This window comes from Vicugna pacos, chromosome 35, assembly GCF_048564905.1.
Source record: "Vicugna pacos chromosome 35, VicPac4, whole genome shotgun sequence".
Taxonomy (NCBI): Eukaryota; Metazoa; Chordata; class Mammalia; order Artiodactyla; family Camelidae; genus Vicugna; species Vicugna pacos.
In genome coordinates this window covers 18192963-18264847 of record NC_133021.1, presented here as the reverse complement: position 1 = coordinate 18264847, position 71885 = coordinate 18192963, and the positions used below count along the sequence as shown (strand labels likewise).

Sequence of the window (71885 nt, the reverse complement as noted above, 5' to 3'; positions counted from 1 at the left end):
TGTTTTCTCTCTTGAAGGCAGAGTTTTGTATTCATCTTTATGTCTCCATGACTGAGCCAAGTATACAGAAAGTGTTTAATGAAGGTTTAGTTGACTAAATGCATGAACGTCAAAGAAGAGCTACAATGATATTAAAGATTTGGCTGAAAGATATGACTTTTCAGAGAGAAAGGAAGACTCTTTCATGAGGGATGCATTCTAATGATGAGATTTAAGAGTAAGTGGCTCATGGCTCACAACTTTCCCTATCATGTGATTCTGATCTTTTTGTGTGTGTGAAGGGCCAATTCCTGTTGTACAGAAGACAGTGTTCTGTATTGAGATTTATATAAAGAATATTGATCATTTCAAACGGTTATAATATAAAGATTATGTATTTAATTCTTGGGAGAAAAATCAAGGAAAACATTAAGAAATGTAAAAAATGTTCTTCTTTCCTAATTCCTATCTTCAAGAAATTGAAAAAAGGAAGCCACAAAGCTGCATGTGGAGGAACCAAAGAATGTCCACAAAGCAAAGGAAATTTCAACATTATGGTATTACCCCAAGTAGAGAGAGGAATTTCTGCAGAGTTAAAGTATCTAAAAAGCAGATGTTTCTTTTAGAGAAACTAAAAAATAAGAGAAGGGACAAAATAGAAGGATAAGAAATATCAGAAACCAAAGTGACTAAAGGAAATTACTTTCATTCAATTTTATAGAAAAAAGAATCCATATGTTCAAAGAGAATATTAGTAGCTTCTCTGTTAAGTCTTTGAATAAATGGAGAGGGGGGTTGTTCTCATTTTACTGCTGATTTCTTCTATACTGGCATCAACTATGATCTTCTCAACAGTGGGATACCTCATTAGTTGTATCAGTTATCTATGGCCGTGTAACAAAATGCCCCAGAACTTAGTGGGTTACTGTTCATGATTCTCGGGTTGGCAACCAGGGCTGGGCTCAGCCAGGCAGGTCTTCTGCTGGTCTCACCTGGGGTCACACAAGGTCCCCGATCACCTGATGGATTACTTGGGATACTGATCCAAGATGGCTTCATATGTCCTGAAGTTGGTGCTGACTGCCCTTCTCCATATGTTCTTTCCTTCTTAAGGAGATCAGCCCAGCCTTCTTTACATGGAGGTCTCAGGAGGCAAGAGAGACCAAACTCCAATGCACACATGCTTTTTGAGCCAACATGTCTCATGTCTGCTAATGTCCCATGAGACAAAGCAAGTCATATAGCCGTGCCTCTGTTTCATGGGGGCAGCAAACATACTCCATTTCTCAAAGGAAGGAGTAGAAGAGCCACATGGCACAGAGTATACATGGAGGAGGAGGAGGAGAAATTTGTGATTGTTAAACAACCCATCTCAAACACCCTCTAGTTTATTTCCGAGGGTTCTGCAGGTGCTCAGGATGCCAGTAGAATTTATACCTTGCACTTCCAAAAGTTGGTTCAATCTACTGGAGGTGGACAAAAGAAAACAAAATGAGCCAAGGTCTCAGACCTGTGGTCCCTCCCAAGCTCCAACCATTAAACGCCTGTGGACCCTTCAAGCAGGTTCCTGGTCCCTTTCAGAGGATCAGGTGCATCTGCCTGGCTCAGAAGTCTGACCACACTGAGACTTACTGCTCTGCCGCCACAGGCCTGGCTGGAAGAAGACCATTCCAGGTGGGTGGCCTCACTTCCACGGCAGGAAGAGGCAGTAAGGATTCCTTTCTTTAGAAGAACTAGAGAGGAGATGGGTGAGTTTTCCAAACATCTATGCTGGCAAAAGCAGGCTTGCTCCAGCCAAAGTCATTAAATTCTGGTAAACTGAATGCTTCAGTCTAGGAGCTGGGACATCCCGCTTCCTGCCCAAGCAGAGCTGATGACAAACTCAGAAAAGAGCACACGTTCACAAAGCTTTGTAAAACCCCCCAAACCAGGACTTAAGGTTGTATTTTTCCCAAAGAGTCCATGAGAGAAGCCCAAAGTAGACAGAAAATGCAACGCCCAGCAGGGGCAGCAAAGGGTTTCATTCTGAGTTCCAGCTGGAGGAGAGAACAGGCAGCCACACCACCGGTGAAACTCCTGGGATTTTCTGATCTTGGGGAACACGTTGCACCTGAAACTGTCTGTGTGTTCTCGTTAGCTGGCCATTGCAAAATGCTCAGAACTTAAAATGGGAAGTTCCTGTAGCTCTTTGGGTCAGAAATGGGACTGCACTGGGAATGAGTAATAACTCTCGAAGTTCTGACCTCTGGGACACTAAAGAGGACACTAAGGATTGTGAAAAGGCAGCACTGGGGAAAGAGTCAGCATTTTGACCACAACGTGGGGCAAAGGCCATGGCCACGCTGAGTGAACATTGATGTCAGCTTACCAGAGAGCAGGTGGTGACTCATCAGCACCTCTGATGAGCACAGGCCCTTCTAAAACCAATACAGTTCTGTTTTACTCATCAGGCTAAACCTAGAAGTCAATATCATAGTGTCCAATGTGATACTGAAGATGGAGAAACACAGAGCAATGGAGAGTTGTCGGAGCATCACATTCTGTCCCAGGCTATTTGCTCAGCTGGCAACAGGTGCCTTCAAGGATGGCTCTCATGGCTGGTTAAGTAACAAGCAAACAAGAACACCTAAATGGATGTGGTGCAATGCAAGGCTGACGTGTAGGGTGAACTCATCCCACAAAGACAAGAAAAGGTGGGAATGGAAAGGAAAAGTACGTCCGGTTTGTGGTTTGGGTCCAAACTAGTCCTATGATGTTCAGAACCAGATCCTCTTTGCATCCAAAGGGAAACGAGCAGGGCTTGGAACATCACACCAGCGACTGCTGAAAGCTGTGCCGATGTCCTGTCTGGAGAAGAGAAGGCTTAGGCGGGACAGAATTAAGTTAACGTTCGAAGATCAGGGATCAATGTGAAATGATGACGGGAGGTTGTAGCTTCCTAAATTTTCTAACAATTTTTAGAACTCTCAGAAATGGGAGGGGCTGCCTGGAGAATAAAGCATTTTTGTTGGCGGTGGGGAGGGGTGTTTTAGCAGAAGCTCGTGGCGATTGCAAAGGCCCCATTCAATCCCAGCTGAAGCCAGAACTGGGATTCAGCCTGTGCCTTCCTGGACGTCAGGCATCACACCAAGGCTGTGGAGTATATAAATGGAATCCTCACAGCCCAGGTTTTGTGATGATTCCATGTTACAGAGGAAGAAACGGAGGGTCAGAGAGGCTAAAACACCTGCCTAAACTTGTCCAACTGTGATGTGCCTGCATTCAAACATGGTATGCTCTCCATCGTGCTAAATGAGGCTTTAATCTCCAAGCACTAAAGAAAGGAAGGATTTTTTTTAAAAAATCTTATCAAAAGTCTGCATTCCTAGGGCCATACATAAAATTCTCCCAAGCATAAAATCTAATGATTCCCCAAGCATGGCAGTGGGCCTCTCTGCTGAAAACCTATTGGTTTCATAATTAATGGAAGGAAATAGAATCAGGAAGCTCTTTCTGAAACTTCTACTAGGAACCCCAGAAATTAAACGTGGGTTATTCATACCATAAAATCAGCACAGCACATTTTCCTAAACCAGTCGTTCATATGTCAATGTTGCCAGACTTGTTTTAAGTTGTCACTGTACTGTCTCTACATCAGTCATTCTCAAAGTATGACCTTGTGACCCTTGGGTGTCCTCGAGAGCCTCTTAGGGAGTCCTCAAGTCAAAGCTATTTTCATGCAAATATGAGTACATGGTTTGCCTTTTTCCTCCATATCCTCTCATTCTTATCTCTCAGTGATTTTGTTTCCAGAGGGTACACGACTTGCGACACCACAGAAAACTTGTGACACCACGTGAAGAAGCAGATACAAGACTCCAGATGTCTTCTCTGAAGCCAGACTTTAAAGTGATTTTCAAAAATCGTAAAATAATGCCACTGCTTGCAGAAATTTTTTTGTTTTTTGGAAAATAGTTATTCTCATAAAAATACGCCAACTTTGTAATTGTTTTATTATTATTATTCTAAGTACATTAATAAATAGGCTGAGAAATGTTTCCAACCAGTTTATTCTGGACACTCTTCCCAAACAGTCTTGAAAATGCAGACAGACCTCCCCAGTACCGGGTGTCTGGAAGTGAAGAATGTTGTCTTCGTATTCAAGACAGCTGTGCTATGAACTTCAGATGACCTTTTAGAGAGAATTCAGCCGGTATTCGGACAGTCCTTCAAGGCTGAAGGAGAAACTTCCCACCAAAGTCTAGGCTTGTCCATCTTTATTCTCTCCTGTAAATTGGCAGTGCACTGTCGTGGGGAAAAAACTGCCATGGGGAGTTGGTAACAGCTGTGTTTACAAACAAATTCGTCATTAACTAGCTGGGTGACCATGGGCAAGTGACTTAACCTCTCTGAGTTTCAGTCACTCACATGAACAATGGGGATAAGTCCACCTCATTGGACTGCTGTGTGCCAGGCAAGAGCCTGGCACACAGCCTGACACACAGTGCGTGTTCAGCAAGATGTCACTGAGTTTACGGGCAGAAATCACAACTCACCTGTTTCCCACCATGTCAGTCACACGGAGTCATCAGTACAAGTTTGCCGATGACAATTTGTGCCCCAAATTGGATGCCCACTGAGAGCACAATGCAGAGCTGGTTGCTCAGAGCCTGGACTCTGGAGTCTTGCTGCCTGCTTTCAAATCCCGAGGCCACCATTTCTAGCTGATGGTCCCAGACACATTCATAACTTCTCTCTGCTTCAGTCTCCCGCCTGTGAAGTAGAGCAGAAAACCAGCCTCACACTGGAAAATGTGAGTGTGCCTGCCACCTGGCACTGAATAATTACACAGATAACGCTATTAACTTGTACTCTGAGAAGGGGAGTCAAGCAGGATCATTCTCCAAGCCTGGAATTTGAAACTCAGCAGGCAACCCCAGCTGTCCTTACTGCTGGAGGGACCATGTCTGCATTACCCGTGTCTTTATGCCTCAGGTCCTGCGCGCCGCTGTCAAATTACAGCCCCTGCTTCTGACGTATGTTTTGAGGCTCAAAGCACATAGATCTGTGGTCAGAGCCCCCCCCCATCACCCTCCAGTTTAAAATGTGCACCCCAGTGAAAGCGCCATTTACCACCTGATGGTTACTTCCAACAAGTAATAACACAAAGATCACACAAATCTGCAAATCTCACAGTACGACTAATCCCGTTTGTTGGAACAGCTCATCTGTCCCAGGTTCTCACATTATTTCCAATCTCGCCAGCGGAGCTCGAAGATTATTACCATCTTCATTTCAAAGAAAAGGCAATTGAAGGGCAGGAAGACGAATCACCTGTCAGGGGTCGCCCAGCTGGAACAACGGACCCGGGGCTGCCAGCTCTGCAGCCCTGCCCCGCTCTGGGCCACCCGACCTTCCCATGAGCCTCCACTCTGCCACCTGCGCAGAACACCTGCCAGAACACCTGCTGGAAGCCCCGGCCAGGGACGCACGGGCGCACACTGGCCTGGTCCGGAGGAGCCCAGCCTGACGAGCTGCCACTTGCTTTTTCTAACTCCTAATTCCCCAGTGACGCAGGGGATTGAGTTTCTCATATTCTTGGGCCGCACACGGTAGGCTTTTGTTTGCCTCCTAAGCTGGTGTCCTGCAAGATGTGTGACCCGCTGCCAGGATGCACTGCACAAGGGCGCACGGTGTGGGTCAAGGAATAGGCCTCACTGGAGGGAAAAAGACAGGTAAAAAGGCCAAGGGTCAGTAAGAGCAGTGAAGGCATAAGACTTTGGAGAAATAGGTACAAGGAAATAGAACACATACAGCAGATTTCATAGAGAACATAGTGGGGAAATTGGAAGTTTTTGGAGGACCAGACTTCCAAGAGCTTATTAAAGATACAAATCATTAAATTCAGTGCACCTCCACATCAGCTCTATTCCAGAAGTGCTCCAAATCAGTGGTTTTTACCAATGGGACCAAGAGTAAAAAATTTCCTCTACTTGAAATCCTAAGTCTCCCTGTGGAAATCACCTCGCCCCGCCGGCTGAGTAGCGCCACCTCTGCTCACGCATCTGAGTTCTGACCTTCCTTGGTGACTCAGGGCTTGTCTCCTCGGCTCATTCTCTTTGCCAAAAGTAAATCCGTTTTATTCTCACTTTCAACTGGCCTCACTTTCCCGGGATTAACCATGATGCTTTTGCTCTTTCCTCACATCCCTGTGTAAGGCCATGTTTTTGTGTCCTGTCCTCCTTCGTTTTTCCCAATCAACCTCATTATTTCACAACCCACTCTTTCAAACAAACAAACAACAACAACAAAAAAAGTGTTTCTTGTAGGAAAGCAAGGATCATGTCCATCTCATTCTTCATCACACCCCTAGAGTTGCAGGGTATGCACGTGTTGAATAAATGAATGAATAATCAAATGAGTCAAAACCACACAAGGTCCTCTTAAACTTTAAATGCCAAGGAGAAGGCAAATTTCACGACTGTGTGGAGTAGAGGTGGGCGTTGGAGTAGAGAGGGGCTAATTTTTCATCTGTTAACGTTAAAAATGAAGGAATAAGTGTTGATTTGGGTTTTTTCTTGGAAAGAGTTTTTGGTGGAGAATTGGGGTCAGTAATCACAACTTCACCCATCTCAAAACAGAAGTAGGTCAGTCAGCGTCCACTTTTGGGGGGGCATCAGACGAAATACAAAATAAATTATAGCTTCCAAGTAGAGTTATTTGGGATCCTCGTCTGCCTGGGCTGGTTAAGATGTGGACAAAGCATGAAACAGGTGTGTACACACGACCTTCCCAGGGGCTCCTGGTCTGCGATGCTCTTCAGCATGGGTTCTGCATGGCTTTGGCTGAGATGGCTTCTTATGTTGTGAGGCTTGTGTCGGCCTTGGAGAGAGAGAGACCCACAAAGTGAGACAGTGAGCCTGAATTTTGAAAAGTCGTCACTAGATGGCATCACGTATTCATCAAGTCACCCAGGGAACTGACTCCTGTGTGTTCTTAACTCGTCTCCAATTAGTGAAATGCCATTGGATCTTTTGGTACAATATTCTCCTTAGTGGTTGGTGACTTTCTTGAGGATTTCTATAACCAGCAACACCTAATCCTGAATCAGAGGCACGAGAGTCCTATGAGAGTCTGGGATGCTAAATATGATCTCCATGGATGACTGGGCCAAGAAACAGCTCTCTGTAAACCATGGTTATCAAATTTCTACACAGTCCACTTTCACAGGCAGACTTCCAAGACGGAGATCAGAAGGGTGTATGCAAACCAAAAAGTAAACAAAATTCAGGTCAGAGTAACACCGTACAGGGTTCAGAATTTGTGACATTCTCAGTGTCCAGTCTGTGCCTTTTCATGACCATAGGAAAAAGTCAGGGTTTCAATCAGGTCACAATATAATATTTGGGTTATTGTTTCTGTTGTAATTTCTCTGCCTCCTCTTCCCCACAAACCTATCCTAAATGGAGAATTCTGTGTCCGTGAAAACTGTATACAGCACTGTTATACCATAGGGAATTAATTTTATTCAATATCTTGTAATAACCTATAATGAAAAAGAATATATACATGTGTAACTGGATCACTATGCGGTACACCAGAAACTAATGCAACACTGTAAATCAACTCTACTTCAATAAAAAGTAAAATAAAACAAAAGCATGGTGTCTAGTGGCCAATGCTTCATCTACTTTGGGTGCTAGAAATGATATTCATCACATAAGCATCCAGCCCAAGCTGTCTACTGTTCTTCAAGCCTCTTGTGTGAGCCTAAACAACCTTCAGGTTAAAAATGATCGTCTCTAACATTTACCAAGCACCTACTTCCTGCCTGCCTGGTCGCACGACGAGTCCTCTGCGTGTGCATTTCATCCTACAAGAAGCCTTTGGGGAAGGCAGTGTTAATGTCACATCCATTTCACAGGAAATGGAGAGGCTTATTTAGAGAACACTCCCAGTCGCCGTAGATCTGGGTTCAAATCCGAGGCTAATTAACCACTCCATGATGTCACTCCCACCACCAAGACCAATTAACTCCCAAGAACAGATTGTAAAACACTCTTAGGAGTTTTCCTGGAACACGACAAGGAGTTGTTTTACAGGGGCTGGTGGGCAAGGCCCATCTTGAAGCTTTTCTGCCGTCCATCTGCCACGTGACCTCCAAGAGGCCCAGTTACGAGGCTTCTTTATAAAAGACCATGATGGCACCTTACATAAGCTGGTTCCACAGAGTTGGGAAGTGGAATATTTTCTGCTGGACACGAAGCCCCTTACACATGCCTGTGGCTCATGTGAAGCCAACATAATGTTAGATGTAAGAAACCGGGCTTAGGTAAGGAAGTGCCTATGTCTGTACGTACATACAGCACTTGACACTTTTCAAAATACTTCTTCTAGCTCCTTTCTTAGTTCTAACAACAGAGCTGTGAGGCAGGAGAGAGGTACTCTTAGCCCTTTATAATGCAAGTTAATAGCTCCGCGCAGGGCCAGCTTGGTCAGTAGACAACCAAGGTGGTCATGCAGGGTTCCACACTCCAAGGCCTCAGAACCTGAGGCTTAGTTCATTATTAATTAAAGTTCTCACTATTTGGGTCTTTGACTTCTTGTTTTTGTCAGTGAAGTCGAATAGGACAATGACACATGTTTGGAGGGTTGGAGTCGGGGCTCACCTACGTCCCGCCCTGGCTGCCTCCCTGCCTCCAAGTTCTTGGCCACTCCTTCTCAGCAACCACTGCTGCCCGCCACCCCCAGCAGAGGCTTGGACGCGGGCCTGGAGAGGACCAGGCTGGATGCACGTGCTTCATACACTTGAGTTGCACAGTGGGGCCCTGGGTGTCTGAGGGTCCGAATTCACCCTCCAAGTACCCCCGTGCTTAAGGGAGTGAGATCTTAAAGAGAAAATCAAAAGCACAAAGGCAGGTGGAGAGAGAGGCTGAAGAAAGGAAACAGTTCTTTTCCTGTGTTTAGAGCCAGAAGTCCTGCAGTTTCGTTTTGCACCGGGCTAGGCCAGTTACAAGCCTGGCCCTGGTTCTGTGGGTTGCTCAAGATTCCAAAATCACTGCAGAACCATGAAGGTCCCCCACGATGCTCTCAGTTGCGGCTGGCTAGGAAAGAGACAGCGTCTGAGAAAAGAATGCAGTCAGGTTTCCTCAAGCAGCCGGCCGCCCTCAGGGCATGCAAAAACCAGATTCTGAGAATAAAAATGCATTTGGGCACACCCAGAGTGGACAGTCTGCAGGGCAGGGGTCTTTGTTTTGGTCTGTGCCCCACACACCAGCATCAGGACCTGTCCGCTAGTTGGCGCTCAAAAGCTCTTTGTTGAATAAATGAATGAATTACCATTCAGAAACCCATCCCTAGAGAGGCTTTCTCCAGAAGGCAGGGCCTGTGTCCAGTTTCCTCTTCCCCTCAGAACTAAGGACGGAACTGAGCCCCGTGGAGGAACCAGGTTCATTCTGGCTACTCGGTCCATGGTTATCTGACAGAACAGGCAAAAGTCAATAGGCCATTTTTTTTTAATTGAAGTGTAGTTAATTTACAATGTTAGTTTCAGGTGTTTGGTTACACATATACATATATGTATTTTTTTTTCTTTTTGGATTCTTTTCCATTATATGTTATTACAAGAAGTTGAATATAGTTCCCTGTGCTCTATAGTAGGTCCTTGTTGTTTATCTATTTTATATACAGTAGCGTATATCTGTTAATCCTAAACTCCTAATTTATCCTTCCCCCGCTCTTTCCCCTTCGGGAACCATAGTTTGTTTTCTATGTCTGTGAGTTTGTAATAGACCATATTTTCATCCAGTGAAGTCTTTGCATGTTTCTGCCCACTTGATAGCTACCAGGGGCCCCCAATAATGCTATGAGTATTGGTCTGATGTTCACTGACGAATGACCATGAAGTGAGTGGCCAGGGTGAAGCCTCCCCAGGAAGGAACAGGAAGATCTGGCTCATTGCTCAGCCTCTGTCTGACCACGTTCCTGTTTCTGGGGTGGAGGGCTCAGGGGCCAGGCACACCCGGCCACCAGGGACCTCAGAGAAAAGTGTTAGGGCAGGAAGGCAGGGAGGCAGGAAGTGGCAGCGGTGAGCCACGGTACTTCCAGTCAGCAGCATCTCTCAGGTTTCACAGAAGGTGGATGCTACTCCCGTCAAGGGCTGACCACAGAGCGCCAGAGGCTGGGTGCTCTGCCCAGGTTACCTGAAACGTCAGGCCCAGGGGTCCGTGACGCACAGCGAATTTCAGAGAGAAAGCCTGGCAGGCAAGCCACCTGTCCAAGCCCTTATTAAGTATATATTTCTACTGACACACAGTCAGTTACACAGAACTGTCAGCATGAAGCCTTAACCGTGCCGCGCTCAGCTCCACAAAGAGAAGTGATTTCTCCCCAGTGGAGGCAATGACGTGGTTTACCCCGGGAACGGGACTTTAAACAGCTATGCTAAGGTCAGCTGGGAATCTAAAAACTTTATGGATTTTTTTAAATGAGAAAATTGCCATCAACTGTTCTCCATATTTACAAAGAAGGAAATAGATTAACGTTTATGAAAAGAGATTTTGAGCAGACTGAGTGAGAGCTTTTTAATGTTAAGGATGACTGATTTATGAAACACTTTTAAAAACTCATTCACTAGAGAGACAAGACACTTGTATATTCATTCAGCAAGCATTATAATGGGCCCTAAACAAGTGCATTGCACTAAGCTAGACACTGGGGCAGACTTAAAAGAAATGGGGAGCAGGGTATATAGCTCAGTGGTAGAGCGCCTGCTTAGCATGCACGAGGTCCTGGGTTCAATCTCCAGTAGCTCCATTTAAAAATAAAAATTAAAAAAAAATTTTAACTAAAAAAAAGAAATGCCAAACAGGGACTCACAGGAGAGATGGAATTCACATGCGATACAGCAAGTAGCAGCAGTCATACCTATATCCGACATACATAAAAGCACTGTCTCTGCCAGAAAAAAAGCTGACTATAAATTTTCTATGGGTATGCATTTAAAACTACTCTGCTTGGAATTTGCTGGACTTATTGAATGTGTTATATTGATTCTGGAAATTCTCAGACTTACCTTTTCCAATACTGCCTTCAGTTTATAGTAATTAAATCTTTTGTTCATTGCAATGTCAAAGTCCTTTTGGAGATATTCCTACTGTTTCTTCTGTTTGCTCATTCTTGCTTCTGTATGGTGTCTTGTTTCCATGTGCATTTTATAATTTTTGAATGTGAGCCCATGCTGTTTATCATTTTGCTATGGGAAAGATTTAAGGCCTAGTTGGTGTGAGTGTACTCAGGAAGGATTTTCTTTTGCTTCTTCCTGGCACTGAAGACGGTGCCAACCACGTCCAGTTTAAATCAGAACTCTCCACGTGTGGCTTTCCAGGCTGTGCAAACCCAGCTGATATGAGGGCTGGCTAGTGGCTAGGAATATTCAGGAAGAATTTTGAAATTTTATCCCAGAGCCAAGGCAGGACTAGTCCTATCCTTTGTTCTCTGCTTCTGTGATGTGGGTTTTTGGTGTTATTTTTTTTGTTTTTTGTTTTTTTTCCTTACTTCACTCTTTCCTGAGTGGCTAGTCTTTCCTGGGTCTGGGCTGTGTGTCTGTGTTTTTAGGTTATGAGGGGTGTGTTCATTGATTTGACTCCCTTTCAAATGGTGCAGAAGACTTGTCTCCTGTGTCCATCAATGAGGCTGTTTAAACAGAGCTTAGATCATCTGCAGTAATAGATATTTCTGGTTCAGCCACAGAGTCCGTGTGGGCTGGCCTCCCTGAACTCGTGCTTAATTCTTATGCGAGATTCCTTAGTCTCTTGTAAGCTTATCCATTCACCTAAAACATTGAATTTTACCTAAAATTTTTAGATTTTATAGCAGAAGGGTTTCAGGATTTGTAGTTCACCTTCCTAGAAGCAGAACTCTTACTCAGTTTTATAACGTGCTCTCAAGGGGTGATGCATGCTTGCTCTCTATGAGTTTTGGTGTGTGAGTATTTTTATTATTTGAAATGCACACAGGCATCATTAATATTGTTCTAAAATCTGAAGTGTGTCTGGACTTAAATTAGCTTGCTATTACACCAAAACTCAGTGGTTTTAAACAAGAATCATTAATAACCACTCATGCATCTGCAGATTCTCTGGGGTTCAGCGAATCTAAGCTGGTTTGAGAAGGGACAGAAAATAAATATGCTCTGTCGCTTGGGAGGAACCGTTAAGTCAGACGGCAAAAGTTATGAATAAAGAGAGAAGTGAAAGCTTGAGGTCACTAATATACTGTATTACAGCTTTTAGGGGATTAGTTCAATAAATCAACACATTTATTTCCTTTTTTATTGTGGTGCAATGCACATAACCTAAAATTGACCATCTTAACCATTTTTAAGTATGCATTTGTGTTACTAACTCTGTTTATATTGCTGTGCAACCATCCCCACCATCCATCTCCAGGACTCCTTTCATCTTGAAAAACTGAAACTCTTTACCCATTAAAGCAGTAATTCCTCATTTTTTTCACTCGTCCAGCCCCTGAAGACCACCATTCTACTTTCTGCTGTTATGCCTTGCCCGCTCTAGTACCTCATATGAGTGGCATCATATGGTATTTTCCCTTTAGTGACTGGCTCATTTCACTTAGTATTATGTCCCCCAGGTTTCTCTGTGTTGTAGCAGGTTCCAAAATTTACTGCCGTTTCAAGGTTGAGTGATATTCCATTGTGTCTCTAAACACATTCTGTTTACTCATTCATGTGTTGATGGACATTTTGTTACCAGGAAAAGGGAAATAGGAATGACCTTGGTTCTTAGTCATCCAAAAAAAAAAAAAGAATTTTTGACGAGAGACAAAAAGCGTCATAAAAGCAAGAATTTTATTAGTGAAGTAAAAGAAATAGTGAAAGATGGTGCACTCCCGAGAACTGGGAGTGGGCCGATCCAAGAGAGGAAAAGTGGCACTGTTCCTTTGTTTTTCCTGTTTTTATATCCTGGTTTCATGATTGATTGATTGATTGCCAGCTCAGGTTCCCTGCGCTCTGGCTGATTGACAGCTCAGGTTCCCTGCGCTCTGGATTCTTCCTTTCCCCTTCCTCTCCCCTGCCCAGTGCTCATTTCAAATGAGTTGCTTCCACCTTTTGGCTGTTCTGAATAATGCTGCTGTGTCCGAGGTGTACAAATGCCTCTTCAATTTCCTGCTTTCAATTCTTTTGGGTATGTACCCAGACACGGACTTGCTGGATCAGACAGTAATTCTATTTTTAATTTTTAGAGGAACCACCATGTTGTTTTTCATTGCAGCTATACCATTTTACATTTCTTCCAATAGTACACGAGGGTTCCAATTTCTCCACATACTCACCAATGCTTGTTATTTTCTGGGTGTTTAAAAAATATATATATATATGGTATATATATATATTATGTAAATGTAAATGTTTATTATGTAAATATATTTATATATAATAACACATACATTTATTAATATGTTTTTATTATTATTATATTTAAATATCTATATATTCACCACCCTAATGAGTGTGAAGTGGCGTCTCATTGTGGTTTTAACTTGCGTGTATGCAATGATGAGTGATTTTGAGATCTTTTCTTGTGCTTATTGGACATTTGTATATCTTCTTTGGAGAAATATCTATTCAAATCCTTTGCTCATTTTTTAATCAGGTGATTTGTTTTGTTGTTGTTGAGCTGCAGTTCTTTATATCTTCTGGAGATTAATCTCTGATCAGAAAAGTTATTTACAGTATCGTCTCCTATTCTGTGGGTTACCTTTCTTCACTGCATTGTGTCCTTTGATGCACAGAAGGTTTTGATTGTGATGCGCTTGATTTACCTCTTTCTTTTGCTGCTTGTGCTTTTGATGTTTTTTCAAAGAAACTATTGCCAAATCCAGTGCCATGAAGACTTTTCACCATGTTTCTTCTAAGAGTTTAATAGTTTTAGCTCTTATACCTAGGTCTTTAATTTCTGTATATGGTATAAGGTAAAGGTCCAACTTCAATCTTTGCTTGGAGATATCCAGTTTTCCCAACATCATCTGCAGAAAAGACTGACCTCCGCATTGAATGGTCTTGGCATCACTGTCATCAGCAATTGGACCATGTACGTAACGGTTTGTTTCTGGGCTTTCTATTCCATTCCATTGGTCCCTGTGTCTGTCGGTAAGCCGGTACCACAGTTTTGATTAACTGTTGCTTTTGTGGTTTAAGTTTTGAAATCAGGAAGTATGAGGCCTCCAAGTTTACTCTTCTTTTTTAAGGTTACTATCTGGAGATTGGCCAAACTCTCTCTTGAAATTTCATATAAACCTTAGGATCGATTTTTCTATCCTAAACACAGTTACCACACCATTAGTTCAAGGTATGAGAAACAGGGGCAGATGGTGGCTCTCTTATTCTCAGGACGCATGCGATGCTTATCTGTGGCTTGATTTGTATCTTTGAATTCTGTGCAGAGCAGCTTTTGTTTCCTTGTGCTCAGAGAGAAGCAACCTCAAAGCCAGCTTAGCCATGACAGGCAGGGCCTGAGGGAGGTGGCTTGCCCTCCCTAAGGCTGTTCCCTCACTTGAAAAGCGGAAGAAGATGAAGTCAGGGGTAGAAAGGACTTCATCTCACTTGCCATCCCTGGGCAGAGGCTGCCTGGCACCCTGAACAAGGAAGATCTCTGACTCGGCTGTTGGCTCCGTGAAAGAGGAGGGCCTGACCAGTTCGTGTCTGATCCATGGGCCAGGGTCAAAGATGGTGGCCTGCCCTCTTCCACAGTCCAGTGACGTCAGAGGCAAAGTGAAGCAGCTGGTCTGCTGTGTGGACAGTCTAATAACCAAGGGTAGGGTGAGCTCCCTGGCCACCAGGCATTTCTTTAACCTAAGTAAACAAGTCAGTTTATGGTCTAGGCTGATTTCAACCTTCAAATGAATGTCACCAAAGAGCCAAGTGTATTTTTAGGGAACATCCCCTTTAAAGCTCCTAGCTAGGGTGACATCAATTCAGAAGCTTCCAGATGGAAAAGAATCTTCTCTGGAGGAAAGTTCTGACCTTTAAAGAGGGCTGTCAAGTGAGGGCTCTCCTCACTTCAGTCAGGGTTCCAACCTTGATAATCAATGCCCACAACTGTTAGATGTGAAACTTTGATTTGGCGTATGAGTCACTGCAGGCCAGCGTGGGACAGGAGAATACCCTGTCCACTAGCCAGAAACCTCACTGCGGCCCCCGGGGAGGGGGCTGGGATGAGTCAGAAAACAGCTGCTCCTGAGAATTCCGGGCTGATGTTTCCCCCACTCAGCTCAAGTACCTGAGGGGCTTTTTCCTTTGTTTGAGGAAAAAAAAAAAACCACCAACACACCAAATGGGATTCCAGAAGCTGGTTTCCAAATTGTTACCTCCTGAGTCCCTTTGGAGGGCTCTTTCGTTTGTTTGTTTTTACTGTTTATTAATGGGACCTTTCAAAATCAGGCAGAAGCTGAGAGACCAACAGACTGAACTGCCCGGTCCTGGGCACTCAGCTTCTGCCGCTGTGAACCCGCAGACCACTGGCGCCTCTCCTCCTCTCCACCCTCCCCTCCTCCTCCCACCCCATCCCCTGGGTTATTCTGAAGTAAATCCCACATAGCATATCAGCTCATCAGTAAAGTCAGTGGGGTTTTTCAACTCCTGCCTCGGAAATTAAACAAGCTATGGCCAAGCAAGTAGGCTCTGGCAGCTGTAAGCACCCATCAGTGACCACGTCCCTCTTAGATGGCAGCTTGTCCTAGGCCCCGTGGGTGGCAAGTGACTGAGCCGGGGATGCACCCAGGCCGTCCAGCTCAAGCCAGAAGATAAATGGTTGACACTTGGAGCCCTGGTCAAACTGCAAGTGACTCTCCAGTAAGAAATACTGAGTGTGGAAGGTGGATGCTGGCTTGCATAATAGGCTCAACTCTTTTTTTTTTCAAGCACCTGCTACGTTCAGAATGAACACTTCTAGATAAGTAATGTTTTGCAATGTGCAAAGTGCTTTGAACTTCCTGATAGCCCCCTGAGAGTCATCACTAAGCATGCTTTATGAAAGAATAAACTAACCTTTTGAGTAGCCAACCAAATCTCTCAGACATTCGTCAGTAAGAAGCCAATTCTCCTTCCAATGCAGGCCAGGTGTTGCTATCAGAAAACACACCTGGAAAAGTAAAAAGCTTTGCACAGTGTGAGTTGTGTGTCTTCTTCTCCACCCACCCCCCCAAAAAAAACAAAGAAGCAAGCAAAGAATGAGCAGTTTTTCTTGAAGGCGAGTAAACAGGATCTTGACTCCTGAAGTCACTACGATTATCTTGTGGATGACTGTACCCGCAGTTCATGCCATGGTAATAAACTGAAGTCTGAAAACATGAAATGTCCTCTGGAGAAGAAAAAAGAGAGCTCTTACAGGAAATCCTGAATTACTAAAAGCCACTGTCTCCAGCTTAGCCACTGTCCCCCCACCCAGCCTCATGCCCCGTGGTCCAGGTCCAGCCCATACCCCCAAAAGGAAGGGGTGTGTTTGGATGTTAGACAGAAGGCAAAGCCACACAGAGAAAGTCCATCAGAAGAACGACCTTAAGAGGGGGAAAAAAACGCAATAGATAAAGGAATCTCAAGAGGCCACAGGAAAAAAAAAATACAAGCACTGAAATTACATTTCCTGTAGTTTCAGGGAAAACATTCACTGTCATCATTCTATGAATCGTGTCCACAGCTCTGCCTGTGCGCAGGGAAGGAGAAGAGACTGGGCGTCTTCGCTTCCTGCCGTCTTCACTCCTGGGAACTGTTACAAATACACCCATCCGGGTCTCATATCTTGAAACCTCTCAACCAAAATATTTGTCACCCTTTCAATTAAGTGTTCTTTTTACACCCTGAAAAATGGCATATGTATTATTTCAGTGTACCAAAAAGAAAAAAAGTCTACTTGACTTATGCTAATGAAGACGTGCTTCCTTGCATTACTTTTGCATGAAGTGCTTAAAATTTACTTCTAAACAAACATCTTATGACATTTTGAAGCAATTTAGGGTTTAGTTTGTTCTAGGAAACGATTTCCTATAGTGTAGATTCAACCAGAGTCCATTAAAAAGTCATGGTTATTTTTTAAAACAAGAGCTAAGTAGTCAACTTTCTAAGCATCTTTGCCAAGTCATGGTTTTTAGTATTTGTTTTTTTGACTTGGCTCTTTTCCAGATAGAAACCAAAGAAAATCTGCTTACTCGGAGATACTTTTTAAGCTACAGTAAAGTTACCAATTCCATGGAGGCAGTTCCTCCCCTGTGAAGGGGCTAAGATATGTGTCTTCTATTCCAGCAGCCCGGGGTGGGTGAGGAATCAGAGCAGAAAGGCATTATGGGAAAGTCTTTAATGATAATGGACATTGTTTTTAAGCGGTATGACCTTGTTCACATCATTGATCCTTGCTTCCAGTCCTCAGAGAGTCATCCCTGGCTGATTTCCTTAAAATGGAATGTCAGAGCCATCCCAACTTCTCCCTCCTCATCCTCAAAAAAACCAGTAACCTCGATTCGGTTTAGTGGTGGTGGTTGTTCTAAAGAATCTAAGGAGACATTTTTTTTCTCACACGGGCTTTGTAAACACTCAGTCGCTGCTGTCCTCTGGTTCCCCTGAGCTATGGAACCGGCTGGGGCCCTCTTGTCTAGCGGGTCTCTTAAGGGCCAGTGAGCAGTTAATGCAGATTTGGAGTTTAGATTCTATCCTGAAGTTGAAATGATGCTGACCACGAATTTATTTTCAAAATACGCCCTTGAGTAACAGTCTAGCTCTTGTTTATTTTGACGAGCAGAGCTCTGATGACTACACAGAAACATCTCTACCAGCTGCACCTCTGCTCTGAAGGAACCAGGATAAATTTTCCGACCGCATCTCCTTAAAGCCCCAAACCAGGAAACGAAGGAGTGACCCGGTGATCCAGTGCACCGTCTGCAATGCTGATACCTAACTGGGAGTGAGGTCAGGCCACATTCACAGCATTTTATGTGCGTTACCTCATTGAAGCCTCACAACTCTCTGAGGTCGCAATGCTAGAATCCCCATTTCACAGAGAAGTAAAACCAACGCATAGAGAGATTAAGTAACTTCCCAAGTCACAGAGTGGCCGTGAATGGTGGGGTCAGGATTCAAACCCAAAGCTGTCCACCCCAGAGCCCATGTTGTTACCCACTCTTCCATGACAGCTGGAATTGAGGTGGGAAGCCCCATAAAAAAGACAAGCAGGACCCCCCGGCAGGGCCACTACTCTCCTGCCAACACCATCCGGTTCCCTGGCCCAGAGGCTCTATCTCACATTTTGCCTCTGAAACGGCTTACTTCTAGGAAAGTGGAACTTACCCCTAAAATTCTATTGGTTCCCTGAGCTCACTCCTGATTGGTTATTTCTCTCCCTCCTGATTGGTCCATTTCTACAAAGCTTGTTCCTAGACAACTTTTGTTATACCTTATTTGCATATGATGTTGCAAAGTGTAAACTGGAAGCTTATAAAAGCCTGTGTAAACCTGCAGCCGGGGTCCAGAGCTTGGAGTGTTAACTCCTCTGGGTCTGCTGGTGTAATAAACCTGAGTTCTCCAACTCTATGAGTGCTGCTTGGTCTCTCACTCGGATCCAGGTTGCTGTCATAACTGAGTTGTAACACTGAGCAGCAGAATCATCCAGCACTTTCCCTGCACAGGGGTACGTGGAGCACCGGATGTGGCAGCCCCCAATCATCCCTACTCTCCCCATGAGATGCTGATCCACACAGCACAGGGAGCTCAGCTAAGTCAGCTTTAGAAGCCGACTCCATCCCATTATAAACCCCAGCTCTAACCAAAGCTCACAGCACTACACACTGGGCTTTGAGTCCTTGAGGCACGTGGGGAACCTAACCCCCTCATGCACATAGATTGTGCTGGTGACATTTGTCTGGTGTCCACTTAAAAACCAAAACAAGAAGAGACAGCATATGAGGACACGTGGGAATATGGAACTTTTACTTTTCATTGCCATTGAGAAGGATTACAGACTGAAAATGAAATTGCTGTGAATAAGTGTTCACTGAATCATCGGTGTGTTCAGCAAGGCATAGCATGAAGAGTGAGCCCTTAGTAGCAGGTGGATAATAAATTCAGCAGCCTCTGCATGCTGCAGTGGTGGTTCTCAGCCTTACACCACACACTTCCTTTACTACCGTGAGATGAAATTGCTAGACAATAAGAGCTACACACATGTCCAAAAAAAATGTTAGTGCATAAGGATTTATTTGGGATTTAAGAGAAATATAGAGTTTTGTCTTCATACAAAGGAGAGGTGCCCTGTGCTCTTATGGCTGACTTCCAGTTAGAGGTGGTGAGCTGAGGGTATGTTTTAGCCTCCGTGTTCTCCTGAAGCACCACTAATATAACAGCAAAGGATTTTTTGAAAGGCATAAATCATAAAGACCAGGGAAAAATAGAGGGAATTGGAAAGCAGAAAGATAGCTGGTAATGGACATAGCAGAACCAAGAAACTGAACCCTAACCCAATGCTGGGAAAAGTCAAGAAAGAATCTTACAGAAACTACCAAGTTCAAAGGCTGAAGAAATGCAACCACTGATGCTTCCAAGGAGCTGAAAACTAGAGATTTGGTTTAAAATCTGTTTAAGTACAATGAAACCAGAACATCTTCCCACTTACTCCTGAAACTCCCCTCCCTGCCCTGGCACAAGACTGGAGGTTGATTTTCTGGAAAGAGGAGGAAGTTTTCCTGAGAACGACATTGTGCTTTAAAATTAAAATATAATAGGAGAAAATATATATATTTTTTTATTTCTGGAAGGTTTTGAAGTAAAATTGAGAAAATATCTCAGAAATTAAAAAAGGAAAATAGGATGGAAAAAACCACAAGAAATTTCTAGGATCTAATTAAGGGTCCAGAAAAAAGCTAACTGAGCAAATAAATGAGAGGATAACATTAAACAAATTATGCATATAAGTTGCCGAAGTCTGAAAAATGAGTTTCCAAATGAAGAATCCCAGGATGTCACAATAATGAACTAGGACCCATCAGCACAAAGTTTCAGAATCTTGGAGACAAGGATGAAGCATCTGAATAGGTAGAGAAAATAGAAAAAAATTCTGCAGAATCTTGAAGGGAAATTATTACTTATGTAGATGTCTATACTCAGCCAGCTATCAATTCATCATGAGAGTCGTCTGGGAGAAAGGAGCTTCCCCTCCCCTCTAGGTTCTTCTGGCTGGTCCAGGAATTAAACTGACATGATGTTCCTGGAACACTGGGTTCACATCTTGGTGTGTGTGTGTGCATGTGTGTGTATACGTATGTGTGTACATGTGCACACAGTCACACTGGAAGCCCCGTGAAAATTCTCTTTGAAGCATAATTCAGATTATCAAATAGGATTCTCTCCTGATGACTGGAGTCTGGCCCTGCAGAGAGGGAGCCTTGAATGTAGACAAACGTGAAACAAATATCAGGCTGAGCTAAAGGCAGAGGCAGAGGGGAAAGAGGATGGAGTCCCCAGCAGGTGTGCACCAAGAAGGCATGATGCTGGTCTCAAAAGCTGGGGCTCAGGGAGAAGGCGCAAGTGATGAAGAAAAGTAAAAGACAACAAGAGAAAAAAAAAGCTATTGTGACAAACTAGAAATTAGCTAAATTTTCCGGAGTTTGGAGACTTGTATTCATAGGTGAAAAACTGTTGTAACTAACAGATTTATAAGAAACTGTTCGGTGCAGGAACACCAGATTGTGTGATTTCTTTGGCTTTTCATCATTCATTTGGGCAGATTGATGCAAATTCATACATGTTAACCATAGCCACTGGCATGCGTCATTTCTGGACGGTTCTGCCTCTCATTGGGTGGCCTGGGGTATGTATTGTCAGAACCTCCGTCCTGCCAAGGTCTGCTTATCACAGTCTTAGGTCTTTCCAGGTGCCAAAACCACTTCCTAAGTATGAGAAATGAGTTGTTTTTCTACTTCAGGTAAAATGCACATTATAAACACAAGCCCTCTTGAAAGGGAAACTGAATAAAAGCAGGCCAAACTGGAATGTCTAATTTAAAAGTCTAAAGATAACAACCCCTTTGTCAAAATGGTCTTATCAATTACTATGTTTCCTCAAAGCACTGTCTTAATAAAAACAACATCAAAAAACCTAACTGGAAGGCGTTACAATTTTTTTTAACTTAAAAAAAATTTGTTTTTGTTTTTGTTTTTGTTTTCTTTTGCGGATGGTAAGTAGGTTTATTTATTTATTTGTTTGTTTATTTTTGATGGAGGTACGGGGGATTGATCCCAGGACCTCGTGCACAAGTAAGCATGTGCTAAACCCTCCCCCCAGGTAGAGGCAGAGGCAGAGGGAAAAGAGGATGGAGTCCCCACCAGGTGTGCGCCAAGAAGGCGTGATGCTGGTCTCAAAAGCTGGGGCTCAGGGAGAAGGCGCAAGTGATGAAGAAAAGTAAAAGACAACAAGAGAAAAAAAAGCTATTGTGACAAACTAGAAGTTAGCTAAGTTTTCCGGCATTGTAACTTTTTACTTTAGCAAAGAAATAAATACTTAAGGCTTAGTGTACACAAGTTCCTAGTCTCCAGAAGGGCCCCATAGATATTTTCTGCATATATTCTGAATTTTATCTTCTTTGCTGTAAATGCTAAATAAATAGTCTATGTCTCAGGAGAAGAATGTTTAATGCTAAGAAGTGCTAACTTGTAGGAGTCAAAATAGGGCATCAGAAAAATCACAGAACAGTGGTTTTGACCACACAGGCCATGGTTTGTATGGTCACGGCTGCAATAAAGAAATGCTTACTTTTTGTGTTTTTTTCCTGTGATGAAACAACGTTAAGCAATGCTTTAGGAACAAACACCTTAAAAATATATATACGTTCTCTTTTTTCTATTTCTTTTTTCAAATTTTATTGAAGTATAGTTGATTTACAATATTAGTTTTGATTGTAAGACAGAGTGATTCAATATTTTTATAGATTATACTCCATTTAAAGTTATTATAAGATATTGGCTATCTTCCCTGTGCTGTTCAGTACATCGCTGTAGCTTATTTATTTTATACAGAGCAGTTTGTCTCTCTTACGTCTATTTCTTTACTTCTTTATTTGCTTCCGTATATTTTGGTTGCTTGAAAGAAAACTTAGGCTAAGGGGATGGGTGAATCACATCCAAGTTCAGCTCTAAGGAAGATCTGTGTGTTTCGGACAGAGTTCTTGGTGGTGTCCTTGGACACGAGAGTGTCCTAGACAAGGGGGCATCATGGCCACTGCTCTTTGAGCACCCATGGTCCAGGTTCCCATGGTGGGCACTGCACACAGGTCCCCGGGTGACAGTTTCTGTCCTCCGAGAATGCATACTCTCCGCCCTAATGGGCTTCTATAAAAGCGTTCTGCTGAATTCTGAAGATAAACCCGCCAGGTTGAAATCTTCCTGGTTTTCCAGTTACTGTCACATTAAACATCATATATCTCACTTTCAAAACTACGTGTCATTTGAATCCATCCATCCTCCTCCTCCCATCCTAAACTGCGATATAACAGGCTTTCCTTCAGTGTGTTTGGAACCCTGTTGTTCTAGAAATACGACGGGGCCTGACACCAGGAACACCTGGGCTCTTGTTCTGGTTTTGACTCTTGGTGGCTTCTGTTCTTTCAGACCATCAGCCTACCTGCTTGGGAGGTCACCTCTGCAGCTCTGACTGAACAAACTCCTACTAAATCTACCCTCAGGTCTCCTTTGGCTTTGAAATCCAAGCAACCATTTCACCTTCTGGCATATTCTCGATTCATTGTTCAGGGTCTTGTAGCCACAAAACAAAACAATAAATGAAACGATGCTAAGCTCTTCCACTGAGTTCTGAATAGCTATTAGTTCTAAATGGCTGGTTCCAAACGCAGCACCAGTTTAGATGGGGTGCTGTTTTCTAGATTAGGGTAACTCATTCCACCAGGGCTGAGGGGTTAATGCTGCCGTGTGTCTCGATCAGCAGAGAAAGTGAGGGAAGGCGTGGGGAGGAAGTGGTGAGGGCTCGGTGCCTGGAGCCCTCAGAGGGGTGAGCGGTGGTCAGCGCAGGCCCGGGGAAATTTCCCTCTCTGGCCCCGCAAACAGGACAGCACGCTAGAGGGATTCCCCAATACCCCTTCCGAGAGTGCCCGGGGGACCCTCTGCCGGGACTGTTTGTGCCTTTGACTGACCAGGTGGTTTGCCTCACGTTGCCAGTAAGCTGCTCGCTCTCTCTCCCTCCTTCTCTCCTGGTGAAATGGAATTGCAGCTTTTCAAGAGGAAAAACTTTGAACAAAGTTTGGTACAAATTCCCAAGCTCATCTACAGACACACTTTCAACTTTTAAAAAAAGCGAGCAGATTAGACTTCCAGGGCAGCAGGGGGTCGACAGGCTGGCATCTCTTGTAACTGTTCCGGAGACCTTTCCATGTACTTCAGCTAATCAAACAAAACCATTCCCAAGTTACACCCAAGTTCAACATTTTATACTCTGAGGAAGTCTGAGGATATAGACTAGCGAGCAAGATGCAGAAAAGGGGAATCCGTAGGACCCGGACAGGAGCTCCGAGCCAGCCAAGTGCCAGCCCCAGCCAGAGTGGCAGGTGCCTGTAAGCAGTTTTTGCCAACCCGCACTGGGGCTGGCAGAGGTCTGAGATGCAAAAACACCATGGCAACTTTTTCATCCAGCACCAGCCTTACAGATGGACGGGGACACAGTCGCCCACACAGGGCTTGGAAAGGATAATGGTTACTCTGTTTCCCCCACAGAACACCTTCCCTACGATGCCTGAGGTTTCACCACCCATCCCTTGCCCATCCCCTCTAGGCCAGCACTGCCCTCTCTCTAGTTTTCACTCAGATGTTACTCTTGGGAAATATCCGACTCCCCCTCCCGTCCTCCTCTCTGAAAAAGTCTTCTAAGTGGTGCCAGGAAGCGGGACAGATCAGCGAGGACAGAGACCAGACAGGAGGGGTCACGGTCTCTCGGGAGGGGAACCCTTTTCCTGCGGCACAGATCTGCTGGGCCCAGCCCCCGCCCGTATCTTCCTTTTCATATTCTTTTTCATTATAGGTTACTGCAAGTTACTAAATATAATTTCCTGCACTTATAGTTTAATAGGAGGCGGGAATTTAAAAAAGCCCACAACTCGAAGAGGTTAAGGGATGCCGGCGTCACGCAAACGGCCCGAGAGCAGGGCTCCTGCCCTGTTACGTCGTCTGTTACGCACTATTGGCAGGTGTTTTGGGTATTTCACTTATAAGTGCTCTCACCGCACAAGGCCAATTACATAATATAATATGGTAATCGTGCCTTAATTTTGTATGGTAGTTTGTGCTTTTAAAAGGAAAGAGATGTTTCTTCTTCCCTTTTCCTCCATGTGGAATGGAGATGCGATCTTCATCAATCTCAGCAAACAAAACAAGTCCTCACCATCTGAGTCTTTCGCATTCCTGCTACTCAATCAATGACAACTTTTGTTCTTTTTTGGTACTGCCTCCCGGGTCTTCTGTCCCTGCAAACTGTGCCTCGAGCTTTCATAGCCCTGTTTTCAGTTCCCTTTCTTTTCACCACTTCCTCAGGGTCTTTCTTTCTTTCTTTCTTTCTTTCTTTCTTTCTTTCTTTCTTTCACTCAGGTTTTGGCTTCATTTTTCTGTTTCAATGTTACTCCCCATATTCCTGCTTTTTTCTCTTGATTTTCCCCCCTCAGTTCTGAGATATTTATTTCTTTATCAATTCGCTGCAGACACATTGCGTACTTGGCACAGTAATACGGCAGGCACGTCCTTTCCTTAAAGGCCTGACAGTTGCAGGCAGGCGATGAGTAAGCCGATCCTGTCACACGGTGGGCGTAGACATTTATTACACTAACAACAGCTCCTGGTAGGTAAGGAGGCACCCTTCGCCCCAGGGAAATTGGGTGTGTTCTAAGCAGCCAAGAACCACATGGATCGCCTCACCAAAGTATGTTCTTAGATGTGCCTGGAAAAAGGAATTCCATGTTATATGAGAAAAACAGTATCATAATCAAATTTACTCAGAAAATCCTGGGTTAAATTGATTTTTCACTTCCAGGTTTCTGAAGCCCTTTACCGTTCTGCTTGACATGGCTCATTCCCAAAAGGAAGGGCTTCTGGGAGCATCTCACGGACCACTGTGATCTTTACAATGCACTGAGAGCCGCCCTGAGAGCCAAGCCACCCCGCGTCTTCAGCAGACGTGCCACCGCCTGGCTGTGTGGACCTAGCAAAGCCACTCGGCCCCCCTGGATCTCATTTCCTTGTCTGCCCAAGTTAAGGGGTTAAAGTAAGTTGATCGTATTTTTAGAATTTGATGTCTGTCCCAGAGTCAGAGTTGATGGTGACGTTGAATTTCTCAGGATCGAAAGCATGAATCCTTGGGAGGACCTCAGACAGCAGCTTCCTCAGAGGGTCCACTGTGTCCGTCTTCTCCCGTTGACCCAGACCTGAGACCCGAGCTCGTTCATCGTCAGCTCTGCCCGGCTCTGGTCCCTGGGGATGACGCCTGCTGACCTGAGTGCCTGCAGCAAGTCACTCAGCCCTGGAATCTGCCCGGTCTGGCTCAACCTCTGTGACTCACCCCTCTGCATCCGTGACACCTCGATATTCTCCACAGTCTTCCCCGCTGTGCCGGGGACCACACATCCCTGAGGGCCTGAGCTCACCAGGCTTCGCCAGCAGCTCTACCCACCATCCTCAGCAGTTTTCTTCTGGCTGCTGATTTTGTTTTCCATATCATTTTGTTTATTCCTTATATCTTCCTCTTTTGCTACCACATGGGACAGCAGTTTCATTTTTTTTCTCTTTCTTCCCCAAACTGCCTCTTCCCTCCTTCCTGCCTTCTCATGGCTCTCTGCGGCTTCCCTGTACTTTTTCCGGGCAGAGGTTACCATTTTCCCTCCGTGCTGGGACCTTGAAACCCCTCTCTCCCTTTGACCGTGACGCAGTGGCAGGTTAGCTGCTCACTGGGGTGACCGTGGAACTGACCACCCAAACTCAGATAGCTGTGAGTGGGAAAGAGGGTGCTGTTAACAATCACAGTGAAACAATGGGTGTAAATCAGGGCTGTTGCGAGCGGGGTTTTATGGCCACCCTATTGTTTGCAGACACATGATTTACTATAAGGCCGACAGTTCATATAATTTTCTTTTATGAGTTGCGTTTGCATCCTAATCCTGCAGATCTGAAGCACTATTGCTGATGCATGGCATCTTGACTCACATGTATTGCCTGTCTCTGTCCTCAGATCAGCCAAGTTCATCCTCTAAATGACAAGCTCCCTACCTGGGTGGGTAAACCTACTGTCGTACTCATGGTCGTGGTCACTGAAGTTGGCATTCTGGTAACCACAGCATCTGCGTCCCTGCCGTGCCCCTGCCAGCCCTCCCTAGCCTTCTCTGGTACCTCCTTCATCCACCCTGTCCCCGCTTTCCAGCTTCATCTGCTTGTCGTTCTTTCACAGCACCTACAGCAGTGCTCCCCGGGATATCCCCTCGGTCAAGAGCAAGAACATCTGGGCCGTCAACACCCAAACTCCGACGAGCCTGCTTCCTCAGCAGCTAGGTTCTCTCTGGCCAGTGCCCGCGCTGATTTCACCAGCCTCTGCGTGTTGTTTTGATGGTAAAGGATAGAACCGCAGCTCAAGCTAGTTTAGCTCCAGAGGGGAACTCACTGACTCAAGGATCGAAGAAAAATGTTCACAAAGGGACATGCAGGAATGCAGCTGAGCCTGAAGAAAGACTGGAGCCAGAGACCTGAGCACCCAGACTCCGCACATCCTGTCTGGGGGGCATCAGCTTGAGGCTCCCTCCTTGACGGCTGGCATCACCACATGCCAGGAAACATGGTTTCTAAGCTTCCAAGCTCCCCACCTTAGTGTTGCGTGTGTGTGCGTGCACACGTACGTGTGCATGTGCGCTCACGCGTGTGCAGCCACAGCTCTGTGTCCTTCCATCCCTACGTGTGAACTTGGGGCATGACAGCCAGGAGCCCCCAAGGTCGCACTTGGCTGGGAGGGCACAGCGGGTCTGGGCATACCTCCCGGTGCTGCCGAGTGGTGGTGAGACCTCTGCTCAGATACAGGCCAGGGGTCGCCCAGCTGCTTGGTTATTAAGGCAGGAAACAGATTTACTGGTGGATTATGTACCCTGGTGCCTTCTGTTGCCCTTTCAGATGCTGCTGCCGGGTTTTGTTGATGCCTGGGTAAGGGAGAATTCACTTTGTTTCACTGACATGCTTGGTGAATGTCTGATGTACCTTGGTCCTTTTGCACTGAGATAACTGACTTCACGGCATTGGGTCCCCAGTCAAAAAATCCAGGCAGGAACCAGCTTGGATTGACTCTCCGGCCCAAAGTGGACAGCCAGAGCCGGAGCGAGAAGGGCCGGGCTAGGTTCCGGGAGGGTGGATGTCCTGGCTCAGAGTTCCTCCCTACGCCCTGGGGTTCCTGGACCCTGCACTGCCCACCTGAGGAGGGGGGCAGCCCATCCAGCATCTTCCACCTCTCACCTCCTAACCCCTGGGGGGTGTGCCTTCTCCTGCCGAGCGCACAGCACTCTATTAGTAAAAATCGCTCTAGTTTCCTGTTCTGTTATTGTTTTGTTCGTGATTATCAGCTGCTGGTGACGTGATGTTATTTTAGGAAGGTCCTTGGGAGTTGTCATTACATGACTGCCCAGCCACCGCCCAACAGGCCAGAAATTGTTGGGGACACTCACCTCCACCCAGTTATTCTGGCACAACAAGCAACTGCTCATCGTCCCCGGGCCCGTTTCCCCAGTTCCTCCCTCACTAAGCTGAGTCCCTGGCTGGCTGGCTGCGTTAGTCACGTGTGTGTCAGCTCCCAGCTAAGTTTCACCACGTGGGGAGGTTTATTTATCGTGGTTGAACTCCCAAGTTTCCTTCACCTTTGACACCTTTCTTTTTGGGCACCTTAAACTTTCTTCCAGATGAGATATGTTGCTCCTTTAGCCAAGCTGAGTGTCGCCTTCTATGAATTTCTCTTGGGGTCTTTTTCTAAGACTTTGTTGCCCCTGTGCGCTAGATCCACAGACCCGCACACACACGCACCCACCACCTCCACCTCCGTCACCTCCGTCACCTCCATCACCTCCACTTGGTCGACTTCCCCTCTGTCCCCCTCCCTCCTTTGCTTTACGGATCTAAACCAGGCAACCCCATCCTTGTCCCGGCAGAGACCATCTGCTCCTGCCTGTCCCTCATTCCTCGCACGGTTTTTCCCGGCCCCTTCTTCGGCACCCCTTCAGTTCCTTCAACATCCACTGATCCACCCCTGTTCCTGCCCCAAACCTGTCTTGCAAGCTTTGCCCTCTGATCCACAGAGTGGTCCCCTGCCCGCCTCTGGGCAGGTGCTACCAGGCCTGAGTTTCATTTCCCCTCTTGCCCTGGGCCCACCTCCACTGTGGCCGGCATGTGGGTAGTTTATATAAATGTCACTTCCCTCCACCAAAAGATTACCCTAAGCTTTTTTTTTTCCTTTAAACTCAAATCACAGACACAGGCACCATGCTTGAAACACCATTCTTAACTGCACAATTGAATTCAGACAGTTTCCTCTTTTCGGTTGCATTTTTTTAGTTTTAAATTTTTATTTCTTGCCAGGAAAGGTAATTAGGTTTTATTCATTTATTTTAAGTGGAGGTACTGGGGATTGAATCCAGGACCTCGACCACGTTAAGCATGCGCTCTACCACTGAGCTATACCCTCCCTGCACATTTTTTAAATAAAACTTACCCTTTGTCATTGTATAGATAATACATGGTTGCAACAGAAAATTGGCAAATAAAATATTAACACTCAGTAGGTTCTTTCTGTTGTTTTAAAAGGTATGGTTTCTTAGAAATATTTGCAATCATATCACACATACAGTTGTGGATTTTCCTATTTTCACTTAATATTAAAACTCATTCATTGACTCACTGAGTGTTTGTATGTGTGAAAGATTGTATCAAGCCGTGGGGATGCAGTGTCTTCCACCCTCCTGGAGCTTGATCCAGTGTCAGAAGTAATGGGGCAGTCATGAGACTGTGCAGAGAGCACACATTTCTAGGTCCCCAGTCCAGCTTTGGAGGGGGTGATCATGGAAGGTTCCCCCGGTGAAGTGAAGTTCAAGTGAAAGGTCTAAAGAATTAGCAGGAGTTCCCTGGCAGTGGGGAAGGGAACAGCAGGCACGCAGGGCAGAGGCAAAGCGGGCAAGAGAAGCTGAAAGGCTGATTCTAGACAAGCAGCAAAGGACCATGTAAGCCGGGCCATTGAGTGTGTATTTTTATCCTAAGAGGAACAAAGACTTCCTTTCGAGCATAATTAGGTTTTCCCGTAAGACAGCTGTAGCTACAGTAATGAAGTAGGGATTAACTCCTTTGTCTAATTATTGGCTCTTCACAATATATTTTTTTATCGATAGCATGAGATTCATAAGTAGAGTTCCCATGACTGACTTAATCACCTGCTGGCTGTTACTGGTCTTTCACAGCTATAAATACCGTTGCAGTAAACCTGCTTCTCCTGGGCTCTCCTCTGCACGAGCTAAAACCCTCTCCGGGTCCTAATTCTATGTAATTAATCCTGTGTTTTCCTTGTTCCAATTCTAGTTCATATTTCATGCCTCCAATCCAAGCCCTCAACTGGTCTACAAATAGAGCAGGGTCTGTTGGGACTAGCAGCTAAATAGGAGCCCCCCCCCCCGACCCCGGGCATGACTGCCTGTGTTCACCTGCCCCATCCGCTCCCAGACTCCCCCAGGAGCACTCAGCATCGCAGCAGGGACACTCGGCATCGCAGCAGGGACACTCGGCGCCACACACGTCATCAAGAAAGCCCCCTGGACCGAACTGTGAGCCGGGAGTCCGACTGGGGAGACACCGTAGTGATAAACTGACAGGGTACCCGCTAACCGAAAATGTACTGAAAACTCACATCAACCATTTTCATACACTTCTTCTTTTTTCTCGGACCTTTTTTTAGTTTTCCCAGCCAAGTTCTTAATTACCATCAGCGAGTGTAGAAGAGGAAGGAAGCGAATACCGCCCTTTGTGACTTGTTGGGCTATTTTAGGTCAGATGCGATGGGTCCACCATGGAAGCTTTGAACAGAATGTTCTGTTAAGCTTCGCACCAGGGTCATAACTTACTAAGGCTCATTTCTCTGGTTTGGGCATCAAAGAGCCAAAACTCATGCTGGCGGTGCTGTAGCTGACTAGGGACCGTGGCGCCCCTCCTCCTCTGTGTCATCCCCTCCTCCTAGCAGCAAGTTGTGTTACTCTGTCAGCTTTCTCGACCTCATAGCTTCCTCTCAATTTTAATTTTATTTGTTAAGGAAACACCCTGTTTTCATGGTTCACAATTTCTTGCTAAATAGTCTGTGTACCGCTGAGACATTGAAAGCCATGCCAACGTTTATAAATCCTCTGGAAACCTTATACCCATACACTACACCATCCTTGAGATGTCTTCTGGGTGTATTTATAAATCATGCTAAGATCCCACGTGCTCCTTTGTGCAGAAAGGGAATTACCAGATAGAAGAGGCTTGCTTTCACTTATTCATCTGTTTGTTTGTTCAAAAAATGTGTCTTGCAACATTGTAAACTGACTACACCTCAATTAAAAAAATATGTCTTAAAGAGCCCACTGTGAGTGAGTGTGGGGATCCACACTCTGGTCTGCCAGCATCTGGATACCCTGAGGCAGGACCCCGGTCCCAGCTCTCATCTCCAACTTCGAACGAGAGTTAGGAAGTTTATTCAGTGTTCTGAGCAACTTAATGAAAAAGGTCCCCTTTGGATGACTGGCAGAGGTGTGACTCTGTCACAGGGGCGCATCTAACATAACCTCCAGAGCAGATCACTTTTTAACTCCTTTTCTCTATACAGCAAGATTCTTTTCAGTCATGATCATGAAATAAAATAAGTTACAGTTACGACCAGAAAAGAAGCAGAGACAAGTGAAAACGTTCTTCTATTGAACTTCAACCACATAGTAGCCATGTCAGTAGGAAAAAATAAAATTGAAGTGAACATGGTAGCTCAAAAGAGAAAACTGTCACAGACGTCTCTCCTTCAAATCTGAATGAAAGCCGAGCCAGGTAGGGTATTCTTGGTTGCAGGTTTCTCCTGTCATCGTTTTAAATACATCATGCCACTCCCCTCTGGCCTTCAAAATTTCTGCCGAAAACTTAGGTGACACTCTTAGTGTGGCTGAGTTCTCCATGGGGCTCACTTTATAATTAGCTCCCTAAGTCGACTCCCATGCCTTTATTCATAAGTAATGACTCCATTTTTATGTGGTACTTACAACAGTCAGTTCATAGAGACAGAAAGTAAAAGGGTGGTCACCAGGGGCTGGGGGGAGGGGGGACAACAGGAAGTTACTGTTTAATGAGGACAGAGTTTCAGTTTTGCAAGATGAATAGCGTTCTGTGGCTGCGTGGTGGTGATGGCTGCACAATAGTGTGAATGGACATAATGCCGCCGAGCTGCACACTTAAACATGATCAGAATGGTCAATTGTATAGTTTACCACCACTTTTAAAAACAGCTAATTTTTTAAAAAAGATAAATAGTTAAAATATGCTAACTTTCAGCTTGCATGTGTTATGAAAAGTCAGCAGTCACCACAGCAATTGTTTAGAACTCAGACCAACAAAAGATTTTATTCGAGGAGGAGCATTTTATCACTGACCAGGGCATCGTAGTAACGAAAAGCACATCAACTTTCGTTGATCTCATTACTATCTGTGAGTGCTCTGTAGACAGTGCCCTGCTATTCCCTGCCCCGTGGAGGGCAGCCCCCACCTCCCCATCCTCGGTCACACGTGTCAGGATCAGGATCGAAAGAGACAAGTGTTCTCCGTCCCACCCTGTCTCAACCCCAGCTCATCACCACCGCGGTCCCCACCCCTGCCCTGGATGACCGGGCGTCTCACCTTCCCTCTGTCAACTCATCCCCTCTCTCCAGTCACCAGAGGTTAAAACTCGTGTTTACCACTAGCCCGTTTCTCTCACTTCCACACCCAGCAAATAAAGTCCTGCCAGTCCTCTACCAGGTTCAAATCCAGGCTCCATCCTCCTGTCCTGCACTCACTTCAGGGTTTCCCAGCTGGGCTCCCTGAACCCCATTTCCCCTTTTCTCAGTGGATTTATTGTTCTGCTGGGGCTGGTCTTCCTCAGTGCCGCTTTCATCTCAAGACCTCCTGTCGCAACCTCTTCCCTGCCCCACCAGCGGGAAATGCACCTGCTGGCCCTTCCTAGCATGACCCCACCCCTTGACCAGCATTTCTCATAATCCCTCAGGTTCTGCTGGGTCAGGAAGACCCCTCAAGGCTCCACAGACTTGCCTTGCTCATTCCTGCCCCTGGGGTTTGTTTGTTCCTCTTTCCCTGCATGTGACAGTCTTCCATCCGCCCGGCCATGTCCTACTCTCCCTGCGAGGTCGCTCTTGGTGCTAGGATCTTGAGCACCTGTGTCATCTCTCATCTAATTTAAAAAAACAAAAAACCAAAATAAACAGCAGGGTAAGAGACCCAGGACAAGGTGCTCTCTGAGACCAAATGCCCGTCCAGATCCGCCCCTCCTTCCCCATTGGCTCTCAACCCGGTGGGGGCTGACCTGCTCCGACAACCCCAGTGGACCCTTCCTCTCTGGTCTCTGACTGGAGGTCCTCTAACTCCTTTGTGAGATTGCCCTGGGGTTGGCCATGTCCCCTTGACCAAAAGGTCCTTGTTCCTTCCGAAGTGACCTCTTCTGCACAGCTCTCGCTCCGAGTCTAGTAGTCACTTGCTCCCCTTGGTCCCTCCAGCCTGGAGTTGGTGACGGTCTGCTGCTACGAGCCCAGCCCAGAGCCACCCGCTCATCCTGCGGTTCCCCTAGACTCCTGCCTCTGGAGGGAGTGTCTCCATGAGCACGTTTCTCTCAGGTTGCCTTGTCACCTGGAAGGGATGCTGCAGGATTTCCAGTGTCTGCAGTGCCCAGTGCTTTTCTCCTGGAACTGTGCGTCTAACACAAGTTGCACACCTCCCAGGGTCACTGGACCGCATGTGTCTCCTGTCCTTGGTTGCTGACTCCTGTCTCCCTCCAAATACGATTGCTCTTCTGCAGACACTGCCTTCTGTCACTGCTGGGACACAGTGTCAACAATACAAGACATCAGACGATGCACTGATCTCCGTGACTTGTTGTCATTTCACAGAGAAGGTGCTAGATAATCTCGTGTGTGTTGGTGGAGACTCTCTGAGCAGCGATTGTTTCTGGAGACTGGGCTGGGGACTGGTCGGGGCCAAGGAGGAGACTGAAGAAGGCATTTGCCAGATCTTTCTGTTCATTCCTGCCCCGCTGGCCAGGCAGCAAATGGAACTTGGGGTTTCGGTGAGAAAAGCCGAATTAATGACCTTGTGTGTGCTCTCTTTCTTTCCTGTGTTAGTTAATTAAGATAGGAACAATAGGGGCTTTCTTGCTCGCTGGTCCTGTGAGGGTTCAGAGATGAGTCCACATGGGGGGCTGTGAGGGATTCAGGGAGTCCCCACCCAGTCCTCGGTTCTACTGGGAGCAAAACTTTGGCAAGACCTGAATTTCCACGCAGAAGAAATACCTGGGGATGGGGAGGTTATACCATTTCCTTCCCACATGATCCCGGAAGTTGGCAGAACACCTTGTTGGCACCAGCTCTTGCCATCCTGTAACTTCTGTCATCCTCACTGCCTGCGGGCTCATGGCCCTGCCGTTCACACACGTGCTCTGGTGAAAAGAAATCTTGAGCTGGAAATCAGCTCCACTCCCAGGGTGCCTGACTCTCCTGTCCCTGAAAACATCCTTCTTCCTTCTCATCTCCTTGATCCCTCGGCAGAATGTTAATTAGGCTCAGAAAAACCAAGTCTGCCGGAGTTTATCCATGGACCACTACAGAGACGGGTTCCATGAAACTCAGGGCGATTCCTGCTCTCTGAAGTGCTACATTCACCCGGGAAAAGTAGACCTGAAGTCCACGGAGCTTCCTGGAGAGAGAATGCAGCATGCATTAGTGAAAGGGAAGAATAACCGTGGCCCGTATTCATAGAGCAGCCCCTGACTCTTCCAATCGTCAGTGCTAGTCCTGGGACGGCACCGCTACGCTACCGGGCACCTCCGGCTGGGCGCGGGGCTGTAATGAGAGGAAGCTGAGCTCCCGTGCTCGCCCCTCACTTGCTGCCAGTGGGCTCCCCTTGTATAGTCCCCGGAACTAACAGGATCTCATGAAAGCAGCTACTGCGCTCTGGGCAGCCAGACAAGCCAGCTTCGTCACTCCTTCTCTGTAATCTCTGATGAAATGGATGTCTGAGTGGGTAAAGCACTCAGTCCCAAACTCCCCTGGCTGTTCTGATCACAGTCTCAGCCCCTGCCCCGCCGCCCCGATCACCTCAGCAAACAAACATCCCCAGATCTTCCCACGAGGGCCCCAGTTTATTTAAAAGGAATGTTCTTCTGCAAGTGGAATTGGTTAACTGGAACTCAGTTCACAGGGTCTGTTTAGGTTTTTCACGGAAATCATCAGTTGTGCACACTGACCCCAGTGCAGGCCCAGGTGTGTTGGGCCTGGTCTGCAAGAACAGGAAAGTAGGGGCCTGGGTAGGTGAGGAGCCAGGGCTGAAGCTGCATTAGCTTCGTGGTGAATCCACCTGTGCCCTTAGAGAAGCACACCTTAGCGGACGCTGGGCTTTCTCTGCACTGAGACGCCCCATCGCTTATGATGGTGTCTGTCACTTTCAAGCAGCACAACACAAGGAAGAAAATAATCGTGGGCACCACGAAGGTCTGGGTTCAAACACCACTCGTCTCTCACTTACTGACCTTGAGCGTTAAGTTACCTAACCTCACTACGTTTCAGTTTCTTCCTCTGAAAAACACCAGAGGTGGCAATGCATCCTTCACGCGTGTGCTGTTGAGAATTACAGGGATGGCGTGTCTTATGAAACACACGTACGGGTGTTTCAGACTATCTGCTCAGTGAACAGTGGATCGGACTCCCACTCGTCAGTTCTCAATGAGAGTTCGTTCATGTGACTGAAATCTGCCTTCTGCAAAGGCAAGCTGGTTATTAGCTTGACAAGAAGAGGCACGGAGGATGCGAGATCTACTCAGAGGAAGCCTAAGTGTATAAAAGCAAGATGCAAAATCGAACAACACAGACTGAACCAGCGGCCAAGAATTATTTTCCGACCACTATGTACTGAAGGGATGAAACACAGTGCTTAACACAGCAGCAGAAGAGGAGACATACAGTTTGCAAAGCTCTCAGATGTTGTCTGCCTCCTCCTGGCTCATGTTCTCCTCCAACCTATTTCCCAGCCCCCGTGACCCATCCCAGTCCCAGCTGAGAATCACACTCTTTACTATAATTAAGGCAAAATACTAAATTTATTCAGTTGATTTGACCAGGCACGTCGGATAAAAGTGTTGTTTTCATTTGCATGATGTAAAAACTTACTTTAAGTAGGAATGCTCACATACTTTACAGTGTTAAAACTACGTACATACAGATGTGAAAGATTCATGAAGGCATTTGATAGAAAACATACACAGTATGCTATTTTCATATACAAATGCTTTAAAGAAAAGAGCCTTAATTATAAAAGTAGCATCATTAATAATTTATAAACGTTTCTATTTTTCTTAAAGGTCACAATCTCATCCTTTGGGATGTACAGAAATTATGTGGTTTAACACAGTTTTATCCACATTCAAAACATCATGTTTTAAATGTTTTAAGCATAGCATGTACAATACAAAATGTTTCCATAGGAACATAACAGAACCCGTGACTCGTGGCCTGTTGTCAGATGGCCCCCCGTTAACCAGTTGGCCATTTTTAAGACACTAGTTCAGCTTATTGCTACAATATTCAAGTTGTTCTCTTCACCCAAAATATAGATTTTAATATATATTGGAATTTACTGACAAAGGCTCAGAGGGTTATCATATAATGTACACCAATATACACACAACTGTTTTGAGTTACACGAAGTTCCCAGATTTAAGTTAGAACCCAAGAATAGTCATTTCAGGCTAATATATTATCCTTGTGATTGGCATCTTTTAAAAATTTCGAGCAAAGTGCACAGTGAATGAAATCAGTCACCAGAAGCCATCCTTCCGTGTTAGTCCCAGCATCCTGTGCGTCAGACGTACCACCTGAGAGGTGAGTCCCTTCCAGCCTGGTGGGTCCCAGGGCAGCTTCACCAACCAGAGCACGCCGGAGCCACGTGGAGTCACAACCGTGAGTCCACGGGAGCCCGGCTAAGGAATGCACGATTCCCTCGGCAGAGCCCCGGTGCAGAGTCAGCAGAACCAGCTTCCCAGAGAGAGAGAAACGCTGAGTCATAACGGAGGGCAAAGGACGCCATCAGTCAGCCGTATTCCAGGGTCGGTGGACCCCGGACGAGGTTGAAATAGCCAGCCAGGGCCCCCAGGTCTATGTAGAGAGAACGCTGTCTCTTTAGCACCTCTGACTCCTCAGTGCTTCCTGTGCATGAAGAATCTGAAAAGGGAAACATTGAAAAAAAATAAATGACCAGGGGACACGTTCAAAAATACATGTGTGTTCCTTTGGCAAAGTAAGTACTTTGAACCTCATGAAGCAGCATCAGGCTGTGGTGGTATTAAAGAGCTGGCGAGTCGAATACTGTGGGCTAGTTGATGCGATGCGACATACAGCAAAGAATTCAAAAACAGAGTGAGCAACCACAAGCAGCCTGAACTCCTGGCCTGTGTTCCCACACCCCAGGTGGCTCTCTTCCAATGCAGAAAAGTCAGACAAGAAGCGGAGAAACACAAACCAGCGTCCCAGGCGTGACGTCTGGGTTTGGTCCCACATGGATTAAGAATGCCACAATTTCATCATAAAAATAGAAACTTCTCTCCGTGTGTATTCAGTGCTCCCGGAATGCGTCCCTGACTTTCCTAAGTGGGAAAGCTTCACAGCTGGCCATGAGAGTTTAAGCAGAGGGAGACAGAAACGCCAGCTGACTTCAAACTCAGTGTTTTACTAGTGCCGTGATGCTTCCAACCAAGGGCTGGCGTGGCTTACCACGACTGCACTGACCAGAACCCCTCTCTGCCAGCAGCCAAACCGTCATGCCTGATCTGTTTTTTTTAAGGCAAATGCTCTTCTCTGTTGCAAAAAAGCAAGGCAGAGGTGATTCTCAGTGTCTGCTCTACCTCCATGTGCACCAGAAACCTGCCAGACTTTGCTGGTAAATGAGCCAGTTTTTAAAAATACACTCTTGCTAACATTCTGGCTGAAATTTCTCAAACAACTTATAGCACGCAAGGAGTCACTTCATTTTTTTTTTCCCCAAGTGTTTTTATGAGCTCCACGGGAAGCTGGATGAAGACAGAGAAGGAGGGGCAGCCAGGGCCCCGCACACAGCAGGGCGTCCGTACCCGCGATGTTCTCCGGAAGCTCCAGCTCCTTCCGGCTCAGCAGCCTTTTCCGCTCAAAGAGGGCAGAGTCCAGGCTCTGACAGCGGGGCTGGTCCTCCCTGGGGGGGTTCAGGGCCTCGTGCTTCAGGAGGGCGGCCGCCCCGGGGCGGTGGTGGGGGTTCCTCTCCAGGGCGGCCTCCATCAGCTCTCTCATGGCGGGGCTGCAGTCTTCAGAGATATCTTCCAGAGGGGGTGCTTGCTTGTGGATCTAGCGACAGACAGACAGCTCTCTCAGCATCGAGGGCAGGCAAAGAGACCCTCAGGCATTCTGGTTACAGGACCTGGCAAGTCCTTGGCTTCCCACCACATGCCCTGAAGCAAATATAGTTCCTACCTTGAACAAATTTTCCTTTCATTTCCAAAGGACACCAAGTTAAACCCATCTTTTGATTTACAGCAGTCAAAGATGGGTGTTAGGTCTGGATAAACAGGGGCGGTTTTGAATGGGAGCAGCCAAGGTCACTGTGCGGTCACGGGGAAGTACCTGCCTCGACATACTCAGTGTTCACCATGCTTCACCACGTGCCAGGCTGCCACAGGGATCTATAATCTAGTATCTTTGGGGCGGGGGGAAGTGTTCAAAGAACATCTACAAGTTCCTTGACTCAATGACCTATGCCACTCTGATGCTTCTAAGTGGTGTCCTGTATAATGGAACAGCATATTATTCCGTGCAATGCACATTTTCGTAGCTTCCCGCTGAAACAGTGATGTCTTTGTAAGACTGGACCATCCCTCAGTGTGGGAGGAACTTGCAGCTCCCTCCCCTGGGTCCCTCATTCAGCATTATCCCCCTGAGGGTGAGTGTTCCCGGAGAAAGGACAGCTCTCTCCCTCTGCCCTCGCGCCAGCTGCCCCACTCACTATGTACAGGTAGGAGGGGTAGGCGGAGCGCGGGTAGCGCTTCACCCAGGGCGGGGTGCCCGTCTGCATGTGGATGAGCGTGGCTCCCAGGCTGTAGATGTCCGCTTTGGTTGAATGACCTCTGCAGAGGATCACCTCTGGGCTCATGTAAATCTGAAAGAGAAGCAGGACACATCAGCGTGACTCCCCTCATCTGTCTGGGTACCAGTTCCCTCATCTGGTTCTGGAAGCTGGCTCATCCCCCTTCACCATATTCATCCTTTCAGAAGAGCATGTCACTGCTACGTTCCCTTAAGTGAAGAAGCACAGACCCTCGGGGAGCCAGGCAGCTCTGGCCGAGGTGCCCCTGCAGCCAAAGAACACCTTTCCCCACAGAATGAACACGTGATGGGACTGGCAGCAAAGGACCCACCTGGGACTCCCCCTCATCAAAGTTCTGCAAAGCCTGGATCAACATTTAATGCCTCTAATTCGAAAAGATACATGCACCCTGATGTCCCTCACAGCACTGTTTACAATAGCCAAGACATGGAAGCAACCTAAGTGTCCATCAACAGATGACTGGATAAACAAGTTGTGGTATATTTATACAATGGAATACTACCCAGCCATAAAAAAGAACAAAATCATGCCATTTGCAGCAACATAGATGGATGCAGAGATTATCATAAAAAGAGAAAAATAAAGTAATAAGTGAAGTAGGTCAGACAGAAAGAAAAATATCACATGATATATGGAATCTAAAAAAATGACACAAATGAACTTATTTACAAAACAGAAACAGACTCACAGGTATAGAAAACCAACTTATGGTTGGGGCAGGGTGGAAGGATAAATTGGGAGTTCAGGATTTGCAGATACTAACTACTGTGTGTAAAATAGATAAACAGCAAGGTCCCCCTGTAGAGCACAGGGAACTATATTCAATGTCTTGTAATAACCTATAATGAAAAAGACTAGGAGCAGGACTCTATGTATGTACATGTATCACTGAATCACTGTGCTGTACACCAGAAAGTAATACAACATTGTAAACTGACTCTACTTCAATTTAAAAAAATGTTTCTATTAAAACACCAATTCCTTTTATATTTAAATGGACCCTACAAATACATGTCCTCCTTTCATGTTGGTCATTAAAACACCAAACCTCTAGTTATCTGCAGTAGTAAGAGGCAGAAGTGCACAGGGCAGTAGCACCGAGTATGTGGAAAAGAACTCAAAAGTGTAATGTTGGAAAAGGGGTCCTAAGTGGTCATTTCTATGAACTGCTTCTTAGTTCCACCTACCAGGTAGCCCAGCGGGTAAATATTAAAAGTCGTGCCAGTAACACTGCCTGCGTGCTCTTTGGCTCTGTGAGCCAGCGCTGGCAAAGGGGGGTTCGTTTTAGAAAGAGTTTCTCTAAGGAGTGTTTGTTTCTAAATATAAAGCAGGAGAGAAAGAGCAAATGCTGGTGACCCCTGACCCGTCGTCATGGCCGGTGCAGACACAGTCATTACCCTCACTGTCAGTATTTGGCTTTAAGAAGTTTTCATACTGCCTGTCATTTGTGGAGAAGGAGGTGAGTGTTCCCAGAATACATTTCAGAGTAAAGAACCGGCTTACAAAAACTGGGGAAATTGCCCAGTTTCCCCTCCTAACGCGGTTCCAGTCCTTCCTATAACACACTTCCGGCTGGCTGGCTTTGGTTCCCGGCCTCATTCCTCCTCCCTCCCTCCCACCCTTCCTCTCTCTCTCTGCCTGTCTGTCTGTCTCTGTCTCAGCAAACAGGCTAAACCAAGCTCCCTGTTCTCAAACTTCCCCTACAGCAACGACAGAGTATTTGGATCTTGAGGGACTTTCTTACTAAATAAAATCACCAAGTTTGGCAGCACACGCAGTGGGTGGGACGGCAGTCAACTGAGGCCGCCCCCTCCCCCGCCCCCCCCAAGGAAGGATTAGACAGCGCGTTACTGTTGGTGTCACCAGTGGCCACTGTGCCCGTGGGCCCCGGAGGTGCTGTGTGATGGTGCATTTGGGGACGGCGGCATCCTCTCCACCTGGTAGCCTGGTGGCTAACCCCCAGGCAGATTCCCACCCCCAGCCTCTGCCCAGAGTTCTTTGGCTCACAGCTCCTACTTCCTCAAACTCCACAGCAGCCAGAGCAGCAGGGCGTGGGGTTAAGGACTGCAGGCCAGCTGACTGCAGGCATGAAACAAGCCTGGTGGGACCCCCGCTGGCTCTCTGGGAGTTGTGCACCCTCAGGTGTGGGCACTGAAGCAAAGGTCAAGGAGGTCAAGGCCTTGACCTTTCCACACATCTATTACAAAAGGCAAGACTGTGTGTGTGTGTGTGTGTGTGTGTGTGTGTGTGTGTGTGTGTGCACGTGCTGTGACTTGTTAACTTACATAAGAACTGAAAAGATTGAACCATGCTAAAAGTGATTCTAATTAGTTATTCACGTTCATTCTTTATTCTTTTTCTGTACCAGGTAATTCAAAAACAATAGATTAAAGATATGCCGGGGGAGGGGATAGAGCTCAGTGGCAGAGCACATGCTTAGCATGCACAAGGTCCTGGGTTCAGTCCCTGGTACCTCCATTAACAAACAGACAAACAAACCAAACACACACACACACACAAGATATGCCAGATAAGCCTTGTGTGTGTGTATCACATGGTTACAAGATCATGTTCATACAGTTGCTGCAGGGGACCAGTGTTTGGATTCGTGAGCCATGTTGGGGGGATCGGAAATCATTGACAGCTACGTGGTGGCCAAGTGATCAGTCAAGTTCTAATGTAAAGCGAGTCTGCAAGGTTGACTTTGACTAACTACATCTTCTTGGCTGTCTAAGTATGAGGAGGCAAAACAAGCTTGCTGAGAGCGTTCACTAGCAGCTTCACACTTCATCTCCTGAGTGCTTCACGGACAGTAAACAAAGGCAGGCTGCTTACAAGGGTTTGGAACTAGGAGCACCAAAGCTGGTTCAACACTTCATAAGCAGCAATGTACATTTGGAGGAAAGACCTCAGTGCAGACACTGCTCAGGGCTAGACACCGTGTTCCTATCTCATACTCCAGCATCCACCCTCCTTCTGCAAGAAAATCCCAGAAAGGGGATGTCTCTCTCCAGCTATTGCAAAATGTTCAATTTGATCACACTTCTGGGAAGAGAAAGGTATTTTCCATCTTTAATACCATAAATAGTTTGTTTCTCAAACTGGCTCCAGGAAAAAGGGTAGACTGTCCCATATCTGAACGTCTGACTACTGCCAAAATATGCTGAAATATTTTCCAAAAAAAACCATGTCGTAAGCATTAAGTCTTATTAAATTTTGTGCTTTGGTGAAGGGTTCTTAAGATCTGGAGACTAAAACGTTCTTTAAAAAAATAAGTCTACGGTTTTATCTTCTGAATATCACTCTGCTCAGAGACAACTCTCAACAATCCTCTCCCAAGTATTTTCCAGAATAACTTCGGTAATAACAGCAAAACCAAGGACTTCTTCTCCTGTCCAGGAGAGTCTTTCCTTTGAGAGAGTTAAGAAAAGGCTTACAGAATCTTGGTTTGAAATGCACACATTTTTTTTTTTTTGTACTGCAGCAGGGTTCAGTGCAATACATCTTCTAGCTAAACTGAAGGTTACCATTTGGTTGAACACCAGGACTGACCTGGTAATCTTGAGGTAAAGGTGCAGCCAACCGCACCCTCTCCATTTCCTGCGGGCACTTTCAACAGACAGAAGGGCCCGGGCTGGGAGGCTGGTTGAGCATCCCATAGTAATGGAGGTGGGTCAGGAAGACAACTTCTACTCCCATTTACCTTCCCAGGTAATTCCAAAGCCATGCCTACCGTAACCTACTGTGAGCTCAACTGTCGGTCCTTCATAATTCGGGTAAATTTAAAACGGTTCCTTTCCCGCAAGTAGAAAGTCCACTGTGGGCTTGTCCAGTGCTCCGTCCCTGGTACCCACGACAGCCTGAGCACACCAGATGCTCAACAGACACTACACGAATTGACTACTCATTCTAATATTGAAAGCCCATGAATGCATTTCCCTGAATCCCATTTAGAATCAGGAACATTTTGTGTTTGTTGTTTTTGCTTCACAAATGAGTTAAATGTTATAGCAAGCTCCTATCTTCAAATAAGATATATTTCTACTAAAATAAAGGAGGTTTATTATAAGACTTCCAGGATTAAAGAGAGACCAGAAATGTTGTCAGTTCTCAATAAATGTTATTAATGACCATGACAGTTCTGGCTGTAATTGAACCCAAAATATTGGTTATGCCAGAAACATATTCATTATATTAAAAAGTTACACAGAAATTAAACCTTAGACTTAAGACTCAGAAAAAAACTAGTTTCAAGTCTCTGATGTATTGGTGGCTGAGGAACTTTGGGCACTTTATATTAACCTCTTCAAGCTTATTTTCTTATTTTAAAATGGGAATGATAGTATCTGCCTGTGATAACAGTGTTTACCAATAACAAGGCTGTTGTGAAGGTTAAATAATGTAATTTATTGTAAAGCGCTAAAATATGAAAACAAATGTATGTGTGTATATGCATGACTGGGACATTGTGCTGGACACCAGAGATCAACACATCGTAACTGACTGTACTTCAATAAAAAAAATAAAGTGCTGGATTGAATATTTGGCAGAGAGAGAATGCGCGTTTAATATGTTCCATCGATAGTAATGATTTAATCCAATGGTTTTCCTTCCCTTCTTTGTCCTTTTTGCAGTAAAGCTAGAACATTTTATTTTTCCTCTTAATAAGATTTTTGCCCATTCTTGTTGACTATAATTACCTCTGTTCCTCGGAGGTCCTTAGGAAAATAGATCTCTTCAGTCATTTGAACACTGAGACCAAAATCCACCAAAACAGCTTTTGTGGACATGAAAACAATGTTGCTAGCTATAGAGAGAGAAGAATGTTCAGTCAAAAATTGTGTAGACATGCATACATAAAATGAAAATATTATTTAAAACAATGAGTTCTAAATATAGATCAAAATGCTTCCCCTACTAAAATAGGTGTATTATTGTATTCAATAAAGAAGGATGAACCTGGGTAAGAGTTTAGGTAAAAATCACTTCAGATTTGTCAAGAATTCAGCCAAGGTGGATATAAATGATTGCAGCCATTAATAATTCTCAAAATACAACAGCCAAGACATGGAAACAACCTAAGTGCCCATCAATGGACAAATGGATAAAGAAGATGAGAGATACATATATAAATTTTGTGATATGTCATATATATAGATTATGTGAGATATACATATAATGGAATATTATTTAGTCATAAAAAGGCAGGAAATCCTGCTATTTGTGAGAACACTGATGAACTTTGAGGGCATTATGCTAAGCAATGTAAGACAAATACCATATGATCTCACTTACGTGAGGAATTTTTTAAAAAACAGCAAGAACAACAAACTCATAGGAACAGAGAACAGAGTGGTTGCCAGGGGTGGTGGGGCAGGGGGCCAAAACACGGGAGTACAAACTTCCAGTAGTAAGAAAAATAAGTCCTGGGGATGTAATGTACAGCATGGTGACTCTGTTTACCAATACTGTATTGTACATCTGCAAATTGCTAAGACAGTAGATTTTAAAAGTTCTCACCACAAAAAAAAATATAAACATGTGAAGTGATAGATGCTTTAACTAACTTTATTGTGGTGATCACTTTGCAGTCTATACATGTATTAAGTCATTACATCGTACACCTTAAACTCACATGTTGTGTGTCAACTATATCTCAGTAAAGCTGGAAGAATATTTTTAAATATTTGATACATTGTTTCAAAGTCTAAGATATAAGCCTACTATTATCAAGCCACTTTCTAAAACAAAAAAGTAAAAGACCCACTTTTTGTCAGCACAAGTTGTGCGAGTCCGATTGCTCATTAGATATTAGGGGTTCGTGGTGGGTCTCTCTCAAGTATTTCTCCACAGTCTCTCACTCCTAGAATGCAGTTAGTGAAGGCTTCTTTAATGGACTGTTGACAAATTAGCATTCAGACTTAGAAAACTACTTGTTTTCCAAAAATATTGACTGTGTTTTTAAGGAAGTAACTGCTTTAAAAGCCTCATTAACAAGGGCATAAGCAGTCGTTACTGACGTGTAGCTATCATCTTTTCCACAACAATTGGAAAATCGTTCTTCCTATGACTTGGAAAGCTTTACTGACCCCACTTGACTCTACAGTGTGTTTCCAGAGCCCAAGGGAGGACAGTGGAAAGTGCTCCCAGGGTGGGGGTCGGGTTGGGATGGGGGTCCTCCCTGCCGCTGAGGACCTTCAGATTGAAGGGAGGAGCCTGTCTGCCTGCGGTCTAACTAGTTTCTTTAAGCCAAAAAGGGACCCATCCAAAGATAAACTCACGTTTAATATCATGGTGAATCACTTTCTTCGAGTGTAGAAAATCAAGTCCCTTGAGAACATGCTTTGTCACCCAGATAATTTCAAATTCTCTCATTGGTCCACAGCTCTCCAGTTTCTCCAGAACAGACCCTCCCTCGCCTGCTTCCATGAAGAGATGGACGGTTTCGCCCCACAGAACCGCGCCATACAACTCAGCGATGTTCTCGTGCCGGAAGCAAGCCTGGATTTCCACGTCAGATGGCTTAAACTGGTCTACTGGGATCTGGAACACAATAATACAAGGAAGATTCTAAACAACCACAGGATAATGAAAAAAATGTATACACAATATAGGTCAACCTGCCAACCAGAAGGCAAATACACCCCCTCGAGGACTGCATGTGTTATCAAGCTGTCCTGCCAAGTTAAGATGATGTTTACTTAGATCTGCCTTTGTGTCTGCTTCAGGTAAAATACTCAAAATAAGGAAATTAAAAACAAAATAATGAAATACTACTTCATTTAGAATATAGACATCCAACCAAAGAATGATTCATGATCAAATCAAAAGAAATAATTTCCCACGTGTAATTTCTGTGGCACCTAGATTTGAGGTCATATTTTCAGTATTCCTTGTCATGAAATAAGACATGTTTGGCCTCACAGTTCATGGTCTAACAGTGCACCTGAATAGCACTGGTCGTCTATTCTATGGAAGATTGGAAGGCATTAATAAGGAAGGAATTCAGTATAGATAGATATGGAATGTCTCCAAAATACAGTGTTAGACTGGAATAAGCAAGATGCAGAAGGCCATATGTTATGTTCCCATTTGAAAAATAATTTTCAGCATATATATAAATGTCCATAGAAATTTTCTTGAAGGACATGTAAGAACCCATGAACAGTAGTTGCCTCAAGGAAAGAGATCTCATTTTTCAGCCTGCATCCTTTTGAACCTGTGTGGGATTGTTAATCATCTTGTATGTTTCTCTTTTTTAAGGAAAAAATTCTACTTAAAAATTAAATATAAGCACTTCAAGGAAAACAAACCCACAAAGCCATTTTTCTGTAATGAAACTGAAAAATGGGCCACTTTGGTTCTAAGAGCTTTATAAAATATCTCCAGATTTTTTTAAAAACTTAGGCATATCTCCTTCCAAATGCAATCTTCAAATGACTTACTACAGTAAGTTAGTAGTAAGTACGTCCTTTTTTTCCTTTTAATAAAAGATGCTCTAGCCAGCCTTAATGGAGCAAAAAATGAGGCCAAAATATTGTTGCTCTTTCTATGATGATAACAGAGATTAAGATAATATTCAGTAATTATTTTCCATTTTGGTTTTTGTTAAATCAGAAGTGAGTTTATTTTATTGCATTAAAAAAAACTTTAAAACAGACATACATAAAAGTGGAAAACTGGTTAAGTATCAAACTCAGTGAATTTTCAACTGAACAAACCCACATAACCACCATCAAGACAGGAAACAGACTGCTACCAGCACCCCAGAAACCCCCTCCTGACCCCTGTCTGCCGCCACTCCTCACAGGCACCTGCTCACCTGACTTCCAGCAGCACCGGTTTGTTCAGCCTTTGTTTTGGGCCGTTGTAGACATGGAATCTTGCGACAGCAGATCTTATTTTCATTTTAATTATAATTAAATGCCTGGTCGTTTGGCCTAACCTCATGTAGCTGTATCTACATCAGTACAGCTGTGAATCATCTCTTTTCTGTACCGCATCCCACTGTGTAAACATACTACCTTTCAGCATCTGGAAACATTCCAGTTCGGGGCTATTACAAATACTGCTATGAACATCCTGGCACATAGCTCCCGGTGACCACGTGAGCAAGCCTGTCGGGTGTACGCCCGCAGGAGCGGGACTGCTGGTCACCGGGCGTGTGTGCGTTCCCTGTGGTAGGTCCTGCCAAACAGTCTTCCAAAGTGGGGGCAGCTCAGTAATGACTGCTCAGTGAGAAGAGACGACGTCTTTCCAGTACTTGGTCTATTTAAACTCAGCCCTTTAATCTGCAGTCCTGAGAAGCCTGGCAGCTTTCCCAGCATCTGCTTCGCCGCCTGGTCCCCTCTCCAGGGGGTGGGATTAAAGGAGCAGCAAAATTTGCTCCTGCAGGACAGCTCCCTTCCCCCTGCCACCGGGCCATGGGAGGGATGCAGTTTCCCACACTGATGCCAAATAAGCCAGTGCTTTCTTTTTAATCAAAGCAAACGAAAATCAACTGTGCACTTCAGCAGAGTTAGGGGCAGGTAGCAAACAGATCTAGAAACATAGATGCTTTTTTGGACAGAGCATCCTTAGATAAGATCCAGTCCAAGGGTAGCCAGCTGTGAGGAAAGCAAATAAACACACAAGAGCCACAATGCCCAACACGCAGGGCACGCTGTCTGGTTATGAAGTACATACCAATTTACACGCCATTCTTTTCTTCGTCTTTATGTCCTGGGCTAAGTACACTTTTCCAAAGGCCCCCCGAGGAATGAAATCGGAGCCAATGTTCCTGTACGTCAGCTTCCAAGGGATGAGCAGGACATCAGAGTCTATCTGATAACGTCCATTCCGGGGAGTGATCACCTGCAACAGAGTGAAAATGTGGGAGGGTGAGAATTTCAGCAAAGTCCTTTTTCTAAGACCCACCTTTTGGAAACTGGTTACATTAGACTGCACCCTACACGCTCTGTTGGAAACTAATGTCACTGTATGTAACCATAACAGTGTGCAGGGACTATATTTAGAGCTTCGGCATGACAGAGAAAGCATGTAACAGAGACACGTCCCTGGTCAGACCTGCTCGTATTTCTAGCTCCTGGTGAGTAATTCATTGCCAAATAGAACCTGAAAAATGATTTATCTATGGGAGCATGACTGCCATGACCAAAAGGCTGAAAATAAAGATTGCATAAATGTAAGCTGGGCACGCAAGCTGACTTGTTTCCAGTTAGAATGTGCTAACCTGTTAGTCTGCATAATTCTTACTCAGAGATGATGCATACAGAGAGAGTGTAGAAATTGACTGATGAACACGGAGGAGTCTGGAAAACAATGTGTTATGGCAGAGCTGTGAGTCGCCAGTGCTACATGAGTGAAAGAATTGTTTCTCACTTGCTTACTCATTTAATACTTATTGAGGGCATGATACATGCCAGGCACTGTGTTTGGTGCTGAGGAGGCATCTAAGGACAAGAGACAGACGACCCTTGACCTCTGAGGGTTCATGAGTCAGCAAACACTTCAAATAAGAGGTTTCAACCAGTTGAGTCGGAAATTGAGAGATATCCTGATGGCAGCATGGGCTACCAGGGTATGTGCCCTTGTCAAAACTCATCAAACTGGACAGCAGAGAGCTGTGTGCTTTACTGCATGTAATGGCTATCACAATTTTTAAGAAGTGAAAAATTGTAAGGAGAAGTAATTATAATTAAAATGAAAACAAATGAAGAAGACAGTCCATGGAAGATGTGACCCAGAGCACGTGCCTAAAAAAAAGGTGTGGAGTGTTCTTTCAAGGGCTGGACTCTGAAAAATACAGGTTTTCACCGACATGTTAATTAGCACTATTGTGACTTCACACTATGAATCCGGGAATTATGAATCTATCAAAGTGACACAAAGTTATCTCAAGAATGGAAGAAGCAGAAGAGGACTGCAGATCACGTGGGGCAGGAAGGAACACCCGATTCATCTGTGGATGCCCGGGGCTCTGCGTGCTGTCACGGCTCCGGGAAAAATCCTGGTGACCGTAAGCGTTATTCACTTGGATCCATTATTGCTAATCTTGGCTACACCCCACCTACAGACGTGCTCACGCTTAGTCAGGGAATGAAGCAGAGAACCACTCAAATACTTAGAAATGTGAAGTCACTACACTGAAAGATGAAGTATTTACGGAGCACGCCCTCCGTGCGGGACCCAAGAGGGAACACGATGAAGCAGAGGCCCCGGTCTGGCTGAGTGTGAAATATGACCTGCTTTCAAGAAGCGTGTCATCTGAGTTACGGGAGGCTGCATTTCCAGCACGCCAGGAACGTGATGCATTTAGGCTCTTCCCACATTCAGATGAGGCCCCGCTCATGGCACTCAGGGGACTCAATTTCACCTGATTCTCCAGGAATCGACTTCCATGCTTAGCTCGCCTTCGTGAAAGTTCTGCTTTTGTCCAACCCAAATCTGCTGTCACCCACTTTGACCCGGTGTCCTCTTACTCTAGCCAAGATGAGAAGTAATGATAACAGCCGTCTGCCACGGCTAATTCTGGGCCAGGCACTGCGCCGAGTATCTCATACCTTCACTCAGCTAAGTCTCACAACAGTGCTTGGGGGGTAAGGATCGTGTTTTAGCTCCATTTACAGACAAGGAAACTGGCTTCAAGTGGTGACCTAACTTTTAGGTGCAGACAGAGCCAGGATTCAAACTCAGGTCTGTCTGACCCCAAAGCCACAGTCCCTGTTCTTTGGACAAAAGGCTTTGATCTTCCAGAGGCTGTAATTAAGGCTGAGCCATGATTAAAACCCAGTTATTAGAAGCCTCCACTTACCCATCACTGAGCACACCTTGGCCGTCTCCTCTTCAGATCAAATACTGCAAGTTCCTTCGTCTGGTTTTACAGTCCCCTCCCCGTTCTGTGGACCTGCCTCTGAACACCCACAAGTTCTCCACGCCACCTCTGATGACAGTCCCTGAACGTGCAATGTGACACACAAGTGTTGGCCAGTCTGTGGTTCTGCAACGTCCCTGGATCTTCCCCGAGACCTTGACCTTCCCTATTTGGGTCTGGAAAGGCTTTTTCCCCTTCTTCTTCTTCTTTCTAGGGGCCCCACCAAATAATCTTATGGAAATGCATGCTGTTCATTCTCTCTGCTAACTCCTCAGTGTTTCAAAGCCACTGTCAAGTGCAGAGCCTGTAAGCAAGCTTTCCATCTCCTCGCCTAGATCACTGTCGCGGCAGCCCTTGAGAAAAGGCCTTAGGTGTGCCCGCAAGAATAATTCCACAAGGGACCTGCGTGACCTCAGGCTGCACTCAGGCCTGGAACCTAGAACAAAGGCCAGCCTGGCTCTGTCCTGCTCTGCTGGTCCCACAGCAAAGGGATGGCCATGTTCAAGTTCTGGGCTGTAAGAGGGCACTGGCACAAGCTCAAGGCCAGAGGCCACCACTCGGAGGAAGAGGAAGGTCACCCCACAGCGCGCGAGAACTAGCCGGAATGACTAGAAGTGTCGGTGAGAGAGGAGGGAAGACATGGGGACCGTGCAGGTCTTAGACACTGGGAGGACTGTCGTAGGAAGGAGAGTGACAACCACCACTGCAACGCCTCACATCCTTTCAACACTCACTCTGTGTCACCAGGTCACGTGTGTTCATTATCTGTTCCACACAGCAACTATATAGAGCAAATGTGGTCATCTTACCTATTGTTACCCATTTTACAGATGAGTAAACTGAGGCATAGAGGGCTGTCATAGCCCAATGTCACACAACTAGTCCATTTCAGAGCTGAGATACCTTCAAGGGCCTACAATCTTCACCACAACTCATCAGATATACACATTTTTTATCACCAAAAAGCAGGACCAGGATTAAGGCATGTCGGAGATGGATTTTAGTGCTGTCTAAGGAAGGACTTTCCTACGATCAGCACGGGCCCGATGTGACATTAAATGCCCTAGTACATGATGAACGCTTCATCACCAACATTGAAGCACAGACCAAAATGCTCCAGCAATTATTGGCGATGATGAATGGGGTGATTCAAGCACCAGACAGAGGCTTTGACTCAAGTACATGTTTAAGTTTTTTTTTTTTTGAGACCTGGGCTCCATGACTAACCCTTGCATCTATGAGCGAGCTCTCTGGAGCTCCTCCACTTCCCAAGTGATCAGCAAAGAGCTGAGTGTTCAGAGCCCGTGTTAGGCTGTGCACCCCCAGATGAGGGCACGTGTGGGTCTGGATTATAAGTAACCTGTGGCACTTGCACACAAAGCGACCCTGAGGGTGGGCCTCTTCAAGTGTCCTCCCAGACCCTGCAGGATACTGCTGGAAGCTTTGCAAATTTTATTTTAAAGAGAATAGCATTCACGTGCACCCCCACGCAGACCACCCTTTAAGATGCCTGTGCTGCAGGATTTTCTTGTCGTCCTGGTCCTCCACCCCATCTAATCAACTCCATGGGCGTCGTGGTTGTTGGTTGCCTGGAACACACCAGGCATCTGTGCCTCCCATTCTCTCCATCTGGAACATTCTCTGCTGTCTGTCCTCCTCATCTGACTGGCTCCAACTCAGTAACTTGCACATCATTTCCTCTTGGAAGACTCAGACATTCTCCCTTCCTCCTACCCATGCTCATAGTTATGTGAAGCATCCCGTCTGACCGTTTCCATAGCGATCAGGGTGTAGCTCACTGGGAAGTACCACACTGGACTATAATTGCCTGTTTACTTGCCTCCTGATTCTGCAGGCCAAAAACTACCAGGGAACATAGACTGTTCCACACTGAATCTCTAGCACCTGGAGCAGTCCTCCTACCCTGCAGGTGTCCGAGCTCTGACTAGCACATGAGTGGATGAGTACTGGAAGGAAAGCATTTGGTCCCTAGGCAGATACACTTTTGGGCCAACTTTACCTTGGAACCAATCTGTTTGGTAGATAATTAGCTGTCATCTTGTAAAACAGAGAAACAGAGACCAGCGAGGCCACAAGAGAAAAGTTTTCATAGAGTCTTAGGGGAAGGACCACGGGAAGAGGAAGGTCTTGGCTGTGGGATAGTTCCAAGGAGAGCACAGTGTGAGGATGAAGGAAGCTGGAAGCGAACATCACTGCCTCCAACATCTTGTCTCAGACTTGCTGTGATGTGGGATGGCAAGTCGCTCCTATGCTGTTATTTATAAATCACAGAGCTGTGACAGGTTACTAGCTGTCACCAGCATGTATCCAGCCCTTAAGGGCAGTGACAGGAAAGCCAACCACGGCCCCCAGAACTCTCATCCACGGAATGATTTACCCAATGAGGCATGGGCCACATTCCTATGCAATTCTCCCTTCTCTTGTTATTCCATTCCATTTTAAGACCTCTTGTGTTGTTTTATGTTCTTGATCATTTTTTAAACTGAAAAGCTTTCTGAAAGTTTTAAAGATCCCTGCTTTTATGATACGTCCAGTGTTAAATTTTCTCCGGAGTGTGCACTGGTTCATTTCTGGAGTGCAGGCCCCATGGCAGGGACTGGCAATATTTCACTCTTACCCTTGGCTGATAAAATTTTTGCCTCTTTCAGTGTCTTTATTTCTGTCTTTTGCTGCATCAGCCTTTTTTTTCTTCCCACACCAAAACCTTCAGGAAGCTATGCTTTGTACTCTTTATAATTTTCCTGCATTCCCTTCCAATCATCCCCAACCCCGTGGCCCATCTCTCATCAGTCTGATGAACTAGATGAAATAAATTCTATGTATTTACAAGCAAAAATAACGTGTTTACTCTGCAGAGTTTCCTTTTAAAACACCCATTTTAACAAATGTGAAAAAATGAGCAAGAGAGAGAAATACATAAACATTTGGTGTCTGATCGTGGACACCTATGCCACTTTGAACCAGAGTTCTCCAGGTATGTTTCAGCTAAGAGAATCAGGTATCGCTCCTAATTCAAACTGTCACTTCCTATGTATCAAAAGAAGTACTCTTCTCAAGGTGAAGTCAACTATCAAACACAGTTTGGTGTACCCAGACCAAGGCAAGCCATACAGTTATGCAAAATGTAATTTTTATTTTGCAAAATGTAATTTTTCCATCTTGCTGCAAATTGAGCAATAGCTCAACACAGCTGGCTTCTAACAAAACAATTCACTACAAAGCTGACCTAAATTGCTGCGTTGTTTTTAACTGAACGAATGTGGTGCACAAAAAAAACAAAGTAATTAAGTACTTTGTTCAGACTCTTTAGTTGTCCAGTCCTGACCTCCACACGAGCCATCTTGCCATTTAGACCAAAGGAGAGGGAGGCACTTTCATCAATATGCAGATTTTGCAAGTTACCACCTACTCCTTTGTGAATTGTTTTATTTGAAAAATTAGATCACCTGTAGCCAGCACCTGTGTTCACCTTTGACACACTAAGAGACGGACGGAATCCTGGGCACACCTAAAAACATCACCTGATCTTCTACTGTGGCAACTGAGTGTTGTCACAATATTTTGGATGATTTGCATACTTGGGATAACTAAACAAACATATCATTTGTCATTCACACTTTGCCAATTAAAGAGAGTGAATCTGTGGATAACTATCTACTGCCCACAAACTACATTTCTGTAAGAACCGAATTTAGCCAACAGTAATATTGTGACATTTCAAGATGTGACAAGAGAGGAGCAAAAAAATTCAGCCTTCAAAAATAGTAATTAAATAGCAATATATATATATTTTTTGGGTCTGTCTCCTAAAGCAAAGGAAATAAAAGCAAAAATAAACTAGTGGGACCTAATTAAACTTCAAAGATTTTGCACAGCAAAGGAAACCACTGACAAAACAAAACACCAGCTAGGAGAAAATATGTGCAAGTGATATGGCCAATAAAGGGTTAATGTCCAAACTATATAAACAGCTCGACATCAAAAAACAAGCAGCCCAACTAAAAAGTGAGCAGAAGACCTGAACAGACATTTTTCCAAAGATGACATGCAGATAGCACATAGGCATGAAAAGATGCTCGAGGTGACATCAGAAAGAACACAGATAACAAGCTTTGGCGAGGATGTGGAGAAAAGGGAGCCCTCATACACTGTCGGTGGGAATGTAAATTGGTACAGCCACTGTGGAAAACAGTACAGATGTTTCTCAAAAAACTAAAAACACAACTACCATAAAACCCAGCAGTTCCACTCCTGGGTGTATATCTGAAAAAACAAAACAAAACAAAACACTAATTCCAAAAGATATATGCAACCAGTGTTCATAGCAGCACTATTTTACAATAGCCAAGACATGGAAGCAACCTCGGTGTCCATCAACAGATGACTGGCTAAAGAAGATGTGCTGTATATAGATATATATACACAATGCATTACTACTCAGCCATAGAAAAGAAGAAAATTTTGCCGTCTGCAGCAACATGGATGGACTTGGGAGGTTATTAATCCTAAGTGAAGTAAGTCAGACAGAGAAAGATAAATACTATATGATACCATTTTTTTGTGGAATCTAAAAATAAACTAGTGAGGATAACCAAAAGCAGACTCACAGATACAAAGAACAAACCAGTGGTCCCCAGTGAGAAGGGGGGAGGGGCAATATCGGGGTAGAGGATTAAGAGGTGCAAACTGTTATGTATAAATAAGCTAAAAGGATGTACTGTACAACACAGAGAATGGAGCCAATATTTTATAACCATAAATGGAGTATAACCTTTAAAAATTGTGACTCGCTACACTGTACACCTGTAACTTATATAAAATTGTACAGCAACTATACTTCAATAAAATATACATATATTAATTAAAAATGGAGTCTTTATTCCTTTCTCAAATGGAGCCTCAATAAGCCTTTCCCTTCTGCCTAACTGACAAATGAGCTCCTGAATGAATCATTAAATTAAAACTCATTCTTCTTCACTGCCTATTTGTAGAACTACTCCTAAAATACAGAAAAGATTCTTTAAATGGAACTTTTAAAGAAGACTTTTTTTTTGCATCTTGAACATGGAAGTGATTCTTATAGATACTACATTTTAATAAAACATACCTGGCAGCCAGTCTAAACCAAGTTCAGACCTCACTCCACATTAAATGAAAGTTGCAGCAGTCAGCTGAATGCACAGCACTCAACTGATCAGGGAAAAAAACATACCATATTTAATAAAATTCCCGATTCTTGTGGTCGGTGTCCATATAGACGCTTTGCGGTGTTGGATATGTGGTTCGCAAAAGCAAGCAAATCCTCCACGGTTCCATATCTGACCGACGACAACCACGGCACCTCCTGGCCACTGAGCAGCAGAGACTCGGACCGCTCCTCGTTCTGATTACTGTCCTGACACATGGTCATCAGGCTGGGTTCGTAAACCGCTGGCTCTTCGCTCGCGTAAATATTTTCCATAATGTCTATTACATCAGACACGTTCAAATGCTTCATTAATAGGTCGATTTCATCGTTATTGTCACTTCCGGTGCTCATGTACTCCATCACTCTCGGGCTCTCCAGAGAGTCTGCAAAAGAGAAGACAACAACTTGGTTTACTATATTCCTACTGCATTTGAAATCAACAGGAAACTGACAGAAGAACGGGGAGAAGGCTGCTTGCATGCCTTGTTTATAAAATAAGGGCTCTGTGTCAACAGTGTGTGTGAAGTCAAGTGAAGAAGGGGACCTCAGATGACCTTCAATCCACCGCTCATGTGACAGAGGGGAAACCTGAGGTCCAGAGATCTCACTTGTCACTCACTCATGGAGCTGGTGGCATTAGTTAGAGCCACTGAAAACAAACTTTCACCAGACATAAGCATGAACTAGAGCAGTGCAGGAATTTGACGAGCTGAGGCTCCTGGCCCTTGACAGCTTCCAACCCTGCAGCTCTGCCAAGGGGACAATCCTTCCTGCACGATTTCTGTGGCTTTCATGCCTTGAGTGATTTAAAAAAAAAAAAAAGAAGAAAGAAAGAAAGAAACTACAATATCAAATTCAGTGAGCTAACTTTGCAAATAAAATTCGGGCCCTGAAGCCAGAAGCTTGTGAAATGGATTTTGATTTAAGCAAATATAATGATGGTAATAAGTCAAGTTTCAGGAATAATTCTTATGCAAGTAAGTTAAACAGCTTATTTAGAAGGGAGACAGATCTCAAATCCTCTTTCTGCCAAAGATGGTATGAGAAAGGAGAAGGTTCATTTAACCTGTCAATCAGTGCTCCCTCCTGAAACCAGGGTTCTTTAATAGTACATCTCAAAGGCCCAAGAAGATTAATTTAATGTCTAGCTCGGTGATTCTCTAGAGGCCAAGGAAGCCCAGTCTATCATAAGCAAGGAGTGGGCAAGGCCAAGTAAACTCTGATTAGCCAGAACTGTATTTCAGCTCTTATCTACAAATCAGGAACCACACTTGGGGTTACTCAAGATTTTGGAACAACTCCATTCCACAGGATTAAAGATAAAAGGACTTATGAGATCTAAGAGAATTTAAAGGTGCATGTGTCTGCTTAAACTACTGTGCTCCTGAAAGCACAGCCTCTCTCTGCAAGACATTTCAGGTTCCTCAAAGCACAAGCCTTCAAGGCATTCAGCACGCAGCGCTCAAAGCCACAGGAGCACAAGCACAAAGCTCTGGGAAATATTCCATCTTGGGACCACCTGCCTCCAGGACCAGTCAGAGGCCCTTTGGTGAATTTCATTTGGGAAAAGAACCAGGCAATTTAGTGTCATTATAAAGTTACTGGATGATCTGATGTACAAAATTGTGTCTGTGGAAAGCAGTCTAACATCCTATAGTCTGACTCACTGCTGGCGATCAAATCTCAACTCCTCCCTCCTTTACTGTCTGCACCATCTTGGGCACGTCCTTTAACTTCAGGGCACCTGAGCATCCCCCATCTGAAAAATGGAAGTGGTAACAGCATGTCCTTCACAGGTGGTTGTGAGGATTAAAGGAGTTCACGAGCATAAGATGCTTGGTGCAGTGTCTGGCACACGGTAAATAAACTGTGTCATTTGAGGTTGCTAATCCGTGCACCAAAGAGAGGTGTGCAGTCAGATTCCTGGCTTTGCAGAGACTGCTTCAGGCCTCCTTTCTTATCTGCAAATGGGATGTGACTACCTATTCCCCTGCTTCTTCACCGCAAGGTTTTAAAGACTATCTAAAATAAGACGTGAAGAAAAAAAGGCAGAAACTTATGAAGTGCTTTGATGGCTGTTATCAGCATGGTTACATCTACAGAGTGAAGGAAGCTCCGTCTCTGACGCCTTGCACGTCTCTGAGGAAGACTCTGATTCAGGCTCTTGGAGTCTGTTGAGTTATGAAAGGAATTTCTTAGGTCAGTGGAGGAACATTCGACTTGGGTTTCATGGGGTCATTTAGTTGCAGTTTCTACTTGGAGAATTTGCTGAGAAAAAAAAAAAAGGAATTAAAACAAAAGCAGCCCAATTTGGAACCCCATTGGATGAAAAGTTCCAAGGCCCCTGGGTTTAATCAAATGGTTAATCAGAGAGAAAGTAAAGTTTCTGGTGGTAACATGTCTATAGAAAGAGAGGGAAAGGTCCATACAGTTTACAGGTCAGAGAAGAAAGGCAGGTTTTGGTTTTTACATGCAGCAAAAAGTCTGGAGCATTTACATGTAAAACCTAAGAGGTGAAATACATACATCTCTCATCTGGCACTGGGGGAGGGAAGGAGGGAAGGAGGGAAGGGAGGAAGGGCAAGGAGGTGGAGGGGTGTGTGACACCAGAACTGTCTTCAGTGCCACTAATTCCTTAGCAGTGCCAGCCTCAGCTCACTCAAATCTGCCTGCTCCCAAGATGACCCTGACGATCGGTCCACCCGCTAAATGCCCCCCCCCACACACACACACACAAAAAGTCTCAGCACTTTCAGGCCTTAACTAAGCAGACAGGAGGCTAGTTTCCGAGTTAATTCAAGATCAGGAGCCATCCAGAAAGAGTATGAATGGTGAAGGTATCTGTATTCTACTTTAGCAAAAAGGTTCCTTCCCCACACGGTTTACAGTAAGAATTTGCACTAAATCCCTGCTTGTTATCAATTTTAGAGATGGACAAATGGGCAGATACAGTTAAAATGATCTGCTCTGAATTATTTCTGAAATAGTCAACAAAATCAAGAGAAAATACTACTAAATATGAATGTCATACTCTCGGCCACTTCCATCCACATAAACAAAAGTTGAGTGTTTCCTGGTAAATGTGAATGAAAATGGTCAAGATTACTGGCATAAACTTCCACCTAACAAAGGATGATTTTACCTCGTGCCACTTCCCATTTAAAAGATTTTTTTTTCTGCCAAAATTGTACATTGCCCCTGAAGGCACATCTTCTGTAAGGGTTTTTTTTTTCCCCTCAATAATATTTTTGTTCTCCCAAAGCCCTAGAATGACACCATTCTAGCTGTATTAGAGGGACAGCCACTCTGCTTCAAAACCTCTAGATGCCTCAACTATCCGATTTTCCTCATAGGACATCTGCAGAAATACTGCACACAAACCTCAATCCATCAGATTTGGGGGCGTTTGCTGATTCAGGTTACGTTCTACTCGGCAAATACTGAAGACTCAGGCCACAGACACGGAAAGCAACTACCTCAGTGCTTCTTTCCCTGTTTTTATCCGGAGCAGTCCTTTATTCTGGGCCAGAACATGTCTTTTCCAAAACTGAAACAGACAGTGCGATGTTTCACCAAAAGACAGCTAGCGGTCTTCCCTGGTCATGTCTGGGACAATCTGTACTCTGCTTCCTTCTCAGCGCGGTTCCCCACCTAGAACTAGAACTCCGGAGTCCCGATACCGTATTGCCACCGGGAAACATCTGCGAAATAACTTTTCCCCCTTAATATTCTTTCTTAGGCCGAAAGCCCAGCGTTCGTGTTCGGCTCTATTATTAGTCACAGAATAGAGTCCAGGAGCAAGCATGAAATTAAGTTTCAGCTCTTCGAAAGCTCTCAGCCCCGCCAACCCCCACCCCCACTCCGGTGCCTCACGGCGAGGGGAGCCTTAAAGGGCTTGCAAATTAAAAAGCACCCATCCACCGTAAGGGCGAGCGGCAGCGGGGCCCCAGCCTCCGGGGTGCACTCACCAGGTCTGGCCAGGGAGAGTGCAGCCATGCGGGTGGCGCGCGCGGCGGGAGGCACGGTGACAGCGGGTGGCTGCCTCCCCGCGCACTGCCGGGACCCGCGCCGCTCGCGCGCTAGGGATCCAGGAAGGAGGAGGAAGGGGGAGGAGTCGCGAGGCGCGCCCGGTGAGACCCTTGCGCAAGGTGCTTTCCAGCCTTGCCAGCTGCAGCGGCGACCTGCGCGTAGGACCGCAGCGCGGCAGCGGGAGGCGGGCAAGCTCCCACCTTCCCGGAGCCCTGGACTCCACTCCGATGCCGGGGCTTCCCGGATTCCCGGGTGGGAACCGCCGGGGCACCCAGCAGGGCTGCGATCGTAACGACACCCCCAAGCCCCCGACTATGCATTACCTGCGGCCTCCTCGCGCCCCGGCTGGCCGAGCGCTCCAGCCGCTGTCCCCCGACGGCTCGCCGCGCAGCTGGCGGGAGGCCCCCGGGAGCCGGGCGCGCTGGGGCCCCGAGGTCCGGCGGCGGCAGAAACGGGAGCCAGGGTGACCGGCCTCAGAGCGTGGTGCGTCGTCCGGGCCCGAGCAGCAGACTGAGCCCCGCGCCGCCCGCGCGCCCGGGCCGCCCTCGTCGGCCCCTGACTCACGGCGTCTGAGCCGGCCGAGGGGCGGCGCAGCGGACTCCAGCCGCCGCCTCCCCGCCTTTTCCATTTCCCCTTTTTCTTCGTAAACAGAAAGAGCCCGCCGGGTTGCGGGGCAGCCCGAGCCCCCGCGCTGGGAAATTCCGTCCTCCCCCCTCTTGCCCTCGGGGCGCCGGGGGGAGCTGGAGGCGGGACCGGGGAGGAGCGCGCGCCGCGCGCTGGATGGACCTCGCCACGCCTCCCCTCCCCGGGGCCGGGACCGCGGCGTGGCCCCGGCCGGCCGCCTGGGAAAACACCTACGAGTTTTCCCTCCGATGGTAGAGGGCGCCCCGATGCGCAGTTGGAAAGGGCGACCGTCCCTCCGCACCCCTTACTCGCCCCCGAAGGAAGATCGTATTTCCTAACGTGCTGGCGCCCACGGCGCTCCTCGGGTGTCCCCGGCACTTTCCCGCGTCCCCATCCCCCCACGCCAGAGGAGTGGGGGGGGGTGCTGGGCGTGGGGGCGGGGGAACAGAGGAGCCCAGCGCTGCAAGGAGGCGCAGGGAGCTTCCCAGAACCGCGGCCCGCCCCGCTCAGATTTCACTTCTGGTCACGCACACAGAGTTCGGTGATCTGTGCTCCGCACGCACCAACTCCAGTTTACGTGCTTGGGACGGGCGGCGTCTGGGTGGGCGGAGGGCGAGCACTTGGACCGGGGCCGGGGTACTTAGACAGCGAAACCTGGTTTCGCTCTTTACAGCTTTTATTGGAACTGGTTATTTTGCGGCACCGCCCAATTACGCAGTGTATCTGCACTGATCTCCTCCTAATCCCAGTCTGAGAGTCTCTGTCTTGCTTGGGAAGAAAATCGAAGTTCGTCTAGAGTGTTCTTCCTTCTCGAGTGGAAAGCGTTTACTCTCGGTGAAGCCAGAAGAAAGTTCGAGGGAAATAGCGCCTTTCTCCACGAAATCCGCTCTGCGGGATATTCCCAATACCTCCTGAGTTACAGTGCACTTTCCCCACCTCTTCCCCAACCCCGTATCCCCGCCAGCATTTCCTGAGACAGCCCGGAGAAGGAGAGGTCCTGGGTGTCCCCGGCACTTTACCGCGTCCCCATCCCCCCACGCCAGAGGAGTAGGGAGGCGGGGCTGGGCGTGGGGGCGGGGGAACAGAGGCGCCCAGCGCTGCAAGGAGGCGCAGGGAGCTTCCCAGAACCACCGCCCGCCCCGCTCAGATTTCACTTCAGGTCCTGTAAGGCAGACCCAAATTATTTGAAACACTAGAGTGCTTCGGCATGAATGACCGGGGACGCGTACCAGGTCCAGGCGGTCCCAGGCCTGCACCACCCGCCTGGTCCAGGGGGACTGGGCTTTATTCTGGCCTTAGAGGAGGGAGTGCGGCTTGGACCAACCCTGCCGCCCTGTCTCGCCCAGCCTGGGAGAAGCCTGGCTGTCTTGGACGCGGACTCCGCTGAATTTGGCCTGGGTTCAAGGGCAGATTAACCGGGTCTCTAAGCTGAAACTGAAATATCAAGTCCCTTAGCCTTTTCTCTGGGAACCAGATTGGCCGGGTTGTTGCCTCTAATTGTAAGCTGAGTGACAACGTTTCTGTTGTCTTTGAACAATAAAGGATGGTCTTTATAAGCATTTTAAAAATAGAAACATGGAAACACTCCTGCCCCACCCCCTTGATGAGCTCATTAAAACCACACCTAGTCTTCTGGGAACTAAATTTTAGCCTTACTTCCTACATAGAGGTCTTCCAAATATAGCTGCGTTTTAGGGAGCTGGGGAAATGGCTGCTGCAGCAGGGTGCTCTCTGGCTATTAATTGCTTGTGCAAGAGCGGATTTCACCTGGTGGGGTAAATTAGAGGAGGTTTTACTCAAACACGTTTTTAAAGTCTAGCAAAAACTCGATCTGGTGACCCGGATTACTGGATAGAGAGAGGATAACTGGAAAGAAATAAAAAGTTTGCAAAGTTTTCATTTCTCTTGGTCAAAACTTGGTTACACAGGCTTGCAAAAGCAATCCCTGTCTTTCAGGAGAGTGCTAGAAAAGTGAGAATTTAAACTTGCAAGGGGAAGCCACCAGAGGGTGATGTGATTCAGGAAGTCTCGCTCTCTCTCTTGTTTTTTTTTGTACGGGAGGAAGGTAATGAGGTTTATTTATTTACTTTTTTTTATTATTATTTTTAAGCAGAGGTACTGGAATTTGAGCCCAGGACCTCCTCCATGCTAGGCATGGGTTTTACCACTGAGTTATACCCCCACTCGGGAGACCATTATTAAAGTACATTACAAAGCAGATTTTGAAGCTGTTTGCAGCCAACAAAAGGCACTTTAAAACTGAGTTGCAACGTTGCAGTTTCCTTGAAGAGGCTTTCTCCACTTGCAAATTGGGACAATGATAGATTTGTCACCTGTAGTTTGGAAATCAGAACTCCTTGGCTTACAGAAACCAATTAACAACGGAAGGTTACCCGCTCAGTGCATCAGCCTGTGTAACCCTAACTGGCTCTGGGTTAATAAATATAATACAGGACACTGCTTTCCAGTCTTATTCATATTCATAAAATATTTTTAGAGATTACTGGGATAAACTGGAATAAATTGGGGGATACCTATATGTGGCTTGGCGAAAAAAATGCATTTCATTTTCTTAAATTATAATAACAATAAAATACAAAGAGTTCGAGGAAGATCACGTACTGAATTTCGGCAAAGCTTTCAATATTTTTAAAGAGGAACTTGAGCCCAATTTCATGAGCGTAACTTCTTTTTATCTGGTTTCTGTTGTAGCAATTGTACCTACTTACCAATAAAGATGTTTAAAAAATGACGTCTTCAAAATTCTGATAATAACCTTCAGATGAGAAATTGTACAGACACATGAGTAATGAAGTTAAAACCATTACTGTCATCTTTAAATTTTTCACAGTTGAAATGGTATTTTATATAATCAGTCTGGTAGGACTTATTTTTCATTGGCATACGTTAAGTTTCTTACGATAATGTGATTGGATTTAATTTAGAATTGAACCTGTTCATATTAAGTCCTCTTAAGTGACAAAGCTGTAATTTACAAAACTTGTACGCACTGTCAGAGCATTTAGCTTGGATGGCACTAAAAAGACACAGCAGACCCAAGGATGAAGCATCCAAGGGAGGAGATGCAAGGCCACCTCCCCCAGCTCTGGGCCACCAGCCGCACCCCATGCCCCGCCCCCACTGCCCATGCTCCCTGGGCTTTGGCCTTGCTCCTCTGGTACTGGAAACACAAACTGATTCTTCCAGCCCAGCCTGGACGCCTGCAGCTGCTGGCTGACGGACCTGCTGGCCTCACTCAGCATCTTGCAGTGGATTAGAGGTGTCCATCAGACCTGAGGGGACCACTTGTGCATCCCAGATAAGACCACATAGGCAGCTGGCTGCCTTAAGGAGTAAAGGGGTATCTACATTCCTGCCACATCGGGATTTCCCCTTCAGGTCCCCCTAGGACTCAGGGAGGAGGGCAGACAAGGATGAAAGGGGCACTCTTCTCTGTCCTCCTCCCTCCTTGTGGGACATCACTGTACCCGCCCACTTTCATGAGCACTGTGCAAAGTGGGAACAGCAACTGAAGGAGGGAAATGGGGCCTGGGGCAGAGATGGAGCCCTCATGTGGTGGGGTGGGGTGAGAAATCCCCGGATTCCTAATGCTCTCAGCTGTGGCTGTTGTTTCTCTATGGAGGCCGTGGGTAAAATGAGCCCGTGTGTCAACCAGAGATCTTCTGTTCTCCTGTACAGAAAGCTAAAACTCAGGTCTCGCAAAGTTCCTGAATCGCACCGTTCTGTGTGATGTGTGTCATGTTTTTGTTCACTGCTTTGTGCTGTGACTTCCCCAAATGTGAGGTCCCTGAATCACACTTTGAAAACAGAAACTACTGAGTGGTGCTTCTCCCTTCCACCTCCCGGATGGAAACTCCTGGTACAGCATTTCTTAACCTCAGGCTTCCGAGATTACCACATGGCCCGGGATGCCCCTAGGAACTGCAAGGTTCTGTCCTCTGGGCGATGCAATAGCTTTCATTTTTCACATTTGGGGCGGGGGAGGAGACAGGCTCAGCAGTGAGGCTCCCCCAAACTCTGGGGACAAATGTCGCAGCATCCCGGGTGTGTTTGTGGAAGTTATCTCTGTGCAGTTTCAGGCCCGGCCCATGACTCCTTATTCACCTGAATCCCCTACCCCGGTACCCCGGTTCTATGCATCACCTGCAAACACAGTGTAAAAAGAGTGCTGGCTGTGGTGTGAGGGACTCTTGGCAACATGTTGCCTGGGAGAGGCAAGGAATGGGTTGAAAAAAGTAAGTATAATCTGATCTGCAAATGTAAATGCAGACCCAGAAAAAACCACTAGGGTAGCATCCTCTCCAAAAACAGTCCTTCCTGACCTCCTTTGAAATGGTATTCTTCAGACGGTCCACGTTAGGAAATTGGCCAGATTACTATTTCCACAGCCTGAATAAAAAGGTGTTGGCTGCTTATTCTCTTGTGACTTGTTGATCCAAGTGAGTTTTACACATTTCAGTTTTTGCCCTTGCAATTTACGTTACAGCCCTGAAAACAATTGCCAACAGATTCCACTCAGTGTGGATTGGGGAAACTTCTTTCCTTTCTGAAATAAAGCCAAGGGTCATGTTCATTAGAACTTTTTTTTTTCCTAGGCATCAAGTTGCTTTGATGGATGGATTTCAAACTAATGACGCATCAGAATACATCTCGACCATATTAAAAATCACGTTGATAGCCATTGTATTTTAAGTACTTACTGCACCCAGGGACTCTGCTTATTTCTCTCCTGAAGCAGGCACTAGTCTCTCCCTTTGCAAGTAGGATATACTTGACTTTAAAGAGGTTAAATAACGTCCAAGGAAACTGGATTCTAATCCAGGTCACTCTGATCCCAAACCGCAAAAAAGCCAACTTTCTGCATCGACCAGCACGTGGTTGCCTCCCACAGCAGAGACACCTGGGTGCAAGCTGATCATTGTTGGTACCACTTGGAGGAAACAGGACCGACCACTGGCCAGCTGTGGAGACCTCCCATTGCTTTCCCATCCCGGCCTCAGCCTTGTTTTTGCACGAGGTTGGTTTTTCTTTTCAGGGTCTATCCTCAAGGCGAATGAATTTCAGCTACACCTCCACCAGGACTTTGTATTTGTAATCTTTTCTCTCTGACCGCAGGAGGAGAAGTTCTGAAGGTATTTCAGCTGTCACCAGGAGGGCAGAGATGTGAAAGAGGGCTAAGCCCAGGAAACCTCAGAGATGGAGCACCAATTTTGCTTATGTTTAAAGTAAGCCAGCTTTAATTCTTCTTGGGGTCTGCGGGAACCCAGAGAGACTTCCTGCCCCATCTCTGCGCCCCTGGTGCTGGGAGGGATGACGGGTGTGTGGAGGTGCTGCAGGGGCTTAAGAACATCTCAAGATGCGGTGGGCGGATTCACAGGCTGTTTTTCCCACTCGCCCACCCAGCTCTAGTCCTCCAGGCCAACACTCTCCCCAAACGAGTCCTCTGCCCAGACCCCAGGGGATGGATGCAGCCTATTTTTCCCAGCTCACAGAGCCAGTGTTAAACTCTCCAGGTTCTGTGGGAGCTGGTGGTTAAATCTAGTCATTACTAAAAATAAAATTATAAGTAAATGAAATACACATGAAAAGATAAGGTAATAAATACTAAAAAAAATTACCACTTCCTGATTATTTTATTGTGCTGTGTTGTTTTCTAAGCTCCTGAGGTCCCTCATGTCTATTACACCACAGTGGTGGAAATACTATCATAGCATGTCTCTTTCCGCCCTGCATTCAGTGGCCTCGCATTAGCAGCTTAAAATAGGCCATCGTGGGAGTATTGACACCACAGAAGCCAGCAAATGCTACAGACCAGGGCAGAGCTTTCACAAAGCTGCTTGTTAAATATTTACCAGCACACCGCTGCGTCCAGGTACTTGTGCCATACTTTTTAGTTCTCTCTGACACACTTGAGGTTGTTTTTGTAGTCTACCCTTCCTTTTCCAATAGTCAGTAATTCATCGGAATATCTCTCATGGCTACCCAAGTAGCAATATCTCCAACAATGAAGGGTTGGAGATATTGCTCTGTCATCCCTGGACTTCATCTCTATTCTAACAGCAGACCCACAGGAAGGGGAGCAGGTCACCAGAAACCTGTCCCGAGAGCCAGGCTGTGGCCTGGGATGCCCCCTCGGGGCTCAGGGAGCCGGGCCACCAGCAGTGGGGCGGACACGTTCATTAATAATCTGAACTCCCAAGCTGATGCTGGCGGGGCTTAGGGTCAGAATTGCCCCTTGCCTCATAGGAATTGCCTGGGGAATTCTTGTTCTGTGCAAAGGGCTTGAGATCTGAATTTCAGAAAGCTTCCAGAGAATGGAGCTAGGAAATATGGGACAAGTGAAAAAAGCACTTTTTTTATTCAAACCTCCGCTTTGCCACTTTCTGTCCACATGATAGTAGGCGAACCACTAAATTCATGGAGCTTTGGTTTCTTTACTTATAGAAAGAGAAAAAAATAGAAGCTACTTTGTTTTCATTTTACTCTTTACACTTTCCTTTCCTTTTTTTTTTAATATCAACTGCTATCTGTCAATAACCCACAGGTTTGACATTACAAGAGAAGTGAAATCAATTATTATGTGTATTTACACTGTACTAAAATACTATTGAAAAACATAATGCTTTTCTTTCTTTGTTAGTTATTATCACTAATACAAAAACCTTGAAAGTTACTGTAATTAAGCTGTTTTACATTTAAGCAATCTAAAATGCAGGGATAGGTAACATGTCTGAGATCACTTAGATAATACACAGAGCCAAACTTCTAGCCCAAATTTGCTGCTTTCAAAACCAGGCAGCCATTAGGTTATGATGTTCTTGGACTCAGCAGGTGCTAAATTTCATTCCATTCAAGAGCCATTCATGGGGATCAGTAGGCTCTAGAGATACGACCCTCATTGTCCGTCTGCTGCTGCTTATTGTCCGTGAAGCCACTAGCCTGTCATCCCCACTTCCTCTGCAGCCCTTCTGTCAGAGTCCACGCCAGCTTGGTCCCCCCCCCCACCTCCTTTCTCACTTGAAAGCTGCCACCATGGGGGGTTCTAGCTAGCTGAACTGCTGCAGAATCAGCTTCCCCGCTCCACCCACCAGATCCAAGATTCATGTGTAGTCTGGGGCACAGACTTCCAAACAGGACTGGAGTAGTAAGAAGCATCTTCTTAGCTGTAGTTAATTTAAGATGGAGGAGCATTGGACCCACCACAGAGCTCCTGTGAGCGCCTAGTCCCGATGTCCAAGCCGTAGCTGTAACTGCTCCCAGAAGAACACCAAATTAGCACAGGAAGAGTCTGTACTTTTAAAAAACTTAAATCTGATTGTGAAACTATTTATGTTCGGGAAAGACCTTTGCGAAAACAGAGATCATGAAATTTTTACCCCCAGTCCCAACACTCAGATCGGTGATAACTGCTGTCCACCTTGTTGTGAACATCATTCTGATTCTCTTTGTAATGCACAGAAATTAACATTTCGTTGCCTTTACCCCCGGTGACTGCTTCCAAAATGAGCTTTGAGGGGGGAGGGTATAGCTCAAGAGGTAGAGCGCATGCCTAGCATACACAGGGTCCTGGGTTCAGTCCCTGATAATTCCTCCAAAAATAAATAAGTAAACCTAATTATCTCCCCCTTAAAAAACAAACAAACAAAAAATTAAAAGTAAAATAAAAGAAAATGAACTTTGCAAGTGAGAAGCAAAGAATAACCACCACACCATTTAAAAAGCAATTTGCTTTTTATTTTGTTTTAATTTGTTTGTTCACCGAACACGTGAGTGGGAGTTCTATGGCAGGCAGAGCTCCACGTGCTGGGAAACAGCAGCGAGCAAACACGGTGGCCTTTAGGGAGCCCACAGCTTGGGGAACCGTGAGCCACTGGACAGATAAACAAATACAGAAGAGTTCAGTTTATGACCAGTGCCCCGAAGGAAATGAACAAGGTGGAGGAAGTAAAGGGAAGTGAAAGATGCTATGGACTGAATCTTGCTAAGCTCAGAGAGGACCTTTCTGAGCATGTGCCCCTCGTACGGATGATGGTGTAGAGTATAGCTACCTGGACCGGGTCGAAAGTCGCTGTGCAGGAGTAGCCGTTGGTCACTTTAATCCATGCTTCAGTTTTTCTATAAGTTGATGTGGGTTGATTCTCAAAGGAAGCAAAGATCTTAAGAGGTGACTTAATTCAATACTGCACTTTGTAAATATGAAGATGACATCAGAGGGTGACTTAGCCAGAGTTGTGTTATGAGCAGAGAGCAGAATCATGTCTAAAAGTTAACTTTTTTAACCCACAGACCCCCATCTATTATTACTGTAACACACAACTCCTTTCAGAGAGGAGGAATACAAGGAAACAACGCTCTCTGCGGCTCCCGTAAACACAATGTAACCAAATATAGTCAGCTGCATTCTATCTGCATCATTTTTGTTTCCCTCTGATGCAAAGTCTGGGGTGAAAGAAAGAATAAAGATTTTACATAACATCCAGATGCCTTTTTTTTTTTTTGCCTTTCCCTAGCTGTGTGATTTGGAAAAGCTACTTAATCCTTTATGAAACCAGGATGCCTAGTAAATAGGTTATTATTCCAATGTTTAAATGGAGAAAACAGTAAGTGGTTATGGGGGGGTGGAAATGGCATACATAGAGTGATAAAATTTAATGTCTTCAATGCAAGAGAAACAGAGTTGAACTTGCTGGTGGCTGGATTTTTCTTTCAACTGAATAGGGCCCTGGTTAGTAACAGAAACCCCAAGTCCGTGCGTGGAGAAACCTGGTAACCAATCCAGCAAGTCTAAGCCGTGTCACTGTGGTTTTTCTTTTTAAGATACCAAACCTTCCGGTTTTCTTTAGGGCCTCTTTTATTACACTCGCATTATTTACTGCATTGTAAGCTGTGTGGTAGTGGTTTCATTTTTACCAGTGCCCTGGATTACCCCACGGCAAATCTCCCTGGGGTTCTTGGAAAAATATCTGAAATTGATAAGAACTAGGACATTTTTAAGGAAATACCCAACTAAGCTGTTGAATGTTCTACACCATTTGCAGAGGTTTTAGGGAAATATTAACAGCCTGTTTAGAAAGGTCGATTTAAAGGCCGATGTTTCTGTCTCGGAGACCTCCATTGAGTGCTCACTTTTTAGAACACTGAAACAGACAGGAATTGGCCTCAGTCTTCAGCTCTGAGGCCCCTGAGGCAGGCTGCTCTTTTCCTAACACAGCTGGGTTGCTGCGGACCCAGCAAAAGTGGTTTGACCCAGGGAGAAAACATGGGCTTTGTCTCAAGGTTCCCAGACACCGGACCCCTCCAACCAGAGGCTGCTTCCCTTCACTTTGCCGCCCCTGGCAGGCATTTCTGCCTGGAAAAGACATTTTCACCGCAGCTTGGTGGCGGCAGCATTTCCAGAGGGATGGGTGAGGGCGCCAGGGACAGATGGCTCCACCAGAGGAGCCGGACAGCAGCCCACAGAAGAGAGAAAGCTGGTGTGGCAACCTCGCTTCCTTCCTGCTCTTCAAAGGAGTCTCCTTTCTTCTTTCTTCCTTTCCTTTTTAAAAAAGAAAACAAGATATGCATTAGCACCAAATGTGACAGGAACAGAAATGAGTATTTCTGTACTGGTGACTATGTGGCTGAGTTCGTGAGCTTGTTTGTGTGGAAGGTCATAGATTTTGCCAATAACGTGGGATCACGATTGAAAATCACATACAAATGAACCAGTAAAACTCTAAAATCCAAGTAAAAAATTCATGTAAGCAAATTCAGCAAATATAGCTATTATTATTGAAAGGGAGCAGAATATGCCACCTCAAAATATACCACTTTAGTATATTGATTATTTTGAATTAAAGTCACTGGAGAATACTACTCAGCCATAAAAAAGAATGAAATAATGCCATTTGCAGCAACATGGATGGACCTAGAGATTATCATATTAAGTGAAGTAAGTCAGAGAAAGACCGATATCATATGATATCATTTATATGTGGAATCTTTAAAAAAATGCAAATTCTATTTACAAACCAAAAACAGGTTCATGGACATGAAAAACAAACTATGGTTACCAAAGGGGAAAGGGCAGGGGAAGGATAAATTAGGAGTTTGGGATTAATAGACACACATGACTATATATAAAATAAACCAAGGATCTGCTGTATAGCATAGGGAACTATACTCAATTTCTTGTGATAACACACAAGGGAAAAGAATCTGAAAAGAAAAAAAATATATGTATGTATATGTGTAACTGAGTTGCTTTGCTGTACACCTGAAACTAACATTATAAATCAATTACACTTCAATAAAAAAATAAAATTAAAAAAGTCACTTGAGAAACAGCTGGTACAAGATGGACACACTGACCCTCCTTTGTCCCCCTGAAAGGAGGAAGTAAATCTCCCATGTGAGGTTACCCTCCCTGTACCAGGAGGGTAGAGAGACATCCTTATCACCAGAGATAGGGAATTCAAGGCTGAGAAGGCTGTGTAAACAAATCTTATTGCTTCCTCCCTAATTTACAATCCCAAGTCCAAACTTCTTTGTGTTGTCAGTTCTTCACACATTTATTGTTAGTTGTTGTTGTTGTTGTCGTCTTGGAGGGCTTGTCTAAAAGGTATAAAAGTTGCTTGCTTTAGTGGCTTCTTTGAGTCTCATGTTTTTATGGACTCCCCTAAGTACAAAATTAAATTTCTTTTTCTCCTGTTTAATCCGTCATATGTCAATTTAATTATTAGACCAGCCAAAGAACTTAGAAGGAAAGAAGAAAAGTTTTCCTCCCCTACATTACAAAGATGGAGAAAAAAAAAGTAGCAACTTATTCTCCATGGAGAAAAATGCTTAACTCTAGCAATAATTAGATAAGGTGAGGTGTTTTCCATGGGGTAAACAACTAACTTCTTTAGAAAAGTGTAAAATTCCACGGGATTACGCACACACACACACACACACAGCACTGGTTCTGAAGCTTTTGCATACCTAACGCTAACAGCTTGTAAAAAAAAAAAAGTGTATTCCTGAATCCCACCCCTAGACAGCCTGATTAAATAAGTCTGGGGTACAACCCAGAACTCTATGTTAGTAAGCTCACCAAATGCTTCTGATGCAAGAATCAGGTCCCTGTACCAACGTCAGAAACCCTAGCCTCCCAACCGGATAAAGAACACTTATTGTGAAATATACAAAGTTAAACTGCAAGAACATTGGTGTCACCTTCCCAAAGTCAGTGTTCACATTTTAAAACATTTGCTTATACACATTTGTACAGAACTTTCAATCTAATGTTCAATCTTTATTTTCCATGAATAGTAGCAATCACTTAGAAAAAAATCCCAGGAGAAAGAGAGAAGTTATTAGTGCTACTTGTTCACATAAAGCATCTCAGATGGTAGTGAAGAAAATATAAAACTTTTTTTTAGTTGAAGTATAGTCAGTTACAATGTGTCAATTTCTGGTATATAGCACAATGTCCCAGTCATGTATATACATACATATATTCGCAAAACTCTTTCAATTAAGGCAACTTTGTAGCTCAGAGCTCTGTTGAATTTACTGAATGGAAGAGATTCTTGGGCTCCTAATAGCAACGTTTCCTATGATTTGACGTCTGTGCAAAAACCCTCCATGTGTTCTGAGTTGCCTGAATTACTCTTTCCTTCAGGGTCTTTTGTTAGTTTTTTTTTAATCATTAAAATATCATATTTTTTCTTGAGAAAGAAAGAGAAAAGAGACATTGACCAACCTGGGACTTTTGGCCACCTTAATTATTATTCTACCTTTATTTACAGCCTTTTTTTTTTTTAATCTTGGGCAAATTATTTAATCTCTCTATGCCTCAGTTTATTCACTCATAAAGTGAGGGATGGTAATAGTTTATTTTATCCATTCTAAGATGAACATTTCCCCCTTATTGTAATATCTCTGAAATCAGAATGCACCTCACCACTGACAACGTAGAAAAAAGCATTGTGACCTAGGTTAATTGGCACCATTTTTCTTAGTGGTGCGTAAAATAATGGAGTGTCTTATAATAATGGTGTTTTAGATGAGATGAAATGTAATAATATGTATATCCTAAGGTTTTGTCAGGGTTAACTTAGCCAAGAAACAAAATGCTTAGAACTGTGACTCAACATTAATCGCTCAATAAATGTAATCTATTAGTATTCTCGCCTGTGGTTGGATTATAAATTAGTGCTTCCTTGGTGGCCCTGTAGATTGTCCCCGATATTTCTACCATTATATACTGCATCATGCATCTCTGTGTGTAAGCCTTGATGTGCACTTCTGACTACCATAGATTTCCAGAAGTGGAAATACTGGGTCAGGAAGCAGGGACATATTGAAAGAATGGACTTACAATCATGGTGACTAGAAAGTCAGTCAAACCTGGGTCCACATCACCAAACGATCTTAGTCACTTCACTTAACTTTTCTACATCTCAATTTTTTCATCTATCAAATGGGGAGACTAATAAAATTCACAGGTGTTACAGAGAAAAACCAGAGGCCCAGAATGGCATCACTTGTGCTAACGTCCAAGGTATCAAACCCAGACTTAACCCCTAACCTATCTACAGTTTCAACCTCCCCTAGAAATGAAATCTTAATCAACCAGTCTGAAATTTTCTGGTCAGCAGCAATGATGTCGTCTGTCATGTGGACCCTTTTCATTCCCCCACCCCCAGAGTCAGAAGAGGCATCTGGACGATAAAACCCCTG

The 71885-nt window shown here is 45.3% G+C and overlaps 1 protein-coding gene across 2 annotated transcripts; it reads right to left on the bottom strand.

Moving 5' to 3' along the window:
* Positions 1-35376: 35376 nt before the first annotated feature.
* On the bottom strand, positions 35377-59560 carry MAP3K8 (mitogen-activated protein kinase kinase kinase 8). Of its 2 annotated transcripts, none has more exons than XM_072954994.1 (8): positions 58859-59560; positions 54531-54889; positions 47110-47277; positions 44706-44967; positions 43125-43231; positions 38323-38475; positions 37421-37667; positions 35377-36515 (listed from the first exon to the last, which is right to left on the bottom strand). In XM_072954994.1, the coding sequence occupies exons 2-8, from the start codon at positions 54864-54866 to the stop codon at positions 36385-36387; spliced, it is 1404 nt and encodes a 467-aa protein (XP_072811095.1). In that variant the 5' UTR covers positions 54867-54889; positions 58859-59560; the 3' UTR covers positions 35377-36384. The 2 variants fall into 2 exon arrangements, with proteins under 2 accessions (XP_072811095.1, XP_015104754.2); XM_015249268.3 differs by lacking the exon at positions 58859-59560 and adding an exon at positions 58475-58839.
* Between the last annotated feature and the right edge of the window lie 12325 nt (positions 59561-71885).

Coding starts and splice junctions, on each gene's coding strand:
- MAP3K8 (XM_015249268.3), bottom strand. CDS start 58,502: ATGGCTGCACTCTCCCTGGCCAGACCTG. Junction 43,232..44,705: donor GATTCACCATGATATTAAAC/GTGAGTTTATCT, acceptor CTCTCTCTATAG/CTAGCAACATTGTTTTCATG. Junction 36,516..37,420: donor GCTTCCGGAGAACATCGCGG/GTACGGACGCCC, acceptor TTCCCTTTTCAG/ATTCTTCATGCACAGGAAGC.